Genomic DNA, 61,296 nt, shown 5'->3' on the forward strand with positions numbered 1-61,296 from the left:
ATTTATATCGATACATTCAACATTCATTTACATTATTTGAGAACGCTCATTACAGTAATAAGCGTTCTCGAATAATGTAATGAATGTTGAATTTTTCAATTTGTGCATTTCCGTAAGCCTTGCGGCTTATAAGACACAAAGTACAATTTTAATACATATTGAATATTTTAAACATGTACAGGAGAGTGATTGTATACAATAAAACACAAACATTAGTACACAAGTATTATACATCAGATACTATACAGTTACGGTGTATTAAGAGACTGAGAACGTTTCTGGAATGCAAGCTGTAAGAATTTTCCGAGATTATTTAAAACTTTAACATTATTTACACTGAGTAATTGAACAAGTTTGAACACACATGGATGATAAAAATAATAAGGTTTCAGATATCTAACTCGTAGTTGGGTATAAAGAGGACATTTAAGGATGAAGTGAAACTCATCTTCTACATGTGTATATATCTATTAGGTCGTGCTACGTTTTGAAACCTACCACTTTCTATATTTAACTTGTGACTATTTAATCGTATACTTGTAATACTGTTTTTATACTTTTGATCAATGGGTTTCTTTAAATGATATTGTAAACCAAAATGTTCTACCAGATATTGATATAAAATTCCTTTTGAGGAATTCTGTATTCTATATAAAATTTCTTGAGGACATACATCAAAATTTTTTGTTCAATTAGTTTATATACAATATTACTCTCATACGTACTATTCCACAAATACCACAATCCTAGCTTATTCAGTTCGGCTGGTTCATTCATGATCCAATCATCATTATCTAATATTCTTTGCTCATAACAAGCTTTTAATATACAATTATCGGTTTCTTTAAGTTTTACCCAGTATTTCAATATTTTCATTTTCCGTATAGTATGCATAGGCAATCTACCTAACTCATAGTATACAAGATCGTTACAATTGTTTTTACCGACGCCTAGAATTCTTTTACAAAAACTAACATGTACCTTTTCAACCTCAAGTGCTCTATGGAAACCCCATACTTCACATGCATAACCTAATACACTACTTACGTTAGTATCAAATACTGAACATAATGTTTCGGTGTTAAAACTATGACTATGAATGTTGAATGTATCAATATGTATATATGTATAGTAGTAATACTAAATGTTTTATTTTAACGATGTGATAATGTCATTTTAAATATGTAGGTATTGCATCCATTATCATGTTTGTTTTAAATCAATCATCATTTTAAATTACAAGTGTGTGTATTTTAATTATAAAATAATAGGAATGTGGTTATGTTATGTTTCACCATTATACAATGTAACACATGGCCAGTTTTAACTAATTTCTCTGTAATTTGGTGCCAGTAGTTTATGGATGTCTTTGTCGTTGTATTCGTAAGAATTAATTGTTTTGTAATTTCCATACAATCTGCCATCATTCAGGAATATTATCCATGTACATTCCATTATGGTTGAAGAATGCATTATCCCATGTAGATGAAAATGCTTTACTTGTCCTGCATTTAGTGAATTAGGCATATTATTTCATTAATAGCTTAATATAGTTTTTTATCTTTAATAGATTAATATAGTTTTTAGGTCACCTGAGACGAAGTCTCAAGTGACCTATTCTAATCGCCTTTTGTCCGTCGTCGTCCGTCGTCCGTCCGTAAAAATTTACATTTTCGACTTCTTCTCCAAAACTGCTGAAGCAATTTCAATGAAATTTTGCACACACCTTCTAAGGCATAAGGCCAATCAAAATTGTGAATTATATGGTCCCCACCCCCCAGGGGGCTGTGGGAGGGGCTAACATTGAGTAAAATTTCAAAAATCGTCTTCTCTACTCACAGATGTGGTAGAATCAAATAATCTTCATAGATAGAAAGGCCTTAAGGTCCTTTACAAAAACTGTGAATTATATGACCCTGGGGTCTCTAGATTCCCCATGGGGAGGAGGTTAAGTTCACTATAGTTTATATTGGGAAAACACATTTTTTAGCATTATTTGGTAATTTGTAATAGGGAATGAGTCAAATGTTGTCAGAATTATCAGTATGAGATGGCCATTTAATCCTATTAACAAATTTTCTATGACTGACCCCAGGGGCCTTAGGGGCGGGGTCAAAAGGGGTCAAATAGGCTAAAACTTCAAAAATCGTCTTCTGAAATTCTGGAAATTGTAGAATCAAATACTTTCATAAATATAAAGGTCTTAAGGTCCTTTAAAAATTGTGAATTATATGACCCTGGGGTCTCACGTTTCCCCCTGAGGAGGGGGTCAAGTTTACTATAGTTTATATAGAGAAACACATTTATGAGCATTTTTGCTCAATTTTCATTGGAAACAAGTCAAACTTGGTTAGAATTATTAGCCTGAGATAGCATTTTTACATCATATCCATATTGGTCCTGTCCGACCCCCTGAGGGCAGAGGGGTGGGGGCCAAAAAAAGGTCAAATAGGCTAAAACTTCAAAAATATTCTTCTAAAATTCTGGAAATGGTAGAATCAAATACACTTTAAAGATGAAAAGGTCTTAACGTTTGTTTTATAAAAAATGTAAATTATATGACCCTGGGGTCTCATGTTTCCCCTTGGGGAGCGGGTCAAGTTTACTATAGTTTATATAGGAAAAACACATTAATGAGCATTTTTTGCTCAATTTTCATAGGAAATGAGTCAAACTTGGTTAGAATTATTAGCCTGACTAAACATTTTAATATCATATCCACATTGGTCCTGGCCGACCCCCTGGGGCAGAGGGGCGGGGCTGAAAAAGGGTCAAATAGGCAAAAACTTCGAAAGTCTTCTAAAATTCTGGAAATAGTAGAATCAAATAATTATAGATTGAGAAGTCTTAAGGTGTTTTATAAAAATTGTGAATTATAAGACCTTGGGGTCTCACGTTACCCCCTTGGGAGGGGTCAAGTTTACTTAAGTTTATATAGGAAAAACATATTTGTGAACATTATTTGCCCAATTTTCATAGGAAATTAGAAAAATAGAATTATTAGCCTAAGATATAGCATTTTAACATTCATATCCATCCTCGATGACCCCCTGGGGGACCAGAGGGGCAGGACCAAACAGGGTCAAAATGATTAAAATTAAAAAAAATACCTCTAAGTTCACAGGTTTGACACTCTTCATAGTCTAAAAAGTCAAATTTATAAATCACTGACCAACTTCAAGGCCCAGCATATGGTGTTTATATGTCTTTAATTGTTTCATTATTTGTTTCATTATATATTCTAACTCAGATGACCGTAGGTATTAAGGCCCATGGGCCTCTTATTTATCATTAATAGCTTAATATAGTTTTAATCATTAATAGCTTAATATGTTTTTTTATCTTTAATAGCTTAATACAGTTTTTACCATTAAATGCTTAATGTAGTTTTTTTATCATTCATAGCTTAATATAGTTTATTATCATTAATAGTTTAATGTAGTGTTTTATCATTAATTCTTAATTTGAAAACGACATTATGACATACATCACATAAGGATTTTCCAGACACAGTATTGACATTCAGCACCGATCCGATTGTTCCCTTTCTTTCCCTCTTTTCGAAATAGTTTCCTTCCATGTTCAAAATCAGACGGAAAATTAAATTGGAACCTATTTATTATTTAAGACTTCCCTACTGTACCGCGTCAAGAGAAATACGCTATTTGATTCGTCTGACAGAAACCGCATTGATTTTGGAGCCAAGCACGCTTGTCGATATTTGATGTGTGTCTTCAGCATTTTATATCCTCTTATAGGTGGCCATCACGCTATAGCCGGAAATGAAATTAGCAACGACTACTCCAAAAAATATCAATGGCGTCATATACAACGAAGGTCACGTGGATCACGTGCACGTGCCTGTGTCTACGCATTACGGTAGTCGCGTGTGATATCATTTATCACGGACCGGTTGTCACGTGCGGGGCTCTGTCAGCGGTCACGGCTCTGACGTAATTTACTGTTCCCCACAATGTGCTTCCACGTGACTGTTGGAGAAGATAAAAATCACTGAAGCGGTAAAAACTAGTCAGTTTCTAAGGTGAAGTGAAGCCCGCAGTAACCGTAGTCAGCCAACAAGTCGTATGATAAAAGCTTGGATTTCAAATAACAAGTACAATAAAGTCACAGATAGTTGAAATAATATGATTTGTTGAAATAATAATGTATTTAATTATCTTATTAAATCAGATAGCTGTATTTGGCATTTGGTGAAATTTGTGACTATTGTTGTTTGTGACACTTCGCACTATCGGAGTTCTATCAAATAACGTGTTACACGTCAGGCGCTCCGTACGGTGTCCTTTTACGGGCGTGTGGATAGTTAACGGGTGAAAGAGAATAAAAACACCATGATAACGGGACAGCTATAGTTTAATAATAGTATTACTAGTATGGAAATCAAGTATTATTTAACATGTTTTTCAATGAAATTGGTGTTATAATAACAAAACATAAGGAAATTTTTAAATTTTTTGGGGTTTTCTTTATTTATTCCAATATTATATCAAACTACAAAAATCAGAGATAAAGATAGTATACGACCTAAACCTGTGACAAAAACAAGCAAATTCGTGGAATTTCCATCCCCCGCTTTCAGGACATATTGTAGATAAACATTATTGAGGTTAGGTTTAACCTTGGTTGAAACATGAAAAGGTAAAGTCTTATTCGGAAGTAAGATGTGTAAAATATTGTGCGCTAGAAGTGACTATTAAACTTGGCTGAGATCTTAATGCATTTAACTTCCATACTAACTTTTAAGAAAATCGGTTTACATTTGTTACAATTATTGCACAGGGAATGGCAGAAAACGACGTTTTTATTACATCAAAGGGCCATAACTCCACTACAAATTGTCGGCCAAAAGTGGCAATCGAACTTTGCCAAGCCCTTAAGGCATTTGACCTTGTCACCAAGTATGAAGAAGATCGGTTAATAATTATTAGAGTTATTGCAGGTAAATGACAGAAAATGACTTTTTTTATTAAATCAAAGGGCCATAACTTTGCTAAATAAGGTCTGTCGCAAGTGGCGATCGAAATTGGCCGAGCCCTTAAGACATTTAACTTTGTTACCAAGTTGGAAGAAAATCGGTTAATATTTATTATAGTTATTGTACGGAACTGGCAGAAAATGACTTCTTTATCAAATCAAAGGGCCATAACTCTGCTAATTAAGATCTGCCAAAAGTGGCGATCGACTTTGGCTACGCCCTTAAGGCATTTAACTTTGTTACCAAGTTTTAACAATATTAGTTTTAACATTTGTTAGTTATTACACAGAAACTGCAGAAAAATGACATTTGTAGTAAATTAAAGGGCCATATCTCTGATAAATAGCATCCGCTGAAAGAGTGGATCGAACCTGGCCAGGCACTTGAGACATTCAAGCTTGTTACCAAGTTTGAAGAAAATCGGTTAATATTTATAGTTATTGTACGAAAGTGGCAGAAACTGATTTTTTTATTTAAGCAAAGGGCCATAATTCCGCTAAATAAGGTCCGTTGAAAGTCTCGATCGTTCTTGGCTGAGTCTTTAAGGCATTTAACCTTGTTAATAAGTTTGAAGAAAATCGGTTTACATTTGTGACTTATTGCATGGAAATGGCAAAAAATGAGGATTTTAGTAATTCAAAGGGCCATAACTCCGCTAAATAAGTTCCATCGACGGACAGACAGACAGACAGACAGACGGGCTAACCCAAATTAATATCCCCCGTTTCGGAGAAAGCGGGGGACAATAAATGAATTTGGTATTACAGAACAGAACAAAAATACATGTAAACGAAGCAAATAATCTCTACAAGGTAACAGAGCTATCTCTGAAAATCAATAATAATGTCGCATTTGTTTAGAAAATAATGTTTGATAGTAACATACATTCCTAATTCTCAGCAAAACTAAAGTTTAATAGTTACAAATATTCTTACTTCTAAGCAAAACAAAAGTTTAATTCTTACATAATTCCTACTTCTGAGCGAAACAATGTTCTAAAGTTACATAATATCCTTAGTCTGAGCAAAACAAAAGTTTAATAGCCAATCAGGATTATCATATGACCATGAAAGGGACTGGACATGTGGACAGTCACAAATGGTAACAAAGCTGAAGAGAGGGTAGCTAATCATTACTTACCTTTTTCTAATGATGAGGTAAATTTATAGACCAACTAACAAAAGCTGATGAGATTCTTAAAATTACAATGTAATAAGGAAAGCACATTTATTTAAATAAACGTCAAAAAGCTTTAATTAATTCATGTTTCAATTAATTTCTTACAAATCATCATATGATAGCTGAAAAGCAACTTCAAAGTAATGTAGGGATTTTTTTTAACTCATCAGGAACCTTTACACAACAAATGACACTTTGGAATTATACAGATGGAATTGATTTTATATACAATCTACTTACATTTAAAGTTTCCGACAATTTCGTTTTTCATTTAATACTTCTTTTTCTTCCAATCTTTGAATAGAGCTTGATAATTATTGTTCCATACTGTACATATCCCATAAAAAGATTTTGGTGCAATATTTCGCATAATCAAGTTTTTATCTTTAGACATGGCAATAATCCTTGTATTCAGATTCTTTATTTTGCTTAAGTTTTACAAACTATCGTTAGGGCGATGGATGATGACAAACTGATGTATTAGCATTGAGCACAGAACCCCTAGTACCGAATAATACTCACGAGCAGGTACAGGTTAATAAGAACAAAGAACAATGGGAGAGTCACGGGTATAGGGATGGAAAGGTGTGTATTTTTCAATTAACCTGTCTTTTTGTTCGAGGATAAGAAGCATGCAAGTCAGCTATTGCATGATTTCTTGTCACACAGGACTTATTACCCCCTCGTTTCGCTCGGGTGTACTAAATCCCTTATTATTCGAAAGGCATGCAATAACCTTTACTTAATCATTACATAATTCCTACTTACATACATTCTTACTTCTTTGTAAAACAAAAGCTTGATAGTTACATACATTATTACTTCTGCGTAAAACAAAAGTCTAATAGCTACATACAATTCTCACTTCTGAGTAAAACAAAAGTTTAATAGTAACATACGATTCTCACTTCTAAGTAAAAGAAAAGTTTAATAGTTATATACAATTCTCACTTCTAAGCAAAACAAAAGTTTAATAGTTACATACATTCTCACTTCTGAGCAGAACAAAAGTTTAATAGTAACATACGATTCTCACTTCTAAGTAAAAGAAAAGTTTAATAGTTATATACAATTCTCACTTCTAAGCAAAACAAAAGTTTAATAGTTACACACATTCTCACTTCTTAGCAGAACAAAAGATTAATAGTTACATATATTCTTCTGAGTAAAACAAAAGTTTAATAGCTACATACAATTCTCACTTCTGAGTAAAACAAAAGTCTAATAGCTACATACAATTCTCACTTCTGAGTAAAACAAAAGTTTAATAGTTTCATACCTTCTTACGTCTCAGCGAAACAAAAGACACATTCTATTTAGAAAAATAGTTACATACATTTTCTGAGGAAAAATGTGTTACATACATTCTTAATTCTGAGGGAAAACATGTATTACACATTCTGAGGAAACATGTAGTTACATAATTCTAATTCTGGGGAAAAATGTAGTTAATAATTTTATTCTGAGGGAAAATGTAGTTACATACATTCTTAATTCTGAGGGAAAACATGTAGTTTACATTTATTCTGAGGGAAAAATTAGTTAATACTGAGGGAAATGTAGTTACATACATTCTTATTCTGAGGGAAAACATGTAGTTACATACATTCTTAATTCTGAGGGAAAACATGTAAAAATATTCTAGTTACATTCTGAGGGAAAAAAAGTTACATACATTCTTACTTCTTTCAAAGCAATGTTTTATAATTATACAATTCTTACTTATATTTATTAGTAAATCAATGCTTAACAATTACATACATGTATATTCTTACTTAAAACAGTGCTTAACGTGCGAGTTTATATTTGAAAAATTGGTGACACTTTATCTCATCGACTAAATTTTTGAATTTACTATTAATTCCGTATTACAAAATACGAAATAGACATTTTCTTAAAACATTTAACTTATTTTGTGCATATTAAGCGATAAACGGACTAGCTAGCCCTGACTATAAAAAATAAGCCATATTTTTGGCGCACCAGCGTAGGTTTGATACGAATGTCTCTCTTCGTTTTTCTCGATAAAATTTACCTTTTTGTGACACTGATCAATATTTCTTTGTGTATCCTGTTAGAATATAAAAAAAATCCTAGTTCAGTTCGGCATCTTGATTTCACGGAACACATTTGTCAGCCATATTGCTTTCTGACATCCTGTGGTGGATGGAGACTTAATCAAGATAACAAATCAATACCCCGGTTTATTCCCAAGTCAACTGTGAAAGATCGCTGCGGCGGAAAGCTTTAATATCCATGCTAATTCTTTGTATTTACATTTTTCCGTTTCCAATTATTAACACCTTAATAAGACATTTTTATCTAAATAGTCATTTCCTCAAAATTTGCGATCATTTATATACAACATTTCCACCATCTAATAGATACAAAATTTTCTCACTTCGACGATAAAGAATGTCTTTTTCTTCAGTGTTAAAACATTTCCAAGGAAACGAATACAAAATAATCAGATGAAGTTTACCAGTTGCATCGTGAGTATCCGAATGCTACTGGTCTTGTAGTTAATATACAGTAGATTGAGACGCGTTCGACAGAGGATAGCATGATGACCCTATGTTAGTTTGGAACCACAGAGGTTTCTGTCAACATTTGGGATAAAGATACCGGTAAGTAACCTCATTAGGTTGTGTTTAAATCGATAAGTCATATACAAAACTACAAATATAAACACGTTTTAAACCAATCATAATTTTTTTTCAAAGTTTCGATACTGCAAAGCACTTTATTTCCACGTATATGTACAATATTTCGCTTATTCATTTATTCAACATATTTCTTCGTTCGCATCCAAGGGCTGTTAGCATATTAAATTCACCTTTGACCTCTCTCGCAAAAGCGGTTTACAGTTATGTTATCAATCATTTGATTCACACTGCAGCAAGAAGCTGTCGTCATAAATTATTATTAATGTATCTTGTGATTACAAACTTAAATTGATATTCAAACTATACAGTAATGTTAGTTTGTTTACAATTATAATCATCATTCGTGTAATTGTACAATTGTACAATATCGTCTTCATACTTTCTATAATGAGAGGTCTTTTGTAGTCTTGACCTGTCAGGAGGGGCGTAGGAAGTGGAGGGGGGGGGGGGGGGCAACTGTCTTTTGCCCCCCCCCCCCCCCCCCCCCCCCCATTTTCGCCGACTGGAATTTACTAAAAAAATCTTATTTGAAAGAAAAAAGGGTCCACCTGCACATTTTTCGTACTTCATTCTAGAAAATTTTCTGCTGCACGGCGCATTTCCTAAAACGTTCAAGCTAATAATGTCAAACCTAAATAGTAAAAATTCAATACACACGAACTACACTAAAAATGTCCATCAAGGGATTCTATGTACTATTTAAAAAATGTCTCTTAAAAGATCGATTTGTTTATGTCTTAGCGTAACAATTAATTCATTTTTTTATGTTACACAACCATGTGCCGATGGTGTGAAACCGGTGTATTCAGATCGAGTAGGGTTGCATAATGTTATGACGACACAATTATCATTTCTAAATGCAGGTAGCTTTAAATCGAAAAATTACCATGCTTTATAATCATTAAAATACATCGTAAAACTCATCTCAGCCATTCTAAATCGTATTTTTTATCGCGCCTTTGGGCGTATTCGTTAATTTCCTTTTAGCGACCCCACTGTCTTTAAATGTGTACAAGGATTAAATTCAATGATATATGAAAAATGTACATAAAGCATATATGGTTGGGAGTTGGAATTAATCTCCTCCTGTAGGTGCGGCGGTGGGGGGGGGGGGGGGGGGGGGTTTACAAAATATTGAGGACCTTTGCCCTCCCTCTCCCCCGCATTACGATTCATCTTCCTACGCCACTGCCTGTTGTCCATTTCCTACTGTTATAACATGAGAAAATGAAATATTCCTAGTTATTAAGTTTTGAACATAGCATCATAATGGAGTGATACCAATCTATCTTCAAAACTCTTTTTTGATGAATTCATTTGTATCACTCTCCTAAAACTTGCCTGATTAATTCTCAATGTGGGTTTCAAAAGCATCCCATTTTTTTCAGATCTGGTGAAACAAACAGAATAGGATGAGATTCCAAACCCTACCAGACTGTGGTAGAAGTGGATCCTCGCAAGCGGTCAGTCTTTGTCCAGTATCCAGTTGTTGTTTTGTTCACCTTGAAGACCTTTACCCCTTAACAAGTGGTCGTAGCATTGATACTGGTGCATCTGAACTCACTCAAAGTATTGAGTCCAGTGAACGTTCAAAGGGCGATAACTCGTGCAGCAGGAGACACAACGGACGCTTACAGAGCGAGTGTGATACACATCTATCTAATATCGTTAGCTCGAATCAGAGGAAGAAGGCAAACATACGGGAAAGACGCAGGATGCAAAATCTCAACGAAGCGTTTAATTCTCTAAGAAGAGTTTTGCCAACCTTTACGTACGAGAAACGTCTTTCGCGGATAGAAACACTGCGTCTGGCAATTATCTATTTGGATTTTCTCACAAAATTTATCGGTGGAAATTCCCCTTCTGATATCAGACTGGTAAAATTTAGTACCTTCGGGAGCGCGTTGGATAAAGGGATATAGAGAAAGACGTGCCACAGTACCTTCGTGAGCGCATTGGATAAATGGATATAGAGAAAGATATTTCATAATACATTCGAGAGCGCATCAAGTTGGATAAAGGGATATATAGAAAGACATTTCATTATACATCTGGGAGATCATTGGATAAAGGGATATAGGAAAAGACATTATACATCTGGGAGCTCATTGGATAAAGGGATATATTTCATACTGGGAAAAGGAATTTCATTATAAGGGAGAGCTCATTGGATAAAGGGATATAGGAAAAGACATTTCATTATACATCTGGGAGCTCATTGGATAAAGGGATATAGGAAAAGACATTTCATTATACATCCGGGAGCGCATTGGCCAAAGAGATATAGAGAAGGACGTGTCATAGTACCTTCGTGAGCGCATTGGATAAAGGGATATAGAGAAAGGCATTTCATAATACATTCGAGAGCGCATTGGATAAAGAGATATAGAGAGAGACATTTCATAGTACCTTCGGGAGCGCATTAGGTTCAAGGATATAGAGAACGATGTTTCATAGTTCCTACAGGAGCGCTTAGGATAAAGAAATGTAGAGCAATTAATTTTTCAAAAGACTGATATTTACATGTAGTACATTCAAAGAAATATTACATCAAAAAGTGTATCATTTTGTTTTATTGTATTACTCTCTGTCTGTCTTTGTATAAAGGGATGTAGCTAGAAACTTTAATTATAAATAGAACTAAATCATTGTTCAATCAGAGAATGAATAAACCATCGTATCTTGCCTCCTATCTAACTTATAATGATCTTATTTAAGAAATAAGAAGCGTGTTAATGGCAGCAGTTAATTCACCAAGTGACCAAAAGTTGTATCATTGTGCGATTAATTTTGGTAGGGAGTTCCACGTATTTTAAAAATCTTCATGCGCGTATCAGAGGATATGTTTGTAGCACAACTCTTTTTATTCAGTGTAATAAAAAATGTCTTAATCCTATTTCTAGAAAGTGGTCCTCCAATACGCTCCGTGTCGGCAAATGAGAAGCGTATGTGGCAAAAAAGTTAAACTCAATAACGACAATGATAATATTATTAAGATAATGGGACTGTTTCTACGTTGGCACATATAGGACTCAAAGGAGTTTAATTAAAACATGGGACAGCAAAGACGGAGAATCTATTTGCACCACAACTCTCACCATATGCCCACACGGACTCCAAGCTTAGAATGACGTATATGGCATAGAAATCTGACCTATAATGTTGGATAGATTAGTGTACGAGAGATTCATTCTACATTTAGTCCATAGTCTTAACCGAAGTAGCTGTAGCCCAAACATGGAGCAGATACGGTTGCGTTTCAGTACACTAACTGCGTTTTCACAAGCTAAAAATCAGAAATAATACAACTACATTGTATGTTAAAATTTAAAACAGGTATGGCGGTGCGAACCAATGTACCACCCGTTGGTATTGCTTGTTCTCAAGAATTTTTGGCTGTCCATTCAATGTTAGAAGTGTTGTATTCAACGCTGTTCGCCCATGTCAACATCGAGCATACATTCGGAAACATTTCTAAATGTATGCGTATGGGTTGTCCAGCGTAGTACATATCGTACAGATTAACCGTTTCTGTGTACGCGTTTGTACTGAGCGGTTTGTGAACTGCTGTCCAAACTGCCGCGTCGACGAACCATTGCACTGTAGCATTAATTGTGTCATCAGTAAGGATTGATTCGTCGTCAATAGAGAAAGTGTATGTACGTATGGACCCGGCGGTGGAAACTATTGTTATCATTCTTGATAACGTTTTTGTGTAAGTATCGAATTCGTTAATGTTCACTTCTGCAGCTAGCATGGCAGATACCCTACCGGAAATAGCCGTATAGATTACATCTGCCTCGGCGACCCGGCCGTCGTAAATGACCTTGACTCTGTGACCAGAGTTAGTGCATCTTATAAGATCTGTCATCCATCCGTATCCGTATAAACCATTTGCGTCGTTGCTATATACTAACTGCCAAGGTTCCCCTTCCTTAAGAACATAGTCCATGGGCATCGCTATAAACTCAGCCGATTCCGTTGTCCAGACAATGGTAGACATACGACCATCTGTATAGGCGACTTCACATGTCCAGGTGGAGTCCGTCAATCCAGGTATCCAGGCAAACTGTCCGATTACGGCGAAAATGCCGGGATAGAGGTTGTGTAAAGTATAATACGCCTGTGTAGCTATAACCTTGATGTCCGATCCATTCAATATCGCTGCTTGAAGCGCTATTTCAGACGGATTGGTTGATGTAAAAACCGTCTGTATTGTTTGTCAGTAGCGTACCAGCTCATCCAAACTTGACGTGCGACATTCACAGCCACTCCAGAATCCCACTTACAGGTGATCAGTTTGCCTGTCGTGGACGCTGTCATTGTGACGCTATTCACTTCATCCGCCGTTACCTCCATGATGTGAACGTTGTATTAACGTCACATCGCCAAACTCTGATGTCAAAGTTCGTGTGAACAAATGTCGATAACCATCTCCAGCTGAATAAGAAACAACACAAGTAAGGCGTGCCTGAATTGAAAACATCAAACATCAGACTAATGTGAAATTAAAAAAAAAAACTTGAAAAATTGACACAAGAGAAATAAAAAATTAATTTAAATAAGGCATTACGTAAAACTTACTTATATGGTGGTAGCATAATGGTTTAAATTCTTCCGTACAATATTTATCCTGAAGCCGGAACTCGTGATTAAGATATAGAGCGACACAGTCCTGGTCTCCGAGGGGATCAGTTGCATAATTAGGCTGACCTTGTCTCCACCGCAACCAGAGAGCAGGGCCCTGTGACGTCACAAAGACATCAACCTAAACAATCATTAACGGACTGATGGACAGCTGTGCCTCCTTGGAACAATTCATGATATGACTTTGTTAATGGAGGCCAAGGTATTGTTCGTTTAGCTAGAACATTACACAACTCTATAACTTTTATTTGTCTTATACTTATAGGATATCACCATGGTGCCTAGCTGCTGGGTCTGTGACATTCGCATATGACGCGACTGAATTGAGGTTATAGGTTTTTCCCTTTTTCGCGGTCTTGAGATGAACAGATGTCCATTTTATGTGGTGTGATTCCTTTCCTCTGTCGAGATTTACATAGCGAAACATGCTTAAAGCTTTACATACTTAAAGCTGACATGCATTTGAAATTTAAAAAAAAAAGAAAAAAGATAACGAAATATTTTTTTCGAAAATTGTTTCTGAGACATCCCCTAATTATGACAGCGCGGTATCTAAGGAAGTGGCAGCCATTTTTCTTTTGCTCTGCTTAGTAACCTTCACTGGCCAACCCCCTATATAAAGCACGGGACACTTGACACACGTGTATCATTCTAAACATGTCTTGTCTCAGATACACATACCCTGATATTGCAAATAACAATGTCAAATTGAAAATAAACATTGCACTCACCTGACAATATTTCATTGAAGTAATGGATGACTGTGTTGTCAGATATATCCCAACATGTGTCCAATACGAACTAATAAAACACTTCAATATACACTAGGTTTTATACGTACATGTACATCGACACGTGTATGTCCTTGATAGTTGTCGCTCGTTCGGGTCAGGTACTATAGTCACGTGTATATGGTCAGTTGAGTGCATCGAGTACGATGATATACGTGGAGATAAGTGGACGGATTAATGTTTGGATTTCTATTCACTTGCGTTGAAATTTTATTTTGAGCAACATCTAAATGACAACTTAGAGGAGTTAACATGTTTTCTTGCTAAAACAAGTCCCATATAGTTTTACAGGTGAGGGTTCTGTTCACCTATTTGTTGGTGATATATACTGTGGACTGCTAGGTGTATATGTACATGAATGAGCGCACGTGTGTCGATTCACGCTTTATATAGGGGTCGGTGAGTCGTCGGAATGTAAAACAAAAATGGCTGTCCTCAACCGGGGAATGTCTCATAAACGATTCTTGAATTTCGAGTATACTTATTTAAAAAAAATAATTTTGATAATTTTAACTTGCATTGTCAGCTTTAACTGGCGAAAATGAATTCTGTCGAGACGAAATTGAATTCCGTCGAGACTAAATTGAATTCCATCGAGACAAAATTAAATTTTGTCAAGACGAAAATGAATTCTGTCCACAAAAATGAAATTTTTCGTAACAAAAATGATTTTTATCCACTTAAAGATGAATATATTTTTGTCATAACGGAAATGAGGTTAAAAAAACATTTTTGCAAGACGAAAGTGATTTTGTTACGACAGATTTTGTGTCATGACTTATGTCCACTGAAAGATTGTTTGTATAACAAAACTTATTTTTGTAATATGTTATAAATTTTGTCAATCTGGACTCATTTTTGTTGAACAAAATTTATTTTTGTCTACACAAAATTGGATTTCGTGTACAAAATTGCATGTGTCCCATTTAGCGCCCCGTAAAAAAACATGAAATGCGAAAATTAGTTGGTTTAAAATAGACTATTGTTTCCATGACAATCAGGAGTTAATACATCGATATACCATAGTTTATATGGACATAGCCATACTATAAACTCACAGCGGTTTTACTTCTCATCATCTCAAAAATAAACTTGTCGCACTCAAAATTACTTGATTTACATAACTAATCGGTAGAATGCGTGAATCAGTTAACTGAAGCGGTTGAAAAGATAAGATGAAGAAAATAAAAAACCCAGACTATCAAAGATTTAAAACTGAGCATGACAGACTTGCTTGGTATAATAGCTAGCTGGCCACCTTCATTTTCACAAGACGCAAAGTGTTGAAAATAAGACGCGTTCTGTTTCAAACTCTGAAGCCAGTAGCCAACGTGGTAATGAGGAAGTAGGAAGGAGTTGGTGGGACATTCAGTTGAAACAGACGTTTAAGTTAACATCAAGAAGGAGTTGGCGGGGTATTCAGCTGAAACAGATGTTTAAGTTAACATCAAGAAGGAGTTGGCGGGGTATTCAGCTGAAACAGATGTTTAAGTTAACATCAAGAAGGAGTTGGCGGGGTATTCAGCTGAAACAGATGTTTAAGTTAACATCAAGAAGGAGTTGGCGGGGTATTCAGCTGAAACAGACGTTTTAAGTTAACATCAAGAAGGAGTTGGCGGGGTATTCAGCTGAAACAGATGTTTTAGTTAACATCAAGAAGGAGTTGGCGGGGTATTCAGCTGAAACAGATGTTTAAATTAACATCAAGAAGGAGTTGGCGGGGTATTCAGCTGAAACAGACGTTTAAGTTAACATCAAGAAGGAGTTGGCGGGCATTCAGCTGAAACAGACGTTTAAGTTAACATCAAGAAGGAGTTGGCGGGCATTCAGCTGAAACAGATGTTTAAGTTAACATCAAGAAGGAGTTGGCGGGGTATTCAGCTGAAACAGATGTTTAAGTTAACATCAAGAAGGAGTTGGCGGGGTATTCAGCTGAAACAGACGTTTAAGTTAACATCAAGAAGGAGTTGGCGGGGTATTCAGCTGAAACAGACGTTTAAGTTAACATCAAGAAGGAGTTGGCGGGACATTCAGCTGAAACAGACGTTTTAAGTTAACATCAAGAAGGAGTTGGCGGGGTATTCAGCTGAAACAGACGTTTAAGTTAACATCAAGAAGGAGTTGGCGGGTATTCAGCTGAAACAGACGTTTAAGTTAACATCAAGAAGGAGTTGGCGGGGGTATTCAGCTGAAACAGACGTTTAAGTTAACATCAAGAAGGAGTTGTCGGGGTATTCAGCTGAAACAGACGTTTAAGTTAACATCAAGAAGGAGTTGGCGGGGTATTCAGCTGAAACAGACGTTGTAAGTTAACATCAAGAAGGAGTTGGCGGGGTATTCAGCTGAAACAGACGTTTAAGTTAACATCAAGAAGGAGTTGGCGGGGTATTCAGCTGAAACAGACGTTTAAGTTAACATCAAGAAGGAGTTGGCGGGGTATTCAGCTGAAACAGACGTTTAAGTTAACATCAAGAAGGAGTTGGGGGGTATTCAGCTGAAACAGACGTTTAAGTTAACATCAAGAAGGAGTTGGCGGGGTGGGGGGATTCAGCTGAAACAGACGTTTAAGTTAACATCAAGAAGGAGTTGGCGGGGTATTCAGCTGAAACAGACGTTTTAAGTTAACATCAAGAAGGAGTTGGCGGGGTATTCAGCTGAAACAGACGTTTAAGTTAACATCAAGAAGGAGTTGGCGGGGTATTCAGCTGAAACAGACGTTTAAGTTAACATCAAGAAGGAGTTGGCGGGGTATTCAGCTGAAACAGACGTTTAAGTTAACATCAAGAAGGAGTTGGCGGGGTATTCAGCTGAAACAGACGTTTAAGTTAACATCAAGAAGGAGTTGTCGGGACATTCAGCTGAAACAGACGTTTAAGTTAACATCAAGAAGGAGTTGGCGGGGTATTCAGCTGAAACAGATGCTGTAAGTTAACATCAAGAAGGAGTTGGCGGGGTATTCAGCTGAAACAGACGTTTTAGTTAACATCAAGAAGGAGTTGGCGGGGTATTCAGCTGAAACAGACGTTTTAGTTAACATCAAGAAGGAGTTGGCGGGGTATTCAGCTGAAACAGACGTTTTAGTTAACATCAAGAAGGAGTTGGCGGGGTATTCAGCTGAAACAGACGTTTTAGTTAACATCAAGAAGGAGTTGGCGGGGTATTCAGCTGAAACAGACGTTTAAGTTAACATCAAGAAGGAGTTGTCGGGACATTCAGCTGAAACAGACGTTTTAGTTAACATCAAGAAGGAGTTGGCGGGGTATTCAGCTGAAACAGACGTTTTAGTTAACATCAAGAAGGAGTTGGCGGGGTATTCAGCTGAAACAGACGTTTAAGTTAACATCAAGAAGGAGTTGGCGGGGTATTCAGCTGAAACAGACGTTTAAGTTAACATCAAGAAGGAGTTGGCGGGGTATTCAGCTGAAACAGACGTTTAAGTTAACATCAAGAAGGAGTTGGCGGGGTATTCAGCTGAAACAGACGTTTAAGTTAACATCAAGAAGGAGTTGGCGGGGTATTCAGCTGAAACAGACGTTTTAGTTAACATCAAGAAGGAGTTGGCGGGGTATTCAGCTGAAACAGACGTTTAAGTTAACATCAAGAAGGAGTTGGCGGGGTATTCAGCTGAAACAGACGTTTAAGTTAACATCAAGAAGGAGTTGGCGGGGTATTCAGCTGAAACAGACGTTTAAGTTAACATCAAGAAGGAGTTGGCGGGGTATTCAGCTGAAACAGACGTTTTAAGTTAACATCAAGAAGGAGTTGGCGGGGTATTCAGCTGAAACAGACGTTTAAGTTAACATCAAGAAGGAGTTGGCGGGACATTCAGCTGAAACAGACGTTTTAGTTAACATCAAGAAGGAGTTGGCGGGGTATTCAGCTGAAACAGACGTTTAAGTTAACATCAAGAAGGAGTTGGCGGGGTATTCAGCTGAAACAGACGTTTAAGTTAACATCAAGAAGGAGTTGTCGGGACATTCAGCTGAAACAGACGTTTTAGTTAACATCAAGAAGGAGTTGGCGGGGTATTCAGCTGAAACAGACGTTTTAGTTAACATCAAGAAGGAGTTGGCGGGGTATTCAGCTGAAACAGACGTTTAAGTTAACATCAAGAAGGAGTTGGCGGGGTATTCAGCTGAAAAACAGACGTTTAAGTTAACATCAAGAAGGAGTTGGCGGGGTATTCAGCTGAAACAGACGTTTAAGTTAACATCAAGAAGGAGTTGGCGGGGTATTCAGCTGAAACAGACGTTTTAGTTAACATCAAGAAGGAGTTGGCGGGGTATTCAGCTGAAACAGACGTTTTAAGTTAACATCAAGAAGGAGTTGGCGGGGTATTCAGCTGAAACAGACGTTTAAGTTAACATCAAGAAGGAGTTGGCGGGGTATTCAGCTGAAACAGACGTTTAAGTTAACATCAAGAAGGAGTTGGCGGGGTATTCAGCTGAAACAGACGTTTAAGTTAACATCAAGAAGGAGTTGGCGGGGTATTCAGCTGAAACAGACGTTTAAGTTAACATCAAGAAGGAGTTGGCGGGGTATTCAGCTGAAACAGACGTTTTAAGTTAACATCAAGAAGGAGTTGGCGGGGTATTCAGCTGAAACAGACGTTTAAGTTAACATCAAGAAGGAGTTGGCGGGACATTCAGCTGAAACAGACGTTTAAGTTAACATCAAGAAGGAGTTGGCGGGGTATTCAGCTGAAACAGACGTTTTAGTTAACATCAAGAAGGAGTTGGCGGGGTATTCAGCTGAAACAGACGTTTAAGTTAACATCAAGAAGGAGTTGGCGGGACATTCAGCTGAAACAGACGTTTAAGTTAACATCAAGAAGGAGTTGGCGGGGGTATTCAGCTGAAACAGACGTTTTAGTTAACATCAAGAAGGAGTTGGCGGGGGTATTCAGCTGAAACAGACGTTTAAGTTAACATCAAGAAGGAGTTGTCGGGGACATTCAGCTGAAACAGACGTTTTAGTTAACATCAAGAAGGAGTTGGCGGGGTATTCAGCTGAAACAGACGTTTTAGTTAACATCAAGAAGGAGTTGGCGGGGTATTCAGCTGAAACAGACGTTTTAAGTTAACATCAAGAAGGAGTTGCGGGGTATTCAGCTGAAACAGACGTTTAAGTTAACATCAAGAAGGAGTTGTCGGGACATTCAGCTGAAACAGACGTTTTAAGTTAACATCAAGAAGGAGTTGGCGGGGTATTCAGCTGAAACAGACGTTTAAGTTAACATCAAGAAGGAGTTGGCGGGGTATTCAGCTGAAACAGTCGTTTAAGTTAACATCAAGAAGGAGTTGGCGGGGATATTCAGCTGAAACAGACGTTTAAGTTAACATCAAGAAGGAGTTGTCGGGGACATTCAGCTGAAACAGACGTTTTAGTTAACATCAAGAAGGAGTTGGCGGGGTATTCAGCTGAAACAGACGTTTAAGTTAACATCAAGAAGGAGTTGGCGGGGTATTCAGCTGAAACAGACGTTTAAGTTAACATCAAGAAGGAGTTGGCGGGGTATTCAGCTGAAACAGACGTTTTAGTTTAACATCAAGAAGGAGTTGGCGGGGTATTCAGCTGAAACGGGATTGCTGTTATAGTTTAACATCAAGAAGGAGTTGGCGGGTATTCAGCTGAAACAGACGTTTAATTAACATCAAGAAGAGATTCAGCTGAAACAGACGTTATAAGTTAACATCAGAAGAAGTTGCGGGACATTCAGCTGAAACAGACGTTTTAGTTAACATCAAGAAGGAGTTGGCGGGGTATTCAGCTGAAACATACGTTATATTTTAACATCAAGAAGAAGTTGACGGGACATTCAACTGAAACAGACGTTATAATATAACATCAAGAAGTTGGCGAGGCATTCAGCTGAAACAGACGTTATAATATAACACCAAGAAGAAGTCGGCGGGGCATTCAACTGAAACCTACGATGCAATGTAACATCTAGAGGAAGTCGGTGGGTCACCCAGCTGAAACAGACGTTGTCATGTTAAAGTCCCTTATGAATTAAATGCATCAATGAATGCATGCGATGCATTAAGGCTACACTGAGGGCATATTTTGATGTTGACAGTTACTGCATGTTACACTAGGACAGAACAAATAACTGGAAAATATGTGATAATGAAACAACTGAAAGCGAAAATATCAAACGTCTGTTACAACCATGACCTACTGTGAATAGCTGTTCATTCTAGGATAGTGAGGACCTGTATCTACCTCATCAGGGTATTTTTTTTATTACACTGTCAGTAACTTTCACACTTTTCATATCGATACATACCAGACACCGTCGTTTCGGCCGCAGGACTGTACGGGATGGGACCGGATTCGTACTTCTGCAGCAAAAATATTCGTATCATATTCATCGAATTTTCGTTACGCATGTGGAGCATTTTGCTAGTGAAAAAAATAGAAACAAAATCATAAAACAGGAAAATGAACAGAATACTAATATTATAAAGCGGACATATCAGGAGATAATTCAATTTCGTTTTAAGCAAAGTTTATATTCAAATTTTACCCTATGCATATCCGGTTATTTTCGCATCGAAAAAGTTTTTTCGCCGAAGAGGTTTGATTTCTACTAAATCAAAATTTGCGATCTAGCTGTAAAAGTTCATCATTTTATAATTTCGTGAATCAATTTTAGAGATTCTGTTGATGATCCGTGAAAACACAAAATGTATTCCCAACGACAACAATCACTACTGTAAACAAACTGTTTTTGCGGCTACAACATTTTGCGATTTCCGGACCAAATTAGGTCTGCGGAGATACACATAATTAAATTTGAAAATATTTATCTATTACCGAGACAAACTATCGCGAATTTATGCTGATTGCGAAGCCATTGAAAGGAAATAGTGCGCGAAAGAACGTTGGTTTAATATACACGGTTGTAACATCAGAATAAGAATGTCTACCTTGGCGTGGAAGATGCAGCTCTCTTGTATGACGTCTATATCACTACAGTTCAAATGTGGAGTTGGTCCATCAGATGGCAATGGTAACCAAGACTGCTTCCACAGGACGTAGCGGACAAACAAGAAAAGTACTTCGCACATGTCTGGGCACAATCTAGTCGTGACCTGGCTATAAAACTCATGTAGGGTGTCTGTTTTACCAGTCCAGTTACAGGACCACATGGACTCTAAAACTCCAAGGAAATATCACAGTCGCCGATAACACTTGCAAGGAGCAGACAGAGCACCAGTCGGTACATTGTGTAAGCCTGGTAAGTACCTTGGAAGCAACGTTTAATAAAAGCTTGAGATTTTCAACTCTTTTAAGTTCCTGACTCGATACGGCGATGTGTTGATTGACCTTGGTTATTTCTTGTGTAAGAATCCTACAAAACGGGTGACAAACAAATGGAAATAATAATACATTTATTAAGATCTTCTGACAGCAAGGAAATGGTGTCTTTTTTTAATCATCTCGTAATGATGTCTTCGGTACGGACCATTGGCAAGCATTCACATATCAGTCGCCTTTTTAATTCAAAAATGAAAAATAAACGTAAAATAAAGTGAATAGCCTCGATTCCCGTTTAAGTAAGGTGCATTGACGTACGCGAACATCTAGAACGGAATCCAGGGAAGATAGATCAATAATGGTACAGCCCATCAATGTAAAAGTTATATTGTCGTTTGTATTGACGCTTATGATTGACATGTTCGCTGCAGCCCTACTGTGCAATCTTTCCAATCGAAGTTGACATTCGTCAGTCTATGAACTGCCATCCGCTTCTTATGATTCTCACAATTGTAGTGCCAGCGGTCACGGAAGATGGCTGTTCAAATGGGCTATTCCGACTTTGACGATATTGAATACTGTATTCATTGCAGAAGTAAACTTTCTTGGGATTTTATCATATTTTTATCAAATGTTAATACAAGCGTTGAATGTCTTTCAGTTGGCATTCATATCCAATATGAATGCTAACTTGATAGAGGAAAATTCAACATGAGGCACGCTTCATAGTCCTAGTGACTATGAATTCCAACGGAAAGACATCCAATTCTTAAAAGATAACATTAGAGTGTACTTTCGTCGTAAATCCAATTCTTAAAAGATAACATTAGAGTGTACTTTCGTCGTAAATCCAATTCTTAAAAGATATAACATTAGAGTGTACTTTCGCCGTAAATCGTTTGGAGGTTTATTTGATTTAATGTACAACTCAAATTTAGTGTTAAATATGATACAGCTCTATAGAAATGATTACGGTAAATATCATGTTAATATCTAATCGACTTATCGTGTTCATGAGATGAGAGTTACTTTACAAAACAAAATCCTCCATTCAGATATTTTACAGCGCTTAAAACAATAAAAGGAAACAAATATCTGACAATGAGGTATGGCGCGTAATTAAGTATCAAAACATCAGGTTTGTGAAAATATATGTTTTACATATGACATAAATGTATAAATATACATCTTATTTGTGAAAACGTGGGATAATAATTGCAGTTGATAATTAATGCAATTGTAATAAATTTCATCATCGTTCGATTTGCGACTTTTGGCTTTTCACTTCTGCTATGCCTTATTGTATATGATGTAGCGAAAATAAAATTTAATGTTCTGTTTGTGGGGGATTCTGTATGACAAAACATCAACATCTAGAGAAAACCCGTTCCGATGAAGTTTGATGTCGGCGAATTCTTATTATTCAGAGTCAGGACGAGAAACAACGAATCTAAGGGAGTTGAAGAGACCCTGGCCCCGATTTCTCGAAAACAATTACTTCAGTAAAAAAAACCCAGTTCATTTTAGTTACAGAAGAAGAAAAACTTTTGATCTTTTTTGAGTGCGAGAAATCGAAGCCTGATCTGTTTGTAAAGTGCAAGGACCCATTATAATGGGATGTAAAAGCATTATGAACGCATTCCATTCAATTAAATAGTTATCAATAAGACTCTATAAAATATCTACTGTGGAAAAAAAACATTAATGGGGAGATAACATTATCATTGCAATGGACAGTGACTTGATACAACAACAGAACAACAGTCAACAATATGTCAGTATAATACAGTGGACAGTGACTTGATACAACAACAAAACAACAGTCAACAATATGTCAGTATAATACAGTGGACAGTGACTTGATACAACAACAAAACAACAGTCACCAATATGTCAGTATAATACAGTGGACAGTGACTTGATACAACAACAGAACAACAGTCACCAATATGTCAGTATAATACAGTGGACAGTGACTTGATACAACAATAGAAACAACAGTCAACAATATGTCAGTATAATACAAGGGGACAGTGACTTGATACAACAATAGAACAACAGACAACGATATGTCAGTATAATACAATGGACAGTGGCTTGATACAACAATAGAACAACAGTCACCAATATGTCAGTATAATACAGGGGACAGTGACTTGATAACAACAATAGAAACAACAGACAACGATATGTCAGTATAATACAATGGACAGTGGCTTGATACAACAACAGAACAACAGTCACCAATATGTCAGTATAATACAGTGGACAGTGACTTGATACAACAACAGAACAACAGCAACTATGTCAGTATATATGACAGTGCTGATACACAAGAACAACAATATGTCAGTATAATTCAGTGGACAGTGACTTGATACACCAATAGAACAACAGTCACCAATATGTCAGTATAATACAGGGGACAGTGACTTGATACAACAACAAAAACAACAGTCAACAATATGTCAGTATAATACAGTGGACAGTGACTTGATACAACCAATAGAACAACAGTCACCAATATGTCAGTATAATACAGTGGACAGTGACTTGATACAACCAATAGAACAACAGTCACAATATGTCAGTATAATACAGTGGTCAGTGACTTGATACACACAAAACAACAGTCAACAATATGTACAGTGTGGACAGTGACTTGATACACCAATAGAACAACAGTCACCAATATGTCAGTATAATACAGGGGACAGTGACTTGATACACCAATAGAACAACAGTCACCAATATGTCAGTATAATACAGTGGACAGTGACTTGATACAACAACAGAACAACAGTCACCAATATGTCAGTATAATACAGTGGACAGTGACTTGATACAACAACAAACAACAGTCACAATGTCAGTATAAACAGTGGACAGTGACTTGATACAACAACAAACACAGTCACACAATATGTCAGTATAATACAATGGACAGTGGCTTGATACAACAACAAAACAACAGTCAACAATATGTCAGTATAATTCAGTGGACAGTGAATTGATACAACAACAAAACTTGATACATATGACGTAATTATCTTCAATAAATATGCTGGATATGATCCAAGTGCTGAGTCACTGATATGGAGCAGACGATAATTACATGTAATTAGTATGTACAATAACCCAGAAAACTAATGAGCTGGACTACTATTGTACTTACAACAATGACTTATACTACGAACAGAATTAGGCCAGGTTATGAAACTGTTATTTTGTTTTAGATCTTTATCTAAATTTAGCTAATGATGAAAGCTTGACTATGGTACAAGCAATTCTTTTGATGAAAAGGGCAATGATCTACTTAAAAATACGTGATTTTGAATATAAAAGAATAAAACGAGATCTAAGTTGGCAAAATATCCTAATAATGCCACATATGACATACTCAATGCGTGCAGTGGTAACAATCTAATCGGCGGGCTCCAATTGATGGCATTGGTATAAATCGACCGAAAAACCTGTTTTACTGATGATTATTTCCTGTCCGTATTGAGTTGGAGTTTCAAAGCTTTCGTGCCCGTTATTTTATTTCGAGCCGCATGCCGTTCATTTAGCTGTATCCTGGAAGTATTCAGCCCAGTGTGTGCTTTTTTACGGTCTTCATATTCCTTTATGTCGTCTGCTACTTCAGTCTTTTCCTTCACCATCTTCTCCATCATTTCATACATTTTGTCGATTTTCTCTTCACGTGCAATGTCCTTGTTAGATCGCGTGTTGTCTTGTCCTGAGTTACTATTTTTGATAAGTTCTGCCTGTTGGGCTATTTGTTCTTGAAGGTTTGCTATTTCCGTCAACTTCTCGTCGAGTTTTTGCATCAGGTCACGTTTGTCTGCCTTCAGATTTTCAATAATCTTTGTGTTTTCGCCTGGCTGAGTTATATTTTCTACTTCCTTTTCGATAGCTACATTTCCCAGCAGTTCTTTCAGAATTTTCATTTCCTTTTCCATTTCTTCGTAATTCTGCTTAAGTAAAACTAGTTCTCTATTCAGTGTCATCAGCTTTTCACGTCTTTCGGAATCTACCTGTCGCATTCCTTTCTGAACTTCTCGCAGATGATCGTATTTCACTTGCAAAGCCACATATCGCATAGATATTCTGGCTACGTCATATTCCTGTTCATTCGAATTCTTCAAAGTCTCAAACTGACGTTGCATCTCATCTTTGTCACGTCTCCGTTGTTCCTCCATCTTAGTCCAGTCTTCATCACGCATGCGTTGTAACTCTGCGAGAAAAGCTTGTTGGTTTCTCTCGACACTTTCCAGAACTTTTTCTACCACCACACCACCGGTCATACAGTCATTCATACACCCGTTTCTGGGCGAATCTATTCCAGAGGCCGCAGCAGCATCGATATCCCCTTTCTGCAGTTATATATAAAAACAATTTGGGTTTTTTTCTTTCTTTCTTAAAACATGTATATTTAAAACAACACTTTGGGACAGTCGCTTAATGACAATATGCTAATATCAGTTACAAAGTCATTTTCAAATATTGGTGTTTTTCTCTCTTGTTTGTTTTACTCGACAATGTATTATCGCTTTACTGTAACTCATTTATAGGTAGATTTTAATTAAATAAATAGTTTTATTTATTTAAGTTTATGTAATAGCTACAATACTTACATTACTTGTGATGCTGTTTTCTCTAGTGGATAGGCGACTTGATGCAATCCACGGCACAGCTATAACATCAAATCATTCAACATTAATGTCACTTTCAGTAAACTCGACTGATAGTCGGTTTTTATCGTTAAAACGTATGTACTTGTCTTTAATTTCAAATGAATTGTAGACACAACACGTAATTAAAAAATACTATTAAGCATGAATTAAATGATAAGTAGAAGAAAAAAAACCAAGAGACTTCGTACTTACATTGTACCGGCGTGGTTTTATCTAGTTTGTCAGCGACAGTACCATATCCCTCACTCTTCAGAGCCTTTCTGAATACTCTGAAGGCATTTGGATTTGATGAGGTCACAAGTATGTTGATAAAGTTATTAAATTGTTGCTGCGGTGCTGACACAGCTTCTATTCTGCTTCTATCGCCGAAACCAAAAATGCCTCCCTCTATCAATCTATCAATGATTGGATCAAGGTGAGACAATGTGGATTTTATATGTACCAGATTCTGTGAGATAATGCTTTTGCTTGCCGGATCCATTTCGTTGGTTGAATGTTTGAGCCCTGTTTAAAGTCTAGTTGATGGCTTTAGACATGTATCTATGCCGTCAGTATATATTTACAAACAGACAATAGTGTGAAAGTACAATACATACCTGTATATAGACAGCATAGGTGTTTTGTGTATGGTCTAATTACGTTACTCTAACTATTGAACGAAAAATAGCACTGATGAGTGAACGCATACATGTATTTTGTGTTTGTATCTGTAGAAAATAAATATTGTTTCATGATAAGTTCAGAATCGTAAACGACAGTCAATATTAACTAAGGGTGATCTAGAGTACCTGCTCTGGAACTAACTGAAATATATAGCTATTATCAAAACGAACTCATATTTTATCCTCTGTGATTCTACATGCTATGGCTGATACTTTCCAAACGAAATTTAAAAGAATATATCACAGCTTATATAATAGTTATGACATGCATGTATAGTTGTTAGGCAACAAGAGAAAAGCAATTCTCATTTTACCTACTCGTATACTATTTGAACTATTCTGTTTGTGATAAGAGGTGTTGAATATTTACGGTGAAAATTCGCGTCGTTTTTTTCGTAAAAAAGTCGTCACGTGTTTCTATTTTTATCGGTGATAGATCAACCACCGGTGTTAGTGCATTACATTAGCACTGCCCTTACTCACAAGACAAACGTCGATAGTCCATGTACAAAATACATACACTAATAACATATACTAACCAATAGACCCGTGTCCTTTCGAATCGATATAATTACAGCTGGTTTTGACAACAGGCCAAAGACTATTTTGTCGGTTCTAAACCATGAAAGAATATTTGATTTGCTTTTCAAATTTGACAACCTACTACTAATGAAATTTGAAAAAGATTCCTTTCAGTACTTTCTGAGTTATAGCGGTAACAAACTTCATGCCATTTTGTTGACTGATCATGCAATATACACAACGAGGGCCCTAGCGGAACCTGCACATGAGGAGATGCCAGATTTACAGTCCGTGGTATTGCACGAAATGTAGGCATATCACTATCAACGGTTCCCCTTATTTTGAAGAAGCATTTGAATGCCAGAAAGATTTCTGCTAGATGGGTGCCACATCTGTTGACTGAGGAGCAAAAGCAAAACCCGTTTTTGGTTAACGTGACCAAAAAGCTGCTTCAAATAATCTGTATTTGTAAATTACAGAGTTATCTGCTCTTGCGGGTAGGTATTGATTGTGACGTCATGTGTTTGCGAGTGTAACGTCATACTTTACGGAGAAAACGGTGTGAATTGCGCTCACAAAATAATGACGTAACATTCGATACCTACCCACAAGGGAGCTAACTCTGTAATATGCAAAGTAGGAATATTCAATGGCAAAATACAGTTTGATAATGTTGTCACATGTGATGAAACCTGGGTCCATTATTTTGAGCCCGTGACAGCAAAGGCTAAATAACTGCAAAACGTTCTTCGAGTATAAATAAGGTTTCATATGCAATCTTCGTCTCTGGTGAAGGATTCGCAATAAAAGTGCTGGTTAAAATGGCAAAATCATTACCGGAAAATACTACAAAGACGTAGTAGTGAAGAAACGGAAAAAGTATTATCAGAAACAACGCCCTGCCACTAGTTTTAAACATGCCTGGCAAGGGTATGTGAAATGGCAAAAGGTTATTTGACAACTACCCAAACAAAAATATAAACATATTATTTCAAAGATTTCCAACAATTTTTCCATTACCAAATCCTGAGCTAGATGCAATATTAAAATGTTCTTTGGAAAAAAGTACATGAACGCTATGAATATAAAACTTTAATTGCCACGTTTTCACTCATCAATTGTTAATTTAATAAATTACATATGAATAGCACATGACCCATCACCCTATTGCTACTTTGACCTCTGTATCATCACAAAGGGTCCAGCTGATGTTAGTAATGTAGACATATATGGCGGAGTACAGGGTGAAGGTTTAGGAAGAGCTGCTAGGTGACGGAACTCGGATGTGCTCGTGAACTTGGACAAGAAACTGTGAAATCATCCATTGGGCAGAAAACGACATCAACTGAGGATTCCAAATATTTGCTTCATGACACTCCACAGAAAACTGACGTCATCTATCATTAACTGGATGTTGGATATAAAGAAAGATATTATATGTATTTTAGATCTATTGGACAATGATAGCATTGGCCCAAGCAAAAATGAATGGATATTTCCTTATGGTACGTACCGAAGCTAGACAAATCCTACCGATTTGTGAGAAGTTCAGAAAAGCACATAGACTCCTATCCCGTTGTAGGGATTGACTCGTGTATTGAAAAGATGGCAAATGTCCGCAAGTTTACCTTGTCGATAGGATGATGTATAATTGCCAGGTACCTTTGATAGAGAGCTCTAAAGAAGTATCAACGTTCGTGACATCACGAGATCTGTACCAATAATAGTTATGCCTTTATTACGTCTTCTCAACAGCGTGATTATCGGACCTGGAAAGCTGTTAGGGATACATGATGACATTCAACTGACTACAAATTTTCTGAAATCTTAATTTTCCACGCAACTTTAGAATTTTTGGTTATGTTGTAGTGCAGAGGCAAACAATCATTAAATGTCCTCAAACACCATCAGATGGAGCAGCTATAAACATTCTCAATAGTCAACACGGTTACGACTCCCTGTCAGCTAAACGTATTTGCTTTTTCCAATAATTTCAAAACTAGAACACACTTACTACTAGAATAAGTTAAAACACTCGTGCATATTTAATACTTAAGTACTTTATATCGAGGTAGAAATCAATGCCAGTTGCAAGCAGAACGAATACATACATGTACGTACTATGGTTTCGGAAGGGTACGAAATTGTCCCATATGTTTAATTGGAGCACTGCCGCAATAAAATCACATTTTTTTTTATAAACTCTTCATAACAATCATTAATAATATATATCTTATGTCAATTTCATAATCAATTGCTGTACATTTTCCTTTTAAAAAACCGCCATATTTGTATGTAACAAAGATATCATCCGTGACTCTTGTATACGTTGCTTTGTAGGTAAGATTAAAACGGCTCAACAACATGCATATAAAGGTGTAAATAAGCATTTACTTTGCTCCACTAGCAGTAATTGGCACCATGTAACTCTAAAGACGACACCATTATGTCTTATAAGCTACAGTATTGCAGCTACTTGTAAGTTGTAAAGTACAAATTGGCCGGCGGGCATCTGGAAAAAAACTAACTTTTCCACACCCATATGTTTAACCAATACAAAAACAACCTATAATCCTATATCAATGTCAGTTGTTACTAAGAACAGCATTTTACAAAACCTGAACAAGAAAATTTCTGCCCATTGGGCCTCTTGAAATTCTCAAATTTAGTACCCAGCGCAAAAGTTATAACCCTACAATGATGTAGGAATCATTGTCAATTGTTAAAGATAACGGTATTACACAACTTGCACCAAAACCCTAACCAACGCCGATGCCAGGGCGATTCCCTCTGTTTGAGAAGTGAACTAAAAAGAACAACAGTCTGGATGGTACGTAAAATAACGATTTATTGAATGAATTTAAAACCAGTAAGGTATAAAAATAAGATTAACAATACTTGTTTAAAACATTTTTTAAAAGTGTAACAAAATTACAGAAAATGCTTTTAAAAACTTACATTTAAAACATTGAAACTAATCCAAACAAGTTGTGAGCATGATATACATGTAATATACAATATTTTGATGATGATTTCCTATTTTAAAAACAGAAATGCAATCATGATTTTGTACTTAACAAAAAAAAAACAAATTTTATTTGTAATAATTAATTCAATTCATCTATAAAGTACAACATAGTGTGGTTACCAATATCTAGTTAATGAGAATGTACAAACAATGAAATGATGATGATGTCGATGGATTTTCAGTACATGTACTGTTTGTTTATATATCATTGCCAATACAGTTCCACAGTCTAATCGGTCGCGAGTTACTTCCCTTTGCTTGACTGTTGGACAGGCGAAACAAAGGGCAGTAACTCTGAATAGATCAGAATGACATTACTTGTCAAAATAAAGACTTGTATCTAGATCTGTTCAGGTAAACAATACAAATATATTTACAATAATGACATCTTTAAAATCCATGATTGTTAATTTGTCTAGTGAACATCGATAGTTTACACATGATGAATTATTACCAACATACATATAAAACTATTTATTGTGTGTCTATACCAACATACATTTAAAATTATTCATACATTGTATTCATACTTTATACATACATTTTGTACATTTAAAAAATATTTACTGTGTATTAACATTTCAGAATATGAGTAATGTCACTAGGTAGGGCTAATATCACTTTGATTAGACCTCTATATGCCATAAATTCATTATCTATAATCAATTTATAAAATACTTTTATTTACAATTTAATTAATCCTGTTTGGTGTATTATAGAAAATAATGATGTACAAAACTTAACCTTTAATCAACAAAACTTTCAAACTAACTTAATGAATTCAATATTTATTTGGACCCAAGTAATGAATTTTTAGCCCCCAAATATAACATTTTGATCATTCCATTTTAAAAATCAATCTCTACCCAAGGAATTACCAGTTTAATGTATTTTGTCATTCTGAAAAATTAATTCTCAAAATACTGGTAATGGTAATAGCCAGCATGACACCAGAGTGTAAGACAGTTAAAATATGTATCATCAGTTTACATGCTTGGTTCATCTAAACTATTTGGATATCAACTAAGATTCCAGTAAAGCTAGCACTACATGTAATCATATCAATAGTAGGTTCATGTTTGATTAAAAATTCAAGTCAGTTTTTGCAAACCTCTATTTCTCAGTCTTGCTCATCTCTTCAAGCTGAAACACAAGTAGGAAAGTATTAAAGCAACATGTTTATTTATTCTATATAGGGAAGTATTAAAGGAACATGTTTATTTATTCTATATATGGAAATATTAAAGGTACATGTTTATTTATTTATATAAGGAAGTATTATAGGAACATGTTTATTCATTATATATAGGGAAGTATTAAAGGTACATGTTTATTTATTCTATATAGGGAAGTATTAAAGGAACATGTTTATTTATTCTATATAGGGAAATATTAAAGGTACATGTTTATTTATTCTATATAGGGAAGTATTAAAGGTACATGTTTATTTATTCTATATAGGAAGATATATAGGGAAGTATTAAAGGAACATGCTTATTTATTCTATAAAGGGAAGTATTAAAGGAACATGTTTATTTATTATATATAATGAAGTATTAAAGGAACATGCTTATTTATTCTATAAAGGGAAGTATTAAAGGTACATGCTTATTTATTCTATAAAGGGAAGTATTAAAGGAACATGTTTATTTATTATATATAATGAAGTATTAAAGGAACATGCTTCTTTATTTCATAACAGCTACTGTCATGGAGGTCTTCTCAAGGGAGATAATTTCAAAATCAATCTAGCTTGAGATTTATTATAGAGAAAACAACAATTTCAAAGAAACCTTATTGCAACCTTCTTAATGAAAAGTAACTTTGTGATATATTTTTTCTTGCTTTAACAGTAATTATTTGTTTAATAATCAAGAACTATAAAAATCACTTTCAATGATGAACAACATTCAAGATTTATCTGCTGAATCAAGCTAGAACAGACTGAATATTCCAAAGAAACACACTTATTAATTGATGAATGAGACTTCCAGCAACAGATGGAATCATGTAGTAGAAAACTAATTGTAAATATTTGTTACTCTGTAACTAAGTTTCAATCATTGGTACGTACCTCTGTAAGTAAGCGTTAACGTCATTGAAGCCATTTTGCCGTGCCAGGTGAATGAGGATTCCAGTACAGCCTTTGCCATTCTTCTTCCTACAGAAACTACAGTTACAGATTCTACGGCAGGGGGGACAACTCCAATTCTGAAACAGAGACATCTGAAGTTAGACTCAGACAACTAATAATTCGGACATCTTCAGGTTTAAAATCACATTCTATGACTAGCATAAATTCATATCAGAAACAATGGTGACAAATAAGGATAATGTCTGAAAAATTGGGAAATCAACTGAAAAAAAAAATATATGTGCAAAACAACTAAATGCCCCATCTCCACACAAGATTTGATCTGTACATCTTCCTAAACTGATGTCTTAACTGCTGTGTAGTTATTTTTGCTGTTCAACATTTTAGCAATTTGTACTGACACCAAGAAAATGAAATTAAAGTGGTTTCATAATTTCACTCTTTAGTTATATGACACAGAACAGAGCTTAGCAATGCTGTATACTGCCAAGCTAATACCACCAACACCCTCCCCCAAACTTCCAGAAAATCAACAAGGATTCCTATACACAACTTGTTAATATAATGTTACTATGTAGTATCACTGGAGATGAAAGTGACAATATCCAATATTGGAAATACTAACATCATTCTTCAGGGCCTCTTTAGCGCTCTCTCCGTATCTATTTCTCAAGCACGGACCACAGAACTGAAAATAAATGTAAGGATATTATAGATCTAGATAAAACTGCAAATAAGGATATTTTACAATGTTCAAATAATGATATTTGTCAAGATAAATAAATTAAATATTACTTTTGTAAAGCTCTTAATTTGGTGGTGAATGTGACAATAAATATAAATGAATTGACATTGAAGCAGTTACTTTTAAAATAGCTTTCAAAAAATACAGTCAAATACAACATGTCCAGATAACTTACCAAAACCACAAAACTTAAGCTCCTCAGTATGATTCACTTAAATTGAAATTACAATGACCTTTACGCTTGCCATATTGAACCCAATAAGCGCCCCTCCCCTTTTTGAGGCCTCATTTCAATGCCCAGGCATAAGATCAAAACTATGAGTTTGCAATAATTTTGTCTTATTAAGTACCTTTTCCTTTTTTTAAAAACCCTGGATGCTTATTGGGTCAATACGTGATACCTGACCTCTCACCCCTATACAACAACCTTTACACTTACCTGACCTCTCACCCCTAAACAGTGTCCTGAGCGACAGATAGTTTTCATATCATTTGTTTTCTGTCTACACTGATGGCAGGAAGTTCCCTGAAACACAAAAAATCCTTTTCATATTGTAATCTGCTGGACATAATATCATCATGTATAAATTTATTTTGCTTTCTTAGCAAATCAGCAGAAGCAGAGTCCACAGGTTTTGTTAAAAAGTCTGACAAGTCTTAGTTTTCAGAACCACTCTGCTGCTTGTATTTAATAATAAATTTAAACCTGAACAATTTACAAAAAGCCTTAAACCAAGGCATGCAAAGACCATTTTCTAGAGATAAACATGAACTTACATAAAAGCTGTCATATTTCTTTTCGCTGACAAATTCAGCCACCATTTCCAGATCTTCTTCCGTGATATCAGCAGCTGCCCGTGAATCGTGGACCAATCGGTGTGCCCGCTTTGGTAAAGTGAACTCTTCCTCCTGTAGATTAAAATGTAGGGATTAAAAAATATTGGCGCCAACCAAGAATGATCTATGTCTGACAAAGGAAAGAAAGATCTTTTCTCTGCTTTTCAAACTTTTACTACATATGAAATTTGAGAAAGATCCTTTGAGTACTTTCTGAGATATACAATAGTAACAAATTTCAATTGTCAAATTCCAAGATGGCGTCCTGTCAGCCATCTTGTTCACTGATTGGTACCAAAATGCAATATGCATAATCAGGGACCTAGAGGAACCTGTACATGAAATTTGAGACAGATCCCTTCAGTACTTTCTGAGAAATAGTGGTAACAAGCTTCAACTATCAAAATCCAAGATGGCGGCCTGTTGGCCATCATGTTGTTCACCGATTGGTCCGAAAATGCAATATGCACAACTTGACCCCTAGGGGAACCTGCATATGCAATTTGACACAGATCCCTTCAGTACTTTCTGAGAAATAGTGGTAAAAAACTTCAATGGTCAAAATCGGCCATCTTGTTGACTGATAAGTCCCAAAATGCACTATGCACAACTAGGGCCCTAGGGGAACCTATATATGAAATTTGCGACAGATCCCTTCATTACTTTCTGAGAAATAGTGGTAACAAACTTTAACTACCAAAATCCAATATGACGGACCAGGGATGAAAAACATTTGAATAGCCCACCATCTGATGATGGTGGGCTAAAAATATTGTGTAAGAAATGCACCTTTTCAAAATGGTCGCATAATTGGTCATTTCTTAAAAATTGTGTAAAAAAATTTATTTTTTACATATAAGTGAAAATTAAGTTATTTGAATTTTTAACAAGAATGCTTATTGCTGAAAAATAACATTTTGTATCGTGACAAAAAATCAAGCACACTGACCCCCTATTTTTATAATGGTTTTAGAATCAGACACTTTTTTTTCTTTTGGTCTGCAAAATTTTGGAAAAAGTGAAGTCATCAGAACTTTTTCAGTTAAGCGTTGAATCTGCCAAAAATTGTAGTTTTGTGAATATTCAAACGTATCAGACTGTTTCAAAACCTCAATGCTAAATAGGTACATAATCATACATGTGTAAACTGGCTGGTGCTGGATTAAGACTGGTGAGATTTGTCAACTACCTATCAGACGAATACAGATACCCGAAGTGTCCCGAATACCCACGCCATTCCGATAATTGAGACAAATTGACCAAACCCTATTTCACCACAAGACTTACAACTAATTTGCAAATCATTGCTTAAGTTTGTCGTGTGTATGCTCAAAACAGTGAAATTCTGGTAAAATCACAATTTACGTCAAATAGCTAGTACAAGCACCACACCTTATTATTTTTATCACATTGTTCACTTTGGTATGAATTCCTATTTCCAAAAATCTATATCAGAAAAAAAGTCATATGTAGGAAAACTTTGACTTTTCACCAGAGCAGATCCTTAAAAGAATCGATCAATGTATACCATATAATAAAGTAATATTTGCCCCCTGATATCTGATATCCCTGCCTACCTTCTGTTAATCTGTATCACATTAAAAACTTAAAATCATATCTTTATAATAAGCACAGTGCACTTAACAAAATGTAAAACATTAATAAGACAGCATTATTCAATAACATTAAATGAGATTTTGACACCTGCGGACTTTGAAACGGACTAAAATGGTGTTCTGGACTCTCTAAAACTCCTACCATACCTACTATGAAGTGTGTATTAATTAGGATACATCAAGAATTGGTATTTGTAAGGTTAAGTACAGACAACATACATCATTATCACTATTCAACGAATCTGTTTCTTCTGCCTCATCTGGCCTTGCCGTGGACTTTTGGAAAAAGCCGAACCTTACGAATAGTTTCTGGAATGAAAGAAAATTATATCAAATAAAAAATGCACATGTAAATATTGTTACACTACTGATGGAAACATGGATGTCATCATCAATACTAGGCAGTGTAGAAAGAAAACAATTACAGAAAAAAATACATGATTTGAAAAAAAAAATCATCATAAAAAAAGTCTTTTAAAGACATTATGGTAATGCCCATGCTTCATAGATTGGCAATATAAGAAGGTATGAATTTAACCCTATCTCATCCAGATTTCTATCTTTTTTTGCTCATTTACGATTGTTTTCCAAAATAGCCAGATAATGAATTACATTTGGTGAAGAGGAAGGTGAAGTAGACGATGAAGAAGATATAGAAGATGACACGGAACCCCGTCTTTGTCTTCTGCTGGACATTCCACAATCATCGAGGTCATACGGAGATAGACTGTGTCGGGACGATGTGTAAGATCTAGCACTGCGCGATGGATTCCGTCTTGTAGGAAGTTGTTCTGAAGATTTTGGAGCTTTGGTTTTCTATAAGAAATTAGATAGATTTGATTTTTAATTAGTTTAACATCCTATTAACAGCAAGGGTCATGTAAGGATGTGCCAGGTTTGTTGTCAGAGGAAAGCTGGAGTACCTGGAGAAAAAACAACGACCAGCGGTCAGTAGTTGGCAACTGCCCCACATGGAATTCGAACCCGCATCCCAGAGGTGGAGGGCTTGTGGTAATATGTTAAGACACCTTAACCACTCGGCCACCGCTATAAGAAATTTGATCGAAAATAACTCCTTTCCATAGAAAGACTTATTATAAAGGACATTGATAAACACTTTTCTGCTTTGGTCAACACTAATTTCAGTTCTTTGTGATTTGTTTAGTAAAAGTATTAATTTTGATTTGGACCAGTAAACACTGTTTCATATTTTTTCCTGCTTCATGACGTTATTACATGTGGCATGTAAAGTCTACCACCTATTTTGCCATAACCGATCTCTATTCTCTTATACTTTTTGTATGATAATACTTCATCAATGCAACATTTCTATTCTTTACTGAACGACAATTCCACATATGTCATTTTGACACAGACTTACTCTGGCTGGTTTCTCCACTTTCACAGGCATAGATCCCTTCAGGTCATGTAGAAGTTTGTCCAGCTGTAACAAAACAACTCAATGTGATGATTGTATTAACAAACAGGTGTGAATTGATATATGCAATTTAGAATGGAAGAAAAAAAAAATAATCAACTCAATGATTACGTAATACCAGGTCAAGCAAACGACAAAATGTATTTTCTGCTACAGACTACAGTCTGTATGTCACTAAATATCAAAACTAATTAAAGACATTAAAAGGTATCGGTTGTTAATTGTATGTTTTATCAACAACCAGGGTCATATAAGGATTCCCCAAGTTTGATGGCAGAGTAAAACTGAAGTACCCTGAGAAAAACCACCGACCAGCTGTCAGTACCAGGCAACTGCCCCACATACTGTCATAGGATTCAAACTCGTGTCCCAGAGGTGGAGGGCTTCCGGTAATATGTCAGGACATCTTGCACTCGCCCACCGTGGCCCCATTAAAACGTACAATTTAAATTACTTTTCCAAAATAATTATAATTACCATCAGTTTGTTGTCCTCCAAGTTTTTATTCCGGAGTTCTTCATATCGACTAGCCATTTTCTTTTAAAGTTCTGCAAATAGAAACAAATGACACTTATATAAGAGAGCAATGGGAAGTTTATAAAATACATAAATTAACATATTTATTTTAAGAGAGCAATATTTCAGAATTTCATTTTAAATATTATATATATAATTAGTGTAAAGTAATTACTGCTCCTGTACAATCTGTACACACCATATAGGATGAGTTGTTCCCCTTGCGAATCTACCTGATTGAAATTAGACCATACAACCTGTGATATTTCAAATCTTTTCAAAGATCATTACTTTTATAAACCTTATTTTAGCTTATTGTTTTCTACCTATGACTTCAATATCTATTTTTTTTATTCACACTATGTTAGTCAGTGACTGTATATCCTGTAAATTTTTACACTTTGCTATATTAGCATTTATGTACATTACACTTCAGTGTCTTAATATATTTTGTGTAACATTTGTGTGACATACAAGTGTAATTATTAAGTTATTATCTTTAATTTTTTTTTATTTCTGATAAACTGTGATAGCTGTTTCCAACTAAATATCATGTATCTATTGCATGCTTGTTATAGTTAAATTGTTCAGTTGTCTGTCTATACATATATATATATTACCCGTTTGTACTGTGATATTTTTACATATGTTTGTCGCAAGAATAGCACTACAATGCTAATGCTATTATGTTCCTCATGTATGCGACTCTAAATAAAACTTCTTGACTCTTGACTCTTACTAGTAGGCCTTAATCATTTTTTACTTTACAAATTACAGTTACAATGTCAATGAACATTGTAGGCCTATCGTAAAAGTAAAATTTTATACATATATAAAATATTGAAATATTTAATAAATCGCCATAATCAATTCAATAAAAATTGAAATTATTCCGAGTACCCACGCAGAAAAAAAAATCCCCGGGAAAATTATACTCACTCCTTGTCAATGAATAATGGTGTCTGGTCCTATACTGTAAAGATTTTTTGACTGGTGCGATTTCCCAAATTCATAATTGTAGAATCATGGTTAATTTGGCTTACCTTGATGCTGCTATCGTATCAGGAACATATATCAAACTGCAGATCTACAATTTGTTCTAGATCTTCTTGCAGGATGCTATGCGTGGTGGATGATTGCCCACGTGATCAAATTTTGCCGGGAAATCCCACAATTCAACGATGTAAACAAAAGTCACGTGATACATACCGGCTTTCTGAGCTGCGTCCAATTCCGTCCAATTCAAACACTTGGTTGATCTAGACATTTTGACAGCTTCCGGTACTCCTCGGAAGTCTTCATAGATAGTTCAACATACGTCTTTTACAAGCGAGAGTGAGAAAAAAACTTCATGATTTCGTAACAATCAAGCTGGCACACAAACTATTACAACAGCTGCGGTTACCGTCAGCTGTTACTTGCAGATATCTATCAGCTGCAGTTGGTAGCATGGCGGACGTAGCTGGTAATTACACTGATAGTTTACAATAAGTTCTGTTCCTCGAGACCTTCAGAATCACTTATGCAACAAAATGCATTTTAGAGAAATGAATGGTGATCTTGGACCTGGTACAAATGACGTTTTATTAATAGACCTAATTATTATTTCGTATTCAGATACAAGACGTTTTCATAGATAACATGTATTTATCATAATTACACATAAACACAGTATATATGATAAACACAATTAAATACGTATCAACTTGACAACGTAGATGTACTGCCTAGCCTACTACCTACCAAGAAAGATTTACAGTAGTCAAAGTCCAATTCTTAAAGTTACATGCCTTGTACCCTTTGACTTGGAATGTAGCCTAAGTTGCCAAAATTTTACATCGCCAATGAACTTGGTCGATAAACCCATGTATTAAACGCTGATAGAGAGATCCTTCACAAAGTAATGTATTAGTTTCACAAATATGGCAAATGCCAACCCAAACCCTGCTTTTACTGTAAAATACAACATCAGCTATCGTATCTGCTGCTTTAGGATTGGATTTTTGTATCACCTTCTTATGGGTAATATGTCTGATTTCTGTTACCAATATAAAGAAATTTTAGAGAACAATATTTTAAAGGCCCATTACCTTTCCGGAGCAAAATATAAAGGTTTCTTAAAAAACATTAATAACACCAGAAAATGCATACCGATGATCTAAAATAAGGTCACAACACCAAACATATGCAAGATTGCCTGCGTAATATATGAAAACAGTGGAGAGTCAATTCGCTGTTTTGCCGTCTGGCACAGTGATAGTCAACTACCGCGCGGTATTTAGGACGACGGCGGGAAACATAATACGACCCGCGTTATGAAAATAAACATTTCATTTATTTTAATCAAATCGTTCAGAAGGTGATGATAAATGTAGTATTAACGGTATGTTAATAATTTTTAGGACTCTACAAAGTTATCGATCTTGTTTTACATTCCCATTTAAAAAATTAAAAGCCGTTTCGGAAAGGTAGTGGGCCTTTAACTGATGTGTTCAATCCTATTTGTTCATTAATTTGCAAATTATATTTGTTATAATAGCAATACAAATTAAACCAATCATAAGCAATTTTAGGGGGGAAATAAAAAAAAAAGTTTCATTCCCACATGGGACATAACTTGGTCATTCAAAAATGGCCTTGTAAAGCCATTAAAGCATTACATTTCAATGTTGACAAAGTCTAATTGACATAATCCCCTTGGAGACAAACCATTTGTTGGACGGTGTCTAGTTTGAAAGTGATTTATAGGTATGATAAAGCAATTATCCCATTCAGGATTATCTGACAGGAAATTGACCTGATTACTTGTGTAAATGTTACCTGTATAGGTACCAATTATACAGGTGATAAGCTGTATCTTCGAGAGATAAGACCGTAACACCTGTTTTAGCCTCAGGGACAATCATACCTGTTTCTTTACTATGACACTGTCACTGATTAATGATAAAAAATAAAGAAATCAAAGTTAATTATTATAGCAAAAGATAAATTTCCTTAAGTAGCAATCATGATTGTCTTCAATGAAATTTGAGTCAATAATTAAATGTATAACATATAGGTAAACATTTATGACTTGAGTTATTTTAGTGTTCCTCAATGTTCATGTATAGCTTGAATGATATGTTTTAATGTGTACAATGTGAATGACGTCAAAATTAATTTGTTATATATCCTCATGTACAAAAAAAAAATATGTTCAATACATATGTATGATGAATTTAAAGTGCAATGGCAGTAATATTTTTAGGTACATTTGGGACCAAATAAAGGCCCTTGCGGCTGGCCCAAGAAATTTTACTGCATTTTCCCAATTTTATATAAATGTTTTCACAAATGAAAAAAAAAAAACTATCTAAAATATATATGTTACAAGAAAGATGCAGTTTAATGTTTTCCCAATTGAAAAGTTACAGGCCCCTAAAATTATTGAGTGAAAAAATCACTGAATGGAAATTCATCCCAATTCATTAAATATTTGACACAAACTTTTGTTCAAGGATGAGTGTATGTGTGTGGTCTCTTTAAATACATATTAAATTGATTTTGTTCCAGGGATGCGGTCTCCTTATCGGAGTTCATCAGATACATTTGACATAGATGATCTTGCGTCTAAGGATCCGTTTAAACAGTTTGAGAGCTGGTTTGAGCTGGCTCGCTCTCATCCCCGGATTGAGGAAGCCAATGCTATGGCCTTGGCTACAGCCACAAAGTACGCTAACAGTTTATATACCTCTATAAATATACTTATTTAACTGTATTTTTGTAAAGTGTTATAACCCTTTAAATGCCTTATGTGTAACACACTACATACAGTGTAAGACCTATGTTGTTAGACAACATCTAAAACCAGTACCTATATAGATATTTTAGATACTTTGTAAGAACTATTTAAATCAAAGTTTTAAAACTTCCTGTAATCAGTATCGTCGGAGACCGACGTTTGATTACACCATTGCACTATGCTGTGTTACACTTGTGGCGAGGTGTTACACTTATCACTTTAGCGTGGTGTAGTGCAATCAACCATGGGTCTCTGAAGATGGTGAGCGATTTCACATGTAAAACAATTTGTTGTGTGAAGGTTTAATATAAAATTTATACAAGGAGAGCTGAGTTAAGTTTGGGCATATATTTTTTTTCTGGAAAATATAAGGTAGGAGAAATTAATCGTCTCCTTCTAAATGATCTATGCCAAAGATTTTTATCATAATAAAAGATTTATCAAAACCTTGATAATTTCTTAAGAGTCAGAATGTGAAATATGATAAACTACACATTCACAATAATCAATGTAATTTCTAATTGTTTTATTTTGACAGAGATGGTATCCCTTCGGTGAGAATGGTACTGATGAAGGGCTATGATCACTCTGGTTTCCAGTTCTACACAAACCATGGAAGTCGTAAATCATCAGAAATGGTATGTGTTAATTTGTTAATTTTTGGTGGCCTAGGGTTAATGGTATGAAAGAAAAATTATTTTAAGACATTAATTTTCATAATATTGTATATTTGACTCTATTTTCAGAAAGAAAACCCAAGCTGTTCTATCATGTTTTACTGGGAACCACTAAAAAGAAGTGTGAGTATTTAACTGTAATTCATCACCATGATTAAATATAAGAAATTGTAAACTTCTCCAAATAATATTCAAGACGCTTTTGAGATAAAAACCAATATGGCAACTGTTATAAAGTCCAGTAATTTAAATAATATTTTCTTTTGGGTTTTGCACAACTTTGTGAGCATATTCCTCAATATTATTAAATGCTTTGAAGTGCTTGATCCTTTTCCAATAATGTACTTAAACCTTATCAGCAATGATACAATAAAAACAGTGTATATAAGGAACTAAATATTTTTGATTGTATTATTTTGGACCATTTATAGGTACGAATTGAAGGTAAAGTGGAGCGTCTATCAGAAGAAGATTCTACGGTGTATTTCCACTCCAGACCTAGAACAAGTCAGCTTGGATCCAGCTCTAGTCAACAGAGTACTGTTGTGGAAAGTAGACAGGTTTGTAGTTGTATTCCTTCTTTGCATATTACAAAGTTATTTGCCATTGCAGGTAGGTATTGATTTTGATGTCATATGTTTGCGAGTGTAACCAGTTTTTTAATAGATGGTTGAAAATTAATAATAGGTGGTTGGGGGCCACAGGCTCTGTGGTGGCCAATACTTATTTCTGACAGAAATAGCCAGTGGTAAACAAGGAAATAGACAGCTGTTTTTGCCGGCAACCAGCTTTTAACAAGAACCCTTGTAACATCATACTTTTTAGAGAAAACAATGTGAGTTTCGCTCACAAAATAATGACATCACAATGGATACAGTACCTACCCACAAGGGACATAACTCTGTAAGATGCAAAGACAGAATAAGTATGTATCAGGTCAGGTCCTGTTGTTGTCAACAGAGTTCTGTCATGGAAAGTAGACAGGCTTGTGGTTGTATGAGGAAAAGTACATTTTGGAACACCAGAACAAAAATACAGACTTGCACAGAGACAATTTAAGCCTTAACGAAAACTAAAATTTGTGGATCATATCTGTCATCTAAATCTTGTTGAAATACGACAGGTTAACATCAGTTCTAAATTGTCTATAGTATTTCTGTATGAATGCCATGTAGAAGGATATAAATCAAACTACAATAAGGCTGTAGTCTCCCATATTCAGTCTTGCATATTACAGTTACCTCCCTTGCGAGTAGGTATCTCATTGTGATGTCATTAGTTTGTGATTAAAACTCAATTCGTTTCTCTGAAAAGTATGATGTTACGCTCGCAAACAGATGATGTCACAATCCATACTTACTCGCAAGGGCAGATAACTCTAAACATGCTAATGCGTAATATGTAAATAGTGTAACTTGTCTAAAATGTATGTCACTGGGACCAATATATTTGGCCAGTATGGCCAGGTTTTGGATTATACAGGTTTTAATTACTATGAGTTAGTAAGGTAAATGCCATACATTTATGTCGGAATAGACAGGGATTCAGATTAGACAAATGCCAGTTTGAACAATTAGTCTTACAGTCACAGGTTTATAGATTTCTTTCTGTACAGTATATCTTTTTTTTTCACAGAGTTTAAAGGACAGATATGAAGAGCTGGTAGAAGAATTCAAAGATGAAGACAAAATCATTCCCAAGCCTGACTTTTGGTAAGATTTAGAATCATACTTATGTTGAATTAAAATATAATTATGAGTACATTGTACATGTAACATCCAATTTGATTGTTGGACCTATAAGCCTTATCCTCACCTGAAATACACTCTTGTTGTATAAATCAAGGATTTTTTCTTTAATCTAAATGCAGGAAAAGAAACAATTCCATTAAAATAAATTTTACGGCTGCTTAATTTCATGCTTCTATAATCTGCTGATTTGTGGCAACTTAATTTTGCGAGTTCTGACTTCTTGAGAATCAATTGTTTTAATTTGCATTCAGTTGAGGTAATTTATTTTTAGCCTACCATCATCAGATGTATGGCTATTCAAATCGCCTTTCGTCCGTGGTCCGTCCTTCCGTCCGTCTGTCCGTTAACAATTCTTGATTCCGCTATTTCTCAGAAAGTACAGAAGGAATCTTTTTCAAATTTCATATGTAGATTCCCCTAGGACCCTAGTTGTGCATATTGCATTTTGGGACTGATCTGTGAAATAAGATGGCCAACGGGCTGCCATCTTGAATTTCGATAGTTATCGCTATTTGTTTGAAATTACTGAAGGGGTATCTCTCATATTCCATGAGTAGGTTCTCCTTGGGATTTAGTTGTGCATTGTACCGTTGGGACTGATCATACAACAAGATGGCCAACCGGCGGCCATCTTGGATTTCACCACTGTTTCTCAGAAAGTAATGAAGCAATCTGTCTTAAATTTCATATGTTGTATGTTTGGAAAAGTTTGAAAAGCAGGGAAAAGATCCCTCTTTCCATTGTCAGACATAGATAATTCTTTGGTGGGCGCCAAGATCCCTCTGGGATCACTTGTTGTGATTTCACCTCGGTGATAGTAAGTTGGTTTGCAGCATGTTGACCAGTTTCAGAGCTTCCATGTAAAATCTATTTTCCGAACTAAACAACTTTGTAATATGTAGCAACAAACCATATTTAATCTAGTTGTATTTTGTATCTTTCAGGGGAGGCTACCTTGTAAAACCTTCATCGTTTGAATTCTGGCAGGGACAGACAAATCGTCTTCATGATCGGCTCAAGTTCAGACTCAAGAAAGAGGATGAAACCATTGACCCAAAGTGTACACATGAGGCCACAGATGACTGGGTGATAGAACGTCTATCACCATGACAATTGGATAGAAAAAATTAATAGAAATATGCTACTGGTTTTCTTAAGGTCGTTTAACAGATATTAATATTTAGACTTAGTTAGTTTAAACTCTTGCCAATTGCATTTTTAACAGGGATTATCTTAGTCTTGATATTAATGCTGGTTATAGATCCTGTAAACCAATACAGAGATGGATTATAAGTGTTTCTTCCTATCATACAACAGTAGGTTTAGTTTAAATACCTTTGTTTTTCCATAATATTAAGGCCAAAAATTTTATTGGATTTTGATTATATATTTTTGGCTTTATGTTATAGAGTAGCCAAATTGACTGAATTTAGGCTGTAGTGTAGGGTTAGTTATATAAATTACTGGTAATCATATAAATTACTGGTAATCATATCATAGACAAATCTTAGTACCGGAACATATTTATATATGGGGCCGCGGTGGCCGAGTGGTTAAGATGTCCCGACATATTACCACAAGCCATCCACCTCTAGGAAGCGGGTTCGAATCCCATGTGGGGCAGTTGCCAGGTCCCATCTGGGGCAGTTGCCAGGTACTGACCGCTGGTCGGTGGTTTTTCTCCGGGTACTCCGGCTATCCTCCACCAACAAACCTGGCACGTCCTTACATGACCCTGGCTGTTAATAGGACGTAAAACGTAAAGCGCTCACTAGTCAGTCGTTATTGTTTTTATTTCTTATAGATTTCGTCCGTAAGGATTTTTCTTTAAATTTATCATATATATTTGGTATATATATGTATATATATATATACAATATATATATACATATATATGCCGTTTTCACTTTAATTAGCGCCCAGAGCTCTTAAATTATTGTAACAAAGGGGTGCACTTATTAATGAACAAAAAAGTAAGTTGTGGACGATAAATCTCTCTGTACTTGTGGTACATTAATGTATTACAGTAAACATGCATATTCCTTTTATCCTTTGAGACACGGATTCACATGTAAAAGATTCACATGTTCATGTAATATGGGATATATTGCTGATTTTAGAGGCAGAACTTGGGGTAAAACAATGTAAAATTCATAAGATGGGGGCATTTATAAAACTTCAACTCTACTCCAGAAAAGGGGAGGAGCGCTTATAGGGGAAATAGTGCCAATTACGACGAATACGGTATATGTAATAGCTGGAGTCATGTAAGCAATAAACCAGTAACTAAGTAATATCATTACTACACCTTATATTACTACTCTATCGGTTGTACATCCATAGTATCTGAAATTTTTTGCTCAAACCTGAAATTGGTTGTGAATATGAATACTTTTTCACAATCCTTGCTCTCCACTACTCAAACATTACAGGTAGCTCATGGAAGGTGAATTTTATTGGTCAGATTACGGGGTACAGGCTTCCTAGCCTAGCTCTTTCATTTCCTTTATCAAACAAGCATCATGTAACTACACCTGTCAGTTAGCATTATCATGTATGGCATTTAACTTGTGCTTTATTTCATATGAATTATGACCTGTGCTAATTTATTGTAGTCCCTCTATCTCCCTTTTGGGATGGAGGGTCTATTTATGTAAGCAGTGTGGTATTTTGACAAATGGAAGGGTTTAGAAACTAATACCTGCTTACCTACATGTATATCTCTATTTGTATTCTTTATTTTCTCGTTCTGTATGAAGCTTAATCTCCCCTTTACTGATGTTAGGGTTTTTTTGAGTGCATGTTTATTTTGATCCATTTACTAAATGTCTCATTTTTTTGTGGTATTGATTAATTTATTAAAAAGACATACTTCAATGAATCAATTTTGTAAGCTATTTATGATTAATTGAAGTTGGTAGTCAAAAGGTATATTATTATTTGATTGCTATCTTGAATGACAAACTTAATTCAAAATAATATTGTCTTTTTATCAAACAGAGCTATCTTTTCCTTATTGGATAAAACAGACTTATTTTCTCCTGATTGTATGATTCAGAGTTATCTTTCCCTGATTGTATGATACAGTATCTTTCTCTGATTGTATGATACAGTTATCTTTCCCTGATTGTATGATACAGTTATCTTTCCCTGATTGTATGATACAGAGTTATCTATTCCTGATTGTATGATACAGAGTTATCTATTCCTGATTGTATGATACAGAGTTATCTTTACCTGATTGTATGATAGTTATCTTTCACTGATTGTATGATGCAGTTATCTTTCCCTGATTGTATGTAAGACAGTTATTTGCTTATCATTTCTCCCTACTGAAAAGTATCGATGACACTGCTCAATAATTATCAAGCCTGCAGTATTTTTCAACATGATCCATAAATCCAGATATGAAGTCTCCTCTTCAGTTACCACAAACATTGCCATTTGCATGTAGTAAACATGTAGTAAACAATCATAGGGTGCGGTGAATTTATGGATTTAACAATCAACTTATCAACATGTACTGTAAACCAGAGTTTTGTGAGTAATGTATAAATTTTTCTAGATATGAGAAATCCAATTAATATTAAAATTGAAGAATTTTTTTTTTCAAATACAGGTTAAGTAGAAATAAATATGTCCGAATTGCGACTTTAAATTGTTGTGAAAAAGTCTCTACACATGAAAATGTAAATTCAGTCGCCGTAAAGATAAGTTGGTTGAAAGTTTGTTAAATACAATTTTCTGCTAATGACATTCTGAAGTAGATGAACTGTTGTGATTTTGAATTTGTTTAGCCCGACACTTATAGGTATTCTAGGAGAACAAGCATTAAGTATTTGTACATCCTAAGTGATCTTGGTTTGTTATTGTGATGTATGTGTTACAGTATTAAATTATGAAAAAAAGGCTATTCCATGAGACAATCTACCTCCCCCAGAACTCCAGGTTTTGTTCACCAATAAAATTCCAATGGCTGTGATATTTTGGGAGTCTGAGTAAGGTAGATATTTTGATGAAAGAGCCCAAATCATCAATCATATTATAGTCAGTAAGAAATCTGAAGTTAGTAAGAATTTTATTGTACTATCCATGTTGCTTAAAATAAAGTTGAAATCATAGCTTGTGTTATTTTGAGGTATCAATACATTGTTTTTCTGCCTATAGTGCTACCATACGTACCATATTATAGTCAGGAAAAGATTTAAGTCTGCAAGAACTTGTTTCAAATCTACTTTTATGACTGCAAACGAACCATCCAGTAAGATATTTATAGTGTTGTTGTAAAGCTGTCCATACTATGATCTCCTGACTCGAACTGCCAACCATACCAGTTTATACTCAGGGTATACCTTGTCAAGACAGAGAAATAAAATATTTTGTGTATTATACATTTCGTTTTGATTTATTGAACTATTTATCAGCTATTTGTTTTATAGGGTAATAGCCTTTCATCCTAATTATTCCATGTGAGCGTGCCATTATATAAGAGATATACTGTTTCCATAAATTGAATTCAGTGAAACCGGTGAAAATGATATGAATTTTGTGTATATATACAAACAAAAGACCAAGTTTTATATACAAAAATCTGCAGCCAAGAACTCTACAATCGGAAAACCAAGCATGATATTCTAAAATCTGCAGTCAAGACCTCTACAATCAGAAACTACTTCTCAAGAACCAGAAGGCCCAGGGTACTGATATTGGGCCTATAGCAAGCTGGGTTGAAGGGCTACCAAGTTTTGTTCAAATGAATGACTTTGACCTTCATTTCAGGTCACAGGGGTCAAATAGGCTAAAATTCATTAAACAACTTCTTGTAAATAACTAAGAGGCCTAGAAACCTGATATTGGGCCCCTGACATGCTGGAATGAAGGGCTATCAAGTATGTATAAATTTTGGTTTTGATGGATTGTAACCAAATTTCGCCAGAAACATTATTGGGGGAAGGGGAACAGAGTTTGTATCAATTCCGGCTCTGATCCCCCGAGGTGAGGAGGTAGGTACCCAATAAGTGAAATAGAGTTCTGCATGGCTTGTTATCAAATTTGGCGAGAAACATCCATAGGTGAAGGGTAATAGAGTTTGTATAAATTTTGGCCCTGACCCCCAGGGGCAGGAGGGGCGGTGCCCAACAGGGGAAACAGAGGTAAATCTTAAATCGCTACTGTTATAGAGTTCTGCATGGCTTGTAACCAAATTTGGCCTGAAACATCCAGGTGAAGGGTTATAGAGTTTGTATAAATTTTGGCTCTGACCCACAAGGGGAAGCAGGGGGCCAACAGGAAAAACAGAGGTTAATCCTTTAAATCGCTTCTAGTCATAATCTTCTGCATGGATTATAACCAAATTTTGCCAAAATCATCCTTTGGGGAAGTAGAGTTTGTAAAAATTTTGGCTCTGACCTCCCCGGGGGATGGAGTGTCAAGGCCCAATAGGGGAAATAGAGGTAAAAAATTAAAAGAAATAATGAACCTGTATTCAGAACATAACTTGGTATTACAAACAAGGTTACGCCCTGCAAGTAGGGCTTAAGAATTGTACCTGCTGCCCCTATTGCATGATCGTAAGAGGCGACTAAATTTAGGATCTTATCTTTTCTCTTCTTCCTAACTTACTTTATCTTTCCTAATGCCTCCCTTGGCACCACCTCACTTCTGGCCTTGAGTTGAGCGTTCGCCCCTGTGAGGAAGGCTCTGGGTTCTGTCCCCTGGCCGAGACGCACCAAAGTCTATAAAAGTGGTAGTTTCTGCTCCCGCTTAGCGCTCAGCATACAGGGATTTGGACGACTGGTTCGCCCGTTGTCAGTATAATGTGACCGGGTGGGGGGTGTTGCTTGGTGTCTTCAGCAGCATTCTCCAGTGATATAGCACTATAAAAAAGGGCAACAGTTCCACTATACAAGAAGACACAACATGAATATACCCCAGTCTCCCAAAACACGCACCTTGCACAACATACACGCAACACACCACATACACGGGAGGCCGTCCTTACATGACCATAGCTGTTAATAGGACGTTAATGAATCAAATAAACAAAACAAACAAACAAACAAACAAGGTGAGCGATACAGGCCCCGTGGGCCTCTTGTTTAAACTTACCGACTACAACAAATACACGTTAATATGTCAACCTCAAAACGAATCAAAATCATGGTAATAGTATGTACACGTGCGTGCATTTTTTTTAATCTGGAGCAAGGTCACCACAGTATAAGAATGACATTCATTTTACGCAGGGACTATATTTTACGTATTCCTTCGCAGTGACTTTTTATCTGGAAGATAAAACACCAGATTTCAGGTTACAGGAAACAACGGCCTTAACAGATAATCACAATATAGTATAGAATGGTGAACTTAACTCACCTCAATTATTAACTTCATTGGCCCACCAAAATCAGATGAGTATTCCATTCGCTTTTCGTCGTGGGCGGTCGTCCATCCGTTATCAATTCTTGTTATTGCTTTTTTTCAGAAAGTACTGAAAGGGGTCTTTTTTCAAATTTCATTTGTAGCTTTCCCTAGGTCCGTTGGGACCGCTCGGCCAACAAGGTGACCGACAGGCAGCCGTCTTTGATTTTGATAGTTTAAGTTTGTTATTGCTATTTCTCTGAAAGTACTGGAGGGATCTGTCTCAATTTTCTTATGTAGGTTCCCCTATGACTGCAGCTGTGCATATTGCATATTGGGATTGGTCAGTCTACTAAATGGCCGACAAGCCGCCGTCTGGATCTCTCACAAAGTTCTTATGTTGGTTTCTCTAGGACGGTAGTTGTGCAAATTGCATATTTGTACGATCACCTGAGTCATCTGGAACACTATTCATTTGAAATAATAAAAATTACAAAAAAAAAAACAAATCTTATAAAAATAATTGTTATAAAGGAAACAAAGAAATGCTTCTATGAAAATACAAAGATGTCTAACCACCTTTAAGAGTTTGTGGAGATTTAGCGATATATTTTCACACATCTTTATCACATCCTGTTAGTAACTGGGTAAACACAACGACATTATATAATCACGAAAAGTCGTAATGGGCTAACTCTCGAAAAGAAGTACTTGCGAAATATAAGTGATTTTCACTACGTGTAACGAGATAACAGAGCGTTCGAAACTGATAAATGATCCAACACTTGTAACGACCTAGTCCTAACCAAATTGAAGTTATACGAGAAGGAGTCAAATAGAAAGTATACTATTCAAAACCAACAAAAATGTAACTGCCTTTCAAAACTGATTTCTTTGACACTGTAGTATTAAGAATCTAAAAATCTATATAACTGTTTGACAAAAGTCATTAAATGATGACAAATTTAATATCTTACACCATAGGTCACCAACGAGAATAACAATTCCACCATATCAAATTAAATTTGCTACATTGCATCGTAATCCGTAGATGTCTGCTGTGATACAGACAATCTCATTTTTGACTGATAATTCCGCTCATATACAAATTACATATTTTGTTGTAATCAATGTATGCTATGTACATACTAGTCAATTGGTCAGTTTAGTTGACATAAGAAAATATACTTCAGAGAACATATGCTCACGCATCGGACAACCCCGATGATAAAGTTTTCCCACTCATCATCATCTGTTTCCATGGAAAGCCTACTAGCCAGAAGAAAAAAAAACATTTATCATTATCTTCGATTAAGTCATATTTTACATAGTCACTTACCTTTGACGTATTCACAACATGTTCTAATAATGCACTGGATAGGTACTGTTTAAGAAAATGCTTAGCAATGTTATACGTTTCTTTTCGACACAATTGACACTGTTTCTGATATGTATGAGAGTTTACCAATCCCGCAATAGTCCGTTCTGTTTCGGATGCTTCAAACGTACATCCAATGCAGGATTTGGACCAATATTCGGATGGATATATTTGCAATGCATCAGAAGTACACTATGCTTACATTCCATTTATTGAAATATAAATGTTATGCAACGTTTTTAACAAAAGTCTTCCGTTGTCCAGAACTACATCTCACTGATGTTTGGACAAAGTCGAGAAGAAATGAATATGTTTTAAATCTTAATATTGTCTCTGCTAACATTGTACTCTTCAAATATAAAATAACAAAGTGGAATAAAAAATAGTGCTTTCCACACTATACACTTGAATTACACAACTTATTCCAAAAAATAACTTGTGTTATTCAACTTCGCAACAAATATCCATTAGTCCAAGTGCTCTTGCTGTTATCGCTGAAGTTGATATATTTAAACCATGGCATCGTCTAGCTGCATATCTTTGCCTTCGCTCCAACTCGATAAATGATCAAACACTTTAAAACGATCTGGTCCTCACCAAATTAAAGTTATACGAGAATGGAAAGTACAAATACAAATTGTATTTACTATTCATAACGACACAAAAATGCCTTCTAAAACTGTTTTCTTTGATACTTTTGTTTCCAAATTAGTTTTAAAAATCTTCACATCTATAGAACTGTTTGACAAAATTCATTAATTGATGACAAATTTAATATTTTACACCACATGTCACCAACGAGAATAACAATTCCATCACATCAAATTAAATATGCTACATAACATCGTAATCCGCAGATGTCTGCTGTAATAGCAACATTACTGATTCTATCGACGTAGCATTTGCATGTTGTGTCGACTTCATGCAATGGAAATTAATTCAGCAGGAGATTGACCACATAATTAACTATATTTTGAATATATGTAATATGGCGATTTGCCTTTTTTTAAATGATCAAACATAATTGAAGGGACGGGTATATATATTGTTTAGTTTATAAATTTGTTTGCTCTGTCACTTGCATGCCTTCGAATATTAAAAGCTTTTAATAAATTTAAAACTTTAACAATCCATTAATACACGTCAGGTGTGTAAAATGTTTTATTAATCCTGAACGTAATAATTTATGTGACGAGTTAGTTGGCTGCTTATTTAATCTACGTCCTTTTAACATGCAGGGCAATGTAATGACGACTTGAAGGCTGCGGTATGTTCGTGTTGCGTCTCTTTGCAATAGTTGAATTTTTTATCCATTTTATAGTGCTATCTCACTGAAGCATAACACCAGAGAAACCGGACAACACAATCCAACCGGTCACAATATATTGACAAACCAGTCGTCCCAATCCTTCGATAGAGTTTGTCAAATGGCATTACTATAAAAACTAGAATATTTTGTGTGTGATAAGAGTGATACAGTACTGGTCTAGAGATTGTCAATCTGATCGAAAACAAAGAGATTCAAAAATAAAATAAATAAAGCAGGCACACCGCACGGTTAAGTCCTGGTGCCATTTTCATTATACATAAATGACAACTGATCGTTTGAATAGTAAAATTAAACGATTGCTTTTCATTTTAAAAAGGTTATTATCTCTGTGAATTAATACACTGGGAGACCTCAAAGTACTAAAAATACCTTTATTTTCAGAATGGCCCTTATTTTGTTAGAAATCGTTCTAGTTATCAGAATGAGTCTTATTCTGAGCACAATGGTCTACAAATAAACACCATAGTACTACTTTTCGTGACTTCGGCTAAAATTACAGCAAACGTCTTATGTTAAGCTTCCGAGCCTAATTTTGCTGACCTGGTCGAATATTGGAGGAACACGTCCTAGATTTCGGCGAAGAGACGAAAAACTATGTAACTGGTCTAATTATTCATTGGAGTCCAATAACCTGGTCTAATTATTCATTGGAGTCCAATGACCTCGTCCATGTATCTAACACAAATGGGACCGCCCCACGTGCTATTAAAGATTTTACGTCAAGTTTGCAGAAAAAGAACATGTTCTGAATATTTTGATGCAATTAATATCAATGAAATCTTGTTAAAATTGATAATGCGTAATATTATTGTACATCATGTTTTATGAAGGAATATACGTGATGTTTAATATCATTTTTATAACTCTTGTGTTCCACGTGAAGGTCGCAATTTTCTGGATCAGTTAGGTCGGTTAGCATAATTTAAAGGCACACTACCTTTCCGACCGTCTAAAAACGTGGTAGTTTCTGCCCCTGCTTTGCGCTAGGCATGCAGGGAGTAGGACGACTGGTTCGCCCGTTGTCAGCATAATGTGACCGGATGGGGTGTGTTGCTTGGTGTCTTCGGCGGCATGCTTCAGTGACATATCAAAAGGGTAACAGTTCCACTATACAAGAAGATACAACACGAACATACTGCAATCTACCAAAACACGCCTTACATGACCTTGGTGGCTGTTAAAAGAACGTTAATTAATCAAACAAACAAACAAATCTCTACCAAAGCCTGAAACATGTAATAGTTTACCAGATTATTAATTGAATGTTCAATATGAATGTATGAGATTTGCACAAAGGAATATCATCAACATTTTGATATCCCTTTTTTGATATCTAAGATCTCTTGTATTGTATATATTCTTTTATTCTGAATATTATTGCTTTTGAATGATATTATCTGCTTTTTATTTTTTAATTTTTGAGAAGCAATCTTTCAATTTTTTGAAGACTTCATTGGGACTGTCTGCTCTAATAAGAATAATAGAAGGCAAAGTTACAACATATTATTTTTTAGTTTTAGGAATCAAATATAACAAAAGGCAGAGATACAGCAGTAACCCAAAAAATTGACCTACATATGACTCCCTGATAAATAATTATAAAATACTGAGCATCCAGTGATATGTATGAACCTCATGAATCGCTTATAATGATACGTTGTATTCTGTCAGTTACTCCCGTCCGTTATCATTGCTTAATAGAGTTTCGGCTGTCTTCACTTCTAGAGTCACATTGTCATGGTTCAAACCGTATCTGCTCGTTACTCGTCTGGTGAGGAACCAGGCTGAGCAATACAGCAATATCAATAACGCACTCTCACCCATGAACAGGTAACAAAACCAGAGGTTGGAGAAATTGTCCATCAGAAACCCGAGGATTAAAGGGTTGATGGCCATACTGGCTGTGATTATTAGGAAGTACATTGAGGATATTTTTCCAGTCACAATTACAAATACTTCATCGGTCCATGTGAATATACATGCGAAAATAGGTGCTTTTGCATATCCAAATATAGGCATGATTATCCAGAGCCCAAGGCTAGATTTATACAGAGTACAGATGTACGTCCCTACGAACACCAGGAACGTTAGCACAGTATGCATGCCTACCAAGTTTATAGGTGATATTACACCAATCAGGAATACTGACAGAAATCTCCCCGCCGCCACCACAAAACATGTCAGAGAAGTAATCAACGATCCTTCAGTTTTAGTCCAATTGAATTCCTTCACACAAAACGCTGATAGAAAGGCCACGAGTGTATCGTCGATCCCACATATCAGTGCCAGAATACCAGCCATATGGAGGATAGCCTGGACTCTAGTGAATAATGGCAGTCTGGATTTCTTTATTTCTTCTTTTACGCTTTCCGAACCTTTGGACGTCTTTTTGGACGTCATTTCATAACGCAAAAAGAAAGTTAGTTGCATTAGAAACACAACCATTATAATACAACCGGTAATTATAAATGCTTTATATATATCTGGACTTCTTATAAATGTGTTATCTTCACCTAACTTAACGCTTCCATTATAAGATGTATTTCCATGACGGAAGATATCAGGTAATGCTGTTGTGTTGGGACTATTTGTGGCGTTTTTATTTGTGTGATTAGTTTGACTGTATGGTAATGTTGGGTTGTCCGGAGGTTGCTCCAGATATATTATCGCAATTAATGGCGCAACAGCAACACCAAACGAATACATGAAGTGTAGTCCCTGCATATAACGTCGGCCATCTTTACCCCATATAAACTGTAACTCGGCATTGCAAACTGAAATGGAAAATATTTTGTATAATAGATAATTATTGTCATCAACATGAAAATAAGTCGAATAGGTAGCTGTCTGTGCTTTATATAGAGGTCGACGAGTGTGTTGGTATCTAGAGTAGTAGAGAAAAAAAAAGTCTGTTTTCGTTTGTACGATAGGGGAAGGTCTCGTTGACGCTTCTTGAAATCCGATACTTTATAATATCTTGAATTTGATATGATACTTTATAATATCTTGAATTTGATATTCTATAACTTGCATTGTCAGTTATGAACGTCTAGCGGATCAGTGAAATAGTGAATGTACATTATGTGATCACTATAGACATACAGTGCATTCGAAAGCGCAAAAGGGCATTACTTACTTGAGTCAGTAGCTCCAACCGTTGCCCCAAATAAGAAAAATGCCGCCACCATGATCCAATAAAGAGAACACCAGGGTATGACGACCGTGATACAGGCCAATATAAACTTGGCATTGGCTAATAGGAGGGAGCGTTTTACTCTGTCGTACAATACCCCGCCTACTAAAGCCCCCAGCATGTAGCCTACGTACATGGTGGTCAGCATACCCGATCCTCCCTTCAGACCCACGCCGCTGATGGCTTGTAAGTCAAGGAACGAAGGGCCAATCTGGCCTTTGGCAAAACTCTGGAAAACACAAAGCCTAAAATCATTTTGTGAAATTGACATTCCGTAGTTTTCCCACATGCCTCTATTTCCCCGAGGCAGGATTTGCCTCAATCCGATACATAAAGTAATGAAGGCGGTTGTTTGCAAACCGCTCTGTAAACTGGATTTTTTCCCACTCAATAAGATAAAAATTAAAGCGACGATGACTGTCATCGGTTTTGCAATTTTTTTTTCAACGTAATTTTGAGAAAGGACTTAGATAACTCTTCACATATTACTAATCATGGCCATAATGTACAGGTATGGGTATAGAGATAAATCAACATTTCACATTTAACGCGTGAACGCGTTAGTTCTATATGTTTCTGACATGAACGGTCTTCCATGCAGTAACCATGTTACGCTGCAGATATATAAGGTCATGTGATAAAATTAGTTATCACTGAAATGGTTTGGCCGATACTGTTATATTTTATGATATATTTAAAAAGCCATGATTGTGAAAACATTTCAATACAGGTATATTGTGTTGAAAACATTTGTGTTATTGCGGTCAACGATTTGCCGACGTCCAAAAAATTATCTTTAAGTAAAATTGAATTTTTCTCTTTTTTTTTCTTATTTCTTTTTATAATTATTTTCAAAAATTGATACCCTTTCTTATTTCATTAGAATGTGTTTCGTGATTCATTTTCCTAACTGCCGTTAACTTTTGGACAATTCTTACTTGGGAATCTACAACAAGCCGAATCAAAAATTGAACATACATCGATTTTTCTAATAATGTCAATAAAAGCATATGATGATCCAATTACATTTATGATAAAATACCATTGCAATGAAGGATCCATATAAGCACATGGTGTTGAGGAACTTTCTTCTGTGGACCGGATCGTGTCGTATTCTAGAACAGAAAGTGGCGGGAACATCCGGGTTATCGACCTCGTCACCTTGTTTACTGATGTTATGGTTACTGTGGAGAGCCAAACTCAAGTTCGAATCGGTGAGGATGGAGGACATGACTGGAAAATAGATAGTCAGACGTCAATAGAAATGATTAAATATCATAACTTAACATCAGGGGTAATTCGACTAATTCAGGGTAAACTTATTCATTTAAAATTTTATTTTTGGGAAGTACATTTTCATTACATATCTTAATAAAGTATGCATTTGAACTTTCATGAAAACGTGACATTATTATCTTAGATAAATTCATATATTCCATAGAAGCGAACTGATATCAAATCGTAGAGCTAGAAATAAGAAACATCATGGTGTTATCGCAGTTTTACATGATTCGACAATAGCGACATTGATTTGACTATATGACAATACGATTTCAACGTCATCAACTTATACATAGGCATGTTGCCATCTGACAACTTATACGTGGTACCTATCATCGGTGTTAGTGAGGGCTGTTTGAAGTCTGACAACTTATACCAGGTACCTATCATCGGTGTTAGTGAGGGCTGTTTGAAGTCTGACAACTTATACCAGGTACCTATCATCGGTGTTAGTGAGGGCTGTTTGAAGTCTGACAACTTATACCAGGTACCTATCATCGGTGTTAGTGAGGGCTGTTTGAAGTCTGACAACTTATACCAGGTACCTATCATCGGTGTTAGTGAGGGCTGTTTGAAGTCTGACAACTTATACCAGGTACCTATCATCGGTGTTAGTGAGGGCTGTTTGAAGTGTTAGGACAAATACTTATCTTTTTACCTATCAATCAGAACACTGATTATGGTTATCATACTGCATGTTTAATTGTAAGTATCAAATTTTGAAAGTGTTTCATCAATCATTGTACTGAATGTAAATATATGAGGAAATGAGTCCATGACGGATTCCTTATCATAACTGCGCTTTTGCAGATATCCTATTTCACCATGAAAGAAGGCCCATGTAGGCTCTATTGCCCTCATCAACCCAAAGTACATATAGACCTTATATAATGTCTCTTCTAATGTTCCCCATAAAACAAAACAAATAAAGACTAACCCTACTAGTGGCTACAGTTGTTTTTCCATAAATGACTACGTGTTACCAGATGATGTGAATTCTAGTAGCAACGTTCTACATTGTATAATGCATGCAAAAACACATCACTGAATCAAAGTACAACATATGTTACCTATATTTGTAAGTGTATATTCTGTATATGATATTAAATATTTATGCAAACTCTAACATCAATGAACACCTATGTATTCATTTACCTGTATGGTGTATCTACAATTATGGTTTACATAAAGACGTATAATGTGCAGTATCATATCTGTACCATTGATAACACGAATGAAAACTAAACAGTCTCAGTTAAATCAAAATATAACATCCACTTCATAATCCATGCCATACCCAGTGAAGCGATGTAATGTATTATGATTGAACAACGGAATATATTCATTGTCAAATGTTAACAAAGAGTATTGTACTTGCCATGTGAGTGTGTGTCCAGATACCAAGATAGAAATCAATACAAACAACTTGTCACAGCTGAGCACAAGGGGAATCGCTATGTTCTACAACACACTGATATTTCCATTGACCAGTGTCCTTCAGTTGTGTCCCTCAGATGACAGAGTGGTTTCGGAGACGATAAAGACCTCTGTCTGATAAAGTTTCCTAATCAGCTGTATATAATACTATAGTGCCTCGGCGCACACACACATAAAGCGACCGGATAGAACCGGAGTGAAAACACGTGTATACTTGTCTTGTGTTTTATAGATACCAACGTGTAACGTTGTTGAGCTCTAATGTGCATGGGTGAATGATTATGCCTATGATAAAGCAAAATGGTATTAGGCCTATGTGGATGATGATGATGTTATGGGCAATGATGATGTACGCATATATGTGAATGAATGCATATGTGTACGTATCTGTAGTGTGATTTTTTTTAAAAATATATGAATAAAGGAAAAATATTTAACGCCGTGTGAGCTCTTGTGATCGAATCAATAACATGTACTGTAAACTATGGACAAGGTTTAGAACAAAGTGCAGATTAATAAAAAATGTACTATTGTGAACACATTAAATCTTTTAAGTATTGGTCAGATTAGATCAGGAATTATCTTTGAACTTATGCCATACTTTGCTCTCACAGTTGAAATATATAGTGTTGCTTAGGAACTTTTTGCTACTGCATTCTATCAAAAGCTCAAGAAGAATATATTGTCTAATAGTTGCTTAGGAAAACTTACATTCTAATCTGACAGTTTTGTCTCACTGACACATCTTAATTGTACACAATTGGATTGTTTGCGTTAATTTTACATCGAATTAAGGTCATTTTGGGCCGAACTATTATATTTAAAGATTTAAAACAAAACATAAACAATAAATACATATTTTATCATTTCCCTAGGACATTAAAAATGCTGTGAATGGTAAAATATTTTTTCATCGAAATAATAAGGCGTCGGTAAACATCTAATATATCTGAATTATATAGTTTTTTGAGATGAACACTTTACAAATGTGTAAAAACACAAAAGTTTATCACATATGATAAACAACCAGTTAGCATAATAAAGGCAGACCCAACCCTATTTAGCTTATATACAAATAAGGATAACTTAACCGTCTTATAGTATTTTATGTTGTGAAGATTACCCAACCGTTCAATCATCGATCAATGTGGATTACCATTTATAAATGTTTCACATCATGTGGAAGGGCTGGATGATAGGTATGGAACTTCCCTGTGGAGGTGGGTTGTTGACGATTCTCTAGACAGTCACTCTGGGGGTGTTCGGATCCCTCGGCATCACAGGGTCGACGAGGAAGACTACCACTACGGGATGTTCGGAGCCCTCGGCATCACAGGGTCGACGAGGAAGACTACCACTACAGAGTTGCTGAAGGAAGCAGAGAGAGCATTCAGCTTGGTTGGCTGAGGCGCATATGCCTAGAGTTGCTGGTTCCAGGTAACCGTCGAGGAGTAGGGACTGATCATCCCTACTGACTCATTATCTGGAGAGAGTTCCATAAGGTTTGAAACCCTCGAAGATGAATGGGCCTATATGGTGACGGCGACGACGGTTGGGCAGTAAAACCTTTGTTCAGGTACTGTAGAAATGAAAAAAATATATTTTGTATACGGGACGCCAAATAGGACTTTGTCTTTTTGTTATCAAAATATATTTTGTGTACACGGAAGATAATTCTGTCACAACATAAACGTTTTTGTTTTCAAAATTATTTTTATTTTGAAGTTTTTTTAAATGTTTTTTATATATGATTTGTATCAAATAGCAAATACGTCATACATTCAACATTTAGTGGGGAAAAAACAATGTGAGAGGGTTTTCTTTGAAAATAACTGGTTTGCAGTGACATGAAAGTGTTCGTGGAAAAAGAAACTTTTTCTATAACGATTGTGTTATAGAAATCCAGGCAGAAATCAACCCGGTATATTTTAATGTTTGTAGCCACGACATTAAGATCTCATATTTAGTCGTCTTTTATGATCCATCAACTGGAGCAACAAACCCAATGATGATTCTCTCATTAAATTACATAAATTACTTAAAATCTGCTTTAAACATTGAACCATCAGAAGATGCTTAGATGACATACATTACCACTCATTGAAAATGACGTTTTCCCCGTTATCCAGCTTGTGATCACCTTATACAGATCGTGTCATCATCCACATGCAGTGCTAAACATCAATGTCAATCTATGAAATTGTTGAAAAATGGAAACTCTCAGCAAACTCATTAAAATGTTTAATGCTAAAATATACAAATGCTTAAGGACGTATCTCACTTATAAATCCTTGAAATGCTTACATGTAACAAGTGTACTTCACTGTGATCTGATTTTTCAACTACTTTCTGAATTGAAATTCTCAAACCTGTGATTTGCAGGCAAAGCAGCAAAAATATTATTCTTACT

General features: G+C 35.6%; 4 protein-coding genes across 6 annotated transcripts; 1 reads left to right on the forward strand and 3 right to left on the reverse strand.

Annotated features, from left to right (window-relative positions):
* Positions 1–24,473: 24,473 nt before the first annotated feature.
* Positions 24,474–27,160, reverse strand: LOC138316919 (uncharacterized). The gene is made up of 3 exons (XM_069258564.1): positions 26,432–27,160; positions 26,180–26,238; positions 24,474–25,918 (listed from the first exon to the last, which is right to left on the reverse strand). The coding sequence occupies exons 1-3, from the start codon at positions 26,718–26,720 to the stop codon at positions 25,031–25,033; spliced, it is 1,236 nt and encodes a 411-aa protein (XP_069114665.1). The 5' UTR covers positions 26,721–27,160; the 3' UTR covers positions 24,474–25,030.
* A 3,091-nt stretch (positions 27,161–30,251) lies between these two features.
* LOC138314880 (cell division cycle-associated protein 7-like) lies at positions 30,252–38,864 on the reverse strand. Its single transcript, XM_069255479.1, has 10 exons — positions 38,742–38,864; positions 37,660–37,730; positions 37,126–37,188; positions 36,357–36,560; positions 35,964–36,053; positions 34,069–34,200; positions 33,731–33,817; positions 33,172–33,234; positions 32,526–32,662; positions 30,252–31,594 (listed from the first exon to the last, which is right to left on the reverse strand). Exons 2-10 carry the CDS (start codon positions 37,714–37,716, stop codon positions 31,582–31,584), a joined length of 846 nt encoding a protein of 281 aa, XP_069111580.1. The 5' UTR covers positions 37,717–37,730; positions 38,742–38,864; the 3' UTR covers positions 30,252–31,581.
* Positions 38,865–38,971: 107 nt separating this feature from the next.
* On the forward strand, positions 38,972–45,536 carry LOC138314881 (pyridoxine/pyridoxamine 5'-phosphate oxidase-like). The gene is made up of 7 exons (XM_069255480.1): positions 38,972–39,163; positions 41,251–41,407; positions 42,018–42,117; positions 42,226–42,279; positions 42,588–42,716; positions 43,792–43,868; positions 44,852–45,536. Exons 1-7 carry the CDS (start codon positions 39,148–39,150, stop codon positions 45,015–45,017), a joined length of 699 nt encoding a protein of 232 aa, XP_069111581.1. The 5' UTR covers positions 38,972–39,147; the 3' UTR covers positions 45,018–45,536.
* A 6,742-nt stretch (positions 45,537–52,278) lies between these two features.
* LOC138314882 (sodium-dependent glucose transporter 1A-like) lies at positions 52,279–60,171 on the reverse strand. 3 transcript variants are annotated; one of them, XM_069255483.1, is made up of 4 exons: positions 60,043–60,171; positions 57,211–57,401; positions 56,112–56,397; positions 52,280–55,749 (listed from the first exon to the last, which is right to left on the reverse strand). In XM_069255483.1, the coding sequence occupies exons 2-4, from the start codon at positions 57,397–57,399 to the stop codon at positions 54,647–54,649; spliced, it is 1,578 nt and encodes a 525-aa protein (XP_069111584.1). In that variant the 5' UTR covers positions 57,400–57,401; positions 60,043–60,171; the 3' UTR covers positions 52,280–54,646. The 3 variants fall into 3 exon arrangements, with proteins under 3 accessions (XP_069111585.1, XP_069111584.1, XP_069111583.1); XM_069255482.1 differs by lacking the exon at positions 60,043–60,171 and adding an exon at positions 58,828–59,055 and having other exon boundaries at positions 52,281–55,749; XM_069255484.1 differs by lacking the exon at positions 60,043–60,171 and having other exon boundaries at positions 52,279–55,749; positions 57,195–57,319.
* Positions 60,172–61,296: the final 1,125 nt, after the last annotated feature.

Source organism: Argopecten irradians, chromosome 2 (assembly GCF_041381155.1).
Source record: "Argopecten irradians isolate NY chromosome 2, Ai_NY, whole genome shotgun sequence".
Taxonomy (NCBI): domain Eukaryota; kingdom Metazoa; phylum Mollusca; class Bivalvia; order Pectinida; family Pectinidae; genus Argopecten; species Argopecten irradians.

Excerpts from the sequence above, each read along its gene's own strand:
- LOC138314882 (XM_069255483.1), bottom strand. The coding sequence starts at position 57,399 with ATGTCCTCCATCCTCACCGATTCGAACTTGAGTTTGGCTCTCCACAGT. Across the intron at positions 56,398-57,210 it reads ATGGATCCTTCATTGCAATG|AGTTTTGCCAAAGGCCAGAT; the intron begins GTATTTTATCAT and ends TGTGTTTTCCAG. Across the intron at positions 55,750-56,111 it reads GGTTGGAGCTACTGACTCAA|TTTGCAATGCCGAGTTACAG; the intron begins GTAAGTAATGCC and ends TTTCCATTTCAG.
- LOC138314880 (XM_069255479.1), bottom strand. The coding sequence starts at position 37,716 with ATGGCTAGTCGATATGAAGAACTCCGGAATAAAAACTTGGAGGACAAC. Across the intron at positions 36,054-36,356 it reads CACCTTCCTCTTCACCAAAT|AAACTATTCGTAAGGTTCGG; the intron begins GTAATTCATTAT and ends CTTTCATTCCAG. Across the intron at positions 34,201-35,963 it reads CGTTGAATAGTGATAATGAT|GAGGAAGAGTTCACTTTACC; the intron begins GTATGTTGTCTG and ends TTTAATCTACAG.
- LOC138316919 (XM_069258564.1), bottom strand. The coding sequence starts at position 26,720 with ATGGATCCGGCAAGCAAAAGCATTATCTCACAGAATCTGGTACATATA. Across the intron at positions 26,239-26,431 it reads TAAAACCACGCCGGTACAAT|CTGTGCCGTGGATTGCATCA; the intron begins GTAAGTACGAAG and ends TTGATGTTATAG. Across the intron at positions 25,919-26,179 it reads AAAACAGCATCACAAGTAAT|AAAGGGGATATCGATGCTGC; the intron begins GTAAGTATTGTA and ends ATATAACTGCAG.
- LOC138314881 (XM_069255480.1), top strand. Across the intron at positions 42,118-42,225 it reads GTCGTAAATCATCAGAAATG|AAAGAAAACCCAAGCTGTTC; the intron begins GTATGTGTTAAT and ends CTCTATTTTCAG. Across the intron at positions 42,280-42,587 it reads GGGAACCACTAAAAAGAAGT|GTACGAATTGAAGGTAAAGT; the intron begins GTGAGTATTTAA and ends GACCATTTATAG.